Source organism: Heloderma suspectum, chromosome 2, assembly GCF_057233095.1.
Source record: "Heloderma suspectum isolate Gila_16-S chromosome 2, 16-S_ref, whole genome shotgun sequence".
Classification (NCBI taxonomy): Eukaryota; Metazoa; Chordata; class Lepidosauria; order Squamata; family Helodermatidae; genus Heloderma; species Heloderma suspectum.
The window spans coordinates 140,993,350-141,055,716 of NC_139459.1; the positions used below are offsets into that span (position 1 = coordinate 140,993,350).

The window sequence follows — 62,367 nt, forward strand, 5'->3', positions numbered from 1 at the left end:
GACTGCAAGAGGCAGCTAGGGCACTCCTGACACTGCCAAAGACAGGGAGGTAGAGCCGGATTGGTAATCCTCTATGTCTGACTGAAGCAAGGTGGGTACCTGAACTGTTTGCAGTAAAGGCAATGTCAAGGTCATCAGGGGATCACAACGAAGTGGAGACAGAGTCCTACACTCATGTTGGGATGCAGCTGAAAGCACCAGCATGCCCGGAATAGCAGTCTCTGCACTGGTGGGAGGCAGGAAGACTGTACCAGTGATCCGCTTATATGCAAGAGCAGATGGCACAGTCCAGTACTGAGGGGAGACAGCACCAAGGTATCTCATGCAGTCATAGTAGTCCCGGTCGTATCTACTATGCCAATCCTCCCAATAGGTATACGGCATGAGAGATGTGACTGGTGGTCAGTCGCTCCCGCTCTAACACAGGCAATTGTGATCATTTTCTGAATGGAGACAGTTTACAAACTGTCCTCGTATTCTGTCTGCTAGGTATCAGATGCGACAGAATCCGGCAAGCATTGTTGGTACCGACAGACCTCTTGACACAGAGGACTACAGTATGAAGAACATTCAGATGTATCCTGCCTCTCTCGATTTCAAGGTAGAGTGGGATCCTTAATCTCCTCTTCCAAAGTCGAAGCAATTTGACTCAGTTCTTGGATCAGTACTGATAGTGCCATCAGAATGGATGAGTCTAAGAGAGGCAGAGTAGCAGGGATCACCGGGGGTCTCTTTTTTGGCAAGTCCTGTAGTTTCTTGGATTCTTTTTCTTTTTCTTCTGGATTGGAAGAAGTTCTTGGTGCCCTTAACTTTTTTGAGATTTTCTTTGCTGTTGAAATTGCCAAGGATCAACCCGGTGTTGCCGGGGTCTGTACAGCCTACACTTTTAGCTGGAAGAGGACAAGAAGGAGACTCGACTACCCTCACCTCTGGCAGAGCAGGTATAGTTGTCTCAGGCTGCAGGCAAGGATGCAGCTGGACCATGGCTTTCCAGGCACTTCACCAGCCTCCAAGGCCTTTTCGTCCAAAGGACCACCTTAAGTCTGTCAGACCTGTTGCGACATGCGTTTGGTAAAGGCTAGGCAGTGTGAGTGCAAGCCTCGGCAATATGGCTCTCCCCACTGCAGAATAAGCACAGAGAGTGTCGATCCATCAGCGGGAGCTTGCTGCCACACCAGACACATTTGCAAAAGGGCACCTTCAGGGCCATATGCCCTGGGGCATCTGATGAGCATGAAGATAGTAACCAAAGGGAAAAAAATAAAATATGATGTAGATAAGTAGAAAAGCAACAGTAGAGAAGAAAATGGTAGAATAAAAATGAAACCTCAGCCCAAATCGCAGTCTAAAAGACCAGAGTGTTCTTCACGAGGCTGCCACAATGGTGGTCGAAGAACTGAGGGAATAAGTGGAATCCAGTAAGGAGATGCACACTGGGACAGTGACAGGGGGTTCCCACCAAGAACCTCAGCTTGAGGAAGTTTGCAGATCGAGGCTCCGCGCAGGTGCAGAGCCCGTGTGTGATGCACAGAGACCATGAAGAACATCAGCTTCGTGGCCTAATCTGCCACCAATCTGCACATAATGAGCTTTGGAAAACTGCTACATATCTTAAGAAAGTTTGCAGGAGAAGAGTTACATTAAGGTTACATGTTCTAGGAGAAAAGATGAATTAAATGGTAAAGTTATGGGAGTTCTTGATTGGCAAAAAAGAGACCCAGCCACTTCAGCAGGGCCGTCCAGGTAGTCTTCTTCAAAACCCCTGTCTTAAAATAATTTACATAAATGTTCTAGCACAACCTTGTTTGGGAGATTACCTCACAGTTCCACAGTAGAATCACAGAATCATAGAGTTGGAAAGTACCGTAGAGGTCATCTAGTCAAACCACCTACTCCATGCATGATCTGCAGTGCAAGATGCAACTGCAGCATCCCTACAGTTGGTCGTCCGGCTTCTGCTTAAATAACACTAATGAAAGAAAACCCACCATTTCACTGGGTGTGAGAGGGAGGGAGCAACCCCTCTGTTGGGAGAGAGGGTGTGGTTCAGAACACAGGCTTGAATTACAATCGTGCCAAATTACTATTGGCTGCCCAGGGATTATGGGACTCGGAGACCACAGACAGTTCTCCCATGTGTCACCACCAGCAAAAGTTCCCCTTTCGCTGGTGATGATGTTCCAGAGACATGTGAATTTACAGCAGCTATTTGATCCGACACTTCTGAATGTGTAATGCTGCCACCATCTTCTATACTCGTGGTAGATGACACTACTCGTGCTCCAGGAGCTCAGGCTAACCCTATCCAAGCCCCAAGCTCTTCAGCTGTGAACATTACTACATTTCAGACTGATACTGGCCATTTATACATGTCTTCAAATTCAGCACCTTATCAAGGAGCAGAATATGTTAGTTTGTTCCAAAAAGCGTAAGCTTGTAGCATGGGAAAGCACTGAAGAAGCCTTCCCCAACTTAGCATCCTCCATATGTATTGGACTGCAACTCCCATAATTCCCAGGCAGCGTGGCCAATGGGAGTTGCAGTCCAACACATCTGGAGCGCGCCAAGTTGGGGATGGCTACATTACAGAATATTTTGCTAAGGACTCTAGTTAATTTAGTTTAAATAAGGTTTTTACTCTGCATTTTCATTAATTATGTTGTAAAGGTATGTGTGCTGTTCTTAAGGCATTTGACTGATCATATCTTTATTGCTGTTTTATTTTTATTATTGCTCCATTTTTATTGGATTTATTCTTCAAATGGATTTTAATATTTTGTAGCAAAGTGTCTTGAAAACTATATAAGAAATGAATACTTGCATTGGAGGAAAAAAAGATGAATTCAGTCCTTAAAAGTGGCCTAAACATCATTTTACGTAAATAAAAACATTAATATAGTTTTTGAAATGGCAGGATTTTATCCATTTAACACAAAGAATAATTATGTGTTGAATGGCTGGTTTAACTCAATACTCAGCAGACTTTCAAATGTTTCTGAGCATTTGTGGAGGGTGAAGGATGGTGCGGAAAGAAGCAGAGGAGGCAACTACAGTCCTTTTCCTAATTTATTAAAAATTAGGTGCCAGGGGAGTTAGGCGCATCTAGTGATTTAGGTCAGTGCTTAATCGGCTGTGCAAGCTCCTTGATTCTTTCTGAACACAATGCCTTCTTAGCAGACTCCTTTACAGTAAAGGCTTCTGGGTTAAACTGGACAAAGTTGGTTGGGGCCCTGCAAGTACAATGGGAGGAAAGAACATCTGTCAGTTTAAACAATATTCCTTCTTACCAAGTGGATCTACAGGGTTAACAGAGCAATCCTACCCCAGACCGTAGTCCCACTGGGCAGGGATAGGATTGCTACTAAGTTCTGTTGTGCAAGTGGGAAGACAGCGCTGTGAACTTATCGTGGCGTTGCACTACTGCTGTGCCAGGAATATAGCGGAGCAGCGTAACCTTATGCCAGTGGAACCTCATCACCACAAGGAGAAAATCTGGGTAGAATCAGGGTTGGTGTCTGAGGGGGAGGAATGCGGCTTAGTTCAGGTCATATTCTCACAAAGAGTCAGTCCTATCCCTGACAGCAACAACATAACTATGCCTGCAAGAGAGAGTAAAAACAGTCCTACTGGAGTCCCCTGCTTGTGGAACTGACATGCACAGGATCACACTGCATGCCAGTTTCCACAAGGGGTGTTCAAAGCCATCACAGAAGCATTTTAAATGGCTTTTCTAGACTGGGGCTGGCTTCTTGAGATATAACACTGTAGTAATACTTGTTCCTGTTTATGGGCTGGGTCCAGTGCTGACCGTTTGCCAGAGGAACAGATACTGCTGGTGGCATAATTTCCCCTTCTCCTTTGTAGTTGGGGGACCCTCTGGAGCAGCTCCATAAGATGCCTGGCCAACTGCAGGGGAGAAAAGACATGGGGAAGTCCACTCATGCAGTGGCGGATTTAAGCCAATATCAGAATTAGCTGAACCCTACATTTCCTGGCTTTGTAGCAATATGAGGAGCACTTTTATCTTCGTTAATGAAACTTAATGTCATGGAATCTATCTATATATTGTTTATCTGCTGCAAACCTATCTTGTTGAATCACACATAGAATGTATCGTTCTATCACTCTCCGGGAATATCAACATTATTAAGGTATTTCCAGAATACATAGCTAGCTGAAATTTTCTGAACATGTGATCCAAAACATCCTGATTACTAGAAAAGTTTGAAACAGAGGTTTGAATCCAGACAGACACTGCAGTCCTATACATGTCTACTCAGAAGTAAGCCCCATTGTGTTAAATGGAATTTATCCCCAGGTAAGTGTGTATATTAGGATTGCTGCCTAAATTAGCTGGTGTAAACCCCACTGAATTTAAAGGGAGCTAAGTTCAACTAACTTAGCCTGGATCCATCCAAGAATGCTTTTACATCTAACAGTCAAAACTGGAGTTGCAAAAAAGAAGAAGCTTCCACCATTATAAGCCTCAAATTTCTACCGCTAATAAGAATGATACCTGTTGAGCTAATAACTTGAAACTTCGCGTCTATCCAATGAGATCTACAATTGTGCAAAATTTTAGACTGATCCAGTATGAATTGTCACAGGCACAGTACATTAAAAAGTGCAGAAAATCAATACATTTAGCTTTTACTCCAAGCTCAGCATATCATATATTTCTTTCAAATTTGGGTGAAAACTACTGATGTATGTTATTCAGGCCTATCGAGGTGTGCCTTGCATTGGTTTGGTGACATTCTGAGCGCAGTTTCTGCCCCATGAAAGCCCATGGCAGCACCTTCTGACAAAGTTCTGTCAGGCATTCTCAGGGCTCCTTCACACGGGGCTTTTATCTTGCTATGGAGATTGCTTACTCACAGAAGCTTGTGGTCCTGTACATGACGCAGCCCTCCTCCAGGGAAAATCCTTGTGAGCTCTACTGCATTGTTTTCCATGAGGATGAAAGTCCGGCATTTTCCCTCCTCCCAGCATGAAGTCGATATAACTGAGGGTATACTGTTTAAAGTCGCTTTTATTGCAAATAAAACAACTGCTCCACCTAGTGGCTTTGTATGAAGCACATACAAGTTTAGGTTTTTTTTAAAGCCACGTGGAAAGGACCCGATCTAATCCCACAAAGATTCTGGAAGCAGAAGCCCTGGTAAATTGCAGGATTTTTGGCCTTGTGTGATGAAGCCCTCAGTTTCACTCTGAAACTAGAATGCTGCCAATACTCCAAGTTTTTCAGAGGAATTATAGTGGGCTTCTAAGTGCAAGGCATATTTCTTTAGTTATGGAATGTGACTTCACAAGTGGAGAGAGTAGGTTTGCCAACACTGAAATGATACATTTCCTTTTCCAAAACCAGGGAAATTCAATTATCAAAAAACCTGCTGGTTTAAGACCAGATTTATGTCGATCTCATGCTAACTCAAGGAAAAGCCAGAAACCAGAAGCTAAGACAGTTGCCTTAATTGATATGCCCCGTGTGTGTCACAAATTGTACTTGTGACAAATTGAGTACCCTCCATGACCCACACCTTTCCTTGGTCAGCAAAGATGCCCCATGTTGTCCTGGTCCTGTGTTGCCTTATGAAGCAACTAGCCTTTCTGCTACAAGAGGGCTTCCTCTCACTGTGTAACCCATCCTGCAAGACACTGATGTAAGCAACAAACTGGCCTGGGTCAACTCTCAGTACTCAGAACTCTCTCTAGCTCAGATATTTCATAAGGCAATCCAGGACCAGGACAATGTGGGCATCTTTGCTGGTCCCAGGTAGGGATGTCATGAGCTTCGCTGGCTCGGCCTCCCAGATGCCAGTCTGTGGATCCCCACACTTGCCCAACACGGCACACACCAAGTTGGGCAAGCACAGGGATCCCTGATCACTTGCTGAGCTGAAAAATGGTGGCTCAGCCTTTTTTGTAAAGGCCGATTTTATGCAAATAGAGGCCATAAAGTGGCCATTTACACAAGACCACAGTAAGTTCACCCATCCTTAGTCCCGGCACTCTATCTTCCCCATGTGGATTTGGGCCTGAAAGATGAAGGGAAAGTGAGGGCATGCGGGGGGGGGGGAGCTTTAAGCAAGCACAATTTCTGACCTTGCACAACATCATCACTGATCACATCAGTTATCAGCCTCAGCTTCCAATTTCCTGGTTTTATGGATCTTGAGCCAACATGAGCTAGCCTCAGTTCTGGTCTTAAACCAGTAGGGGCTTCTTTATCATTGAATTTATTTTTTAAATGTCTATGCTGCCCAGCAATATAAATAGGGTGGCAAAACAAATATAACAAGATAGTAACAAAATTAAAGGCATAAAAGAGCAAATAAAACTAGCAGCAATAAAATAATAATTTGACAATTAAAAGCCTGAGAAAATAGAAAGGCACCAAAAAGATAATAGAGTAGGTACCAAGCAAGCCTGCCAGAAGAGGGAATTCCATAAAAGCGGCACTACCACTGAGAAGATCTCCTCCATAATCACCTACATTCTTCTGATGGTGGGGGAACCCAGAGGAGAAATGGAATGAAGAGCTGCAGGGTTCTGTTTTCACAGCTGGGGAGAGTGATGGTGGGATTGCAGTGGCAGCCAGGAACTCAAAACATATTTAGAACTAAACCTTCCCGCTTCTGCCCTCATCAGTATCATGGATACCAAGAGTGGAACTTTGGAATGCTGGGAGATAAACATTCCTAAGGGACACCCCCCCCCCCCGAGGTATGAATATATATTGTTGAGAAGACAGAATCATTGAGTTGAAAGGGTCTTCCTATGAAACATGCCTCAAGATTCACCATGTTTCTCGACATAACCTGAGAGAAGCTCATGGGGTGGCAGTTTGGGGATGGGCCTTTCTGTGATACCCCTGATATATGGAATGCTCTCCCCCAGGAAGCTCACCTGGCACCGACACCGTCATCTTTTCCTTGCCAGGCAAAGACATATTTATTTTCCCAGGCATTTGGACATTAGTTATGGCATGACCATTGCGGACTATTTTCATGGTGTTCATTCTAGGCTGTGGGTGGGGAGATTTTGTGTATTTTTAATTAATACTTTTTTGTATTGTATTGTTTTTAGATTATGTTTTTATGGGGTTGACTTTTATTTGTATTATTGTGCTGACTATGATTTATATTGAATGCGGGGTTTTCTGTTTTATTAATTATGGATTTCTGTATTGGTGTGTGTAAGTTGCTTTAAGACTGCTTTTTGTGGTGGGAAGTGACACATAAATGTAAATAAAAACCAGAGAACTGGGACACAGCAGGAAGGCACTTCCAGAGCAAACTTCTCCAGATGGCTTAAGCAAAAACCATGCACTTCAGAGGAAGACACCCACAGATGTCTTCCTTCCTGATCTCCAGTTTAAGGATCAGTCAGACCCTGACTGCACGAACATATCTATCGAGTCATCCCAGGGAACCCCACCTTTTGGGAGGCTGAGCAAGTTCCTCAAGTCTAGGGGTAGCCACTGCGTGCTTTGCTGCCACTGACACAGGCCACTCAGCAGAACGGTCAGGGGAACTATCACCAGGGAGCATTTTGGCTTTCGCAAGCTCTACTATCCTTGGACTTGCCGTTGCTTGCTGGGCAGCCCGGCTTACCTGCAGGACAAAGCAGGAGCATTTATTTTTGAACAGCAGACACTGGATTAAATCTAGTATATTTCCAACAAAGCTAGGAGAATATAAAGACTTAGGCTTAGTCCCCAAAGGCTTAGGGCATCTTTCCTCCTCCGCACCCGCCACAAATAAACAACCCTGAAAACAAGGCAGTGGCTAAAGTTCCCCCAGATATCTAAGCAGCTGGGTAATCATCCAAAGCTTCCATCAAGAGACTGGGCCTCTTTTTCTGTGGTGGCGGTACTGAAGTCTCTGGCAGTGATTGGCTGTGCTGCACTATAATTACAGGGGTGTAGGCCAGGTAAAGGAGTCTCTGCTTGGCCTTGGCTGAACTGCTGTGATGATCTCAGAGAGAGGTAAACAAGGAGAAGGGACTAGGAAGGGAAGGGCTGAAAAAGCATGGTAAGATTATCTTTGCCACATGGGTGAGGCAATTAACATCTCTATACACACCACAGCCAGTTATCACATAGTAAATGGTTGTCTGCATTCGCCCAGAGCTTCAGGTTTTCAGATAAGTGGTACAGTTTAAGCACAACCAAGTGTGCAATAAAGCCAGTGGGCTTTCTTTGAGGTGCATTTCAGGTGGCAGCATTAAGCAATACAACTGGGGAGTGTAGCTAATATCACAAGGAAAGTGTCCCAGGTTCCTTTTCCCCCAAGGATGCCAATGGGAGATTTTTCCCCTAAGCGTAACTGCAGCATGTACACATTCCGGGGGCGGAGGGGAGAGTTCGTTGTGATCATGGAGTGGCTAAATCTCCCCAACAACTATGGTCCTGACAGAATCGACCCTCCCCCCGCCCCCATGGCTGTAATTAAATAAAGGGGGAAAAAAAGACAACATGATTACAAGAAACACAATTAGCAGCATGTGTGGTTAGACCAGCCTTCCCCAGCCTGGTGTCCTCTGGATGTGTTGGACTGCAACTCTCATAATTCCCAGCCAGCATGCTGAGTTAGGACTTCACTTGAAGGAGGCCAAATATTTATACTACACAGCCTGTGCTGGCCCTGTGGTAGCCAAGCGGACTGGCAAAAGACCATCTCAGGATTATACACCCTGATAGTCTGGACTGTGGAGGATGGAAGCCCTGAAGAAGCATGCCTGAAATGGCTCATCCTCCTTAACAGCCCTGTCTCTGTTCCCTTCCCTCCCACATTCCCAGCCTAAGCATACAGCTTCCCCCATCCCTACATCCTATGTGAAGCTTGTCTCCCATTCAAATCAACTTTTTACTCCCCTAGTCCCCTTACAGAATTGCTGGCAGCTTCCCCCTCAGAAGAATGCCTGGCTTTCCATGACATCACAGCAGCTCGTCAATGCCTGAAACAGCCAATGCCTGGCCTGTTTTATATATAACTGGTAGAAACAAGAGTACTTATACTGATGAAAACCTGCCCCTGGATAATCGAGATATTAAAGAATCTCTCCAACACCAAAAGCACCAAAGTAATAGAATTACTTGTCGAATTGGGGACTCCTTGAATCTGTTGTCATAGCACAGGGTATGCTTCTTAAATATCGGCTGGGCAAGACGCTCTGTCCTTGGGGTTAATGCAGCCCTCAATGCAGCCCTCGAAACATGTGTTTCAAACTACACAGGGCAGATAAACCAATGGACAGACATTTTAGAACAGACTTTCACAAGGCAGATCGAAGACAGACCCCTCAAACACCTTATTACATACACTGTAATGAACAACCTCTGTAAATGCCTCATGTAGAAAAGCCAAAAGACTAGGTAGAGCATACAGTTTTTCTACACGAGGCTCATTTTCGCAGGGGTGCTTCATTAAATACTTCAGCAAGACTGGCCTCATTTTCTGCAAAAGTCACAAAAGTGATATAAAAGTGGACTTCTGCAGAAAATGAGGCCAGTCTTGCTGAAGACTCCTCTTTAACATCCCACCTCTTTGACAGGTTCATGTTCATGCAATACTGGCTATGCACAAGCAAGCAACTTGTGTCTATCCACACCACAAACCTCTGTTGTTGGTTTCATATCCATTTAATCACCCAGCCTCATCCACGGAATTTTAAAGGGGGCCAGACAATGACTTCGTCCATTTGAACCCCATTTGTGTTTTACCGTGGCTTCTTTCATCTTCTTTCTTTCCACAAAAATACCATTAAGGAGGAAAATATGCAACAGCTGCACAATTTAGCGCTAGGAGTCCTCCATCTGGAAGCACCCCTGCGAATTACAACTTGGTGATGGTGCCAAGACTCCTGTCCTAGAGATTTCCCCTTCCTGAGCTACAGTTCCCAAGGATCTCTGGGAAGAGGAAACAGCAAGTACATCAGCATCTGGACACATACTTTCTATGGGCTTTTCTACACTAGGCATTTATCATGCGCTCATCATCCCCTACTCACAGTCGTTTATGGGTTCTTTAGATGACATCATGACCCTCCAGTTTTGCTTCTGTTTGTAAACAGAACTTTTGGTGAGAGTTTTTAGAGCAGGAAAATGTGGTATTATTTGTGAAAGTGAAAGAAAACACTTCTTTTACTTGTGTATTTGCGCTACTCTGCTATACCACAGTGCCACCTAGAGGGCATACAGCATGAAAGCAGGAAAGGAAATACTCCTTGTGTAGTGCTTGGATCTCAGTTCTGAGACAAAATTGAAAGTAGATACAGCGGATTAACAGCCTCGTGTAGAAAATCTCTATGCTCTACCTAGTCTCAGCCCAAACTGATTGCCTATTAGTCTGCACTGCAGACAAGTTGAGAGTAAGGGGTTAGCACAGCAGGCCCTGTCCACATGGCGGCAGGAACAATGCCAGAGGTGGTACATGGGAACTTTTGCTTACCTATACGTTATTTTGGGAGGTACCAGGGGGCAGTGCTTACTTCTGGGATAGCATTTCCTCTTAAGTACAGGAAAAGATCAAGTTGCTAGGATACCAAGGGAAGGGGCTACTCAGCCTCCCACATTAAGTCCAGCAAGTTAAGGCTCATCAAACCTATTAAACACAAAACAATTCTAAAACAAAATACCTTGGAGAAAATATTAAGGAGTATGTGATAAAATACTTAGGAGTTGAGATTTTCTAACCTCCTGGATCTTAGAACTGCATGGTTCAGAAAGGCAGGGTAACTTCCTTCCCCTGCCACCTCTGAAAATAGAAATTTGCAGGTAATCAAAATTTCCATTTCTCCTCAACTGCCAGGGGAGTCAGCTGCCACATCTGGGAAGTACAAAAGCAGTGTCAGCACTAGTCTGGCTCCCATAATCTGCAGGTTGAAGGCAAATGTACCCACACAGCTGCCCTAAACATTTCCACCAAGGGAATAACAGCCCCCACCCCCATCCCAATTTCTGGCGATTTTGTGGCTGCTGAAGTGATGCATAAGCTGGTCCAACTAGTTGCCTTCTCCGCCTGCTCCTTCCCTGCTCAGGACAAGGGAGGGAAAGGAAGCTTGCCTACCACTTTGAACTAAGGCCTTGCTTATTCCAGATCATGGGGTGTGGAGTGGAGAGGGAGGAAAGAAGAAAGCCATTCTGACAATTGGCCTGTGCATCAGGAATATATTTTCTCAGCCATAGGGGTGGTGAGTGGAGGAATGTGAATGATGGCATCCTTGTTCCCTGTCACAGGGGAGAAAATAGCTGTCTTGGCAACTGGTTTGTGCCGCAGGAACTGTCTCCCTTCTGCCCCTAGAGATGGCGCAAGGCATTTTGCTGCCTGAGAAGGACAAACTGGTCCCTGCCCCCATTCAACATATAGAAGCCAACCAGAGGGGCAGCTGAATCTTACTTCAGCAGTGGCAATGGCACAGCATCCTCCACCACACTGGAGGATGGCAAAACTAGCTTAGGTAGCACAGAGCCAGCCACACAGCACACATACACCTGTCTTCTAACACTCACCACCGCCCCACGGCATCCACTGCCTGAGGAGGCTACCTCACTCTGCTGTTGGTACGGCTGGCACTACTTCCCCTCCCCCTCAGTACACACACCTTGGGAAAATGGCTCTTCTCTCCCTTCCTCTTCCATTACACACCCTTCTTGTCCTTTATGAGAGAAAGCTGTACTGTAGAGCTGCTTCTACCTATGTCTTCACAGAAAGGAAAGTGCTTTGGCAATCCATCCTGTAATATTTTCATAATATTCCACACACTGGTGTTGCTAAAAAACAACAACCCATGTCTGGCTGAGTAATTTCAGCCTAGCGTAACAAATTTTACATTACAGTCTAAGTAGCAGGGTATTAGCCACCCATTTTAGATGAACACAGTGGGAGTGCATTGGCGCAAGAAAGGATGATGTTTGCTCCCTGGATTGTCTCCTGCCTACCTTTATTCCCATTTTCTATCCCCACAGTCTCACTGCATTTTTTCAGCTCACAATTCCGCTGGACATTAACTCCTAGCTCAGGGGTCCCCAATCTTTTTGGGCTCATGGGCATGTTTGGAAATTTGACAAACTGTTATGGACACCTCTATAAAATGGCTGCCATGGAGGCATGCCTAGTCATAAGACAGCCGCCATGGAGATCTGGCTAGTCGGAAAAGACAAATAATCTGCTCATGAAACTGAGTACAACACAGAGGCTGGGTCTGAGCCCCTAATACCAAACCATGTATTTGACCCCACCAAACACAACAAAATACTAATTTCACAGAATGACTAAGAAGGTGAACCAATGACGCTCAGAGACAAATCACTTACTCAAGAAATAGAGTACAAAATACAGGGTAGGCCTATGTCTAAATGCCAAAACACATTTGCACAACAAAATATCCAATTCACAGAAGGCAAGCCAATTAATCTCCCCAATCACCTCTAAATAAATTCCTCTAAAATTTATCTATTCCTCAAATGTAATAGGGGGATCACCTATTACATCACTGAATCAACTTCCCCCCAAAACCATTATCCAAATCTATTTGCTTTCCTCTCTGCCAGCCAACTCATCCCCCCTGCCTTTTTTCTCCCCCCCGCCCCAGTCATCAGCCACCCACAGACATACCCTTTCTCCCTGCATGCCTGATCTGCCATCCTCTATGCATGCACATGCATACTCTCTTTCTTGTGCAGATGCAGCCCACACATACACCATCCATTGTGCAGCGCAGTGTCTAATTGTGTCCGTGTGGTGGATGAAAGGAACAAAGCAGAGACACCAACTTAAATGGGTTATTAAATTAGCCACAACTTTATTAATTTTTGAATAGGACTGGCGGAGGCACAGGGCACAGATCCCACCATTGGGCAGCCTGCCTGCTATCCAATTTTCCTTCCTGGCCCACCTGCTAGGAGTGTTGGTGGTGGGTGGAAGGGTCAGAGGCCCACCACGGCACAGATTGCTAATGTGAACCCTTTCCCTCCACCCTGGATGTGGCATGCTTGCAGCCACTGTGCTGGCCTGGTCTTGGTGCCACACCCACCCAGATCCCCTAAGGGGATCCCATTGCAGGCAAGTGGAGAGCCCAATTCCACTCTCCCTCCCAAACTGAACCAGCCCAATGCCTATCACACCCCACAAAGTTGTGACATAAATAATACAATTCCACCAAGACAGGACACAAATAAATAGTTCAACTTATTTAAACACAGACTAATCTTGCAGTGAGGAAGGCAAAGACCCTGCCCCCCTTTCTTGCCAATTAGAAGGCAGGTAAAATTCCTTCTCAGCCCCGTTAACTGGAGACTGACTTCTGTGCATTGCAAGATCTACTATTCCCAGGCTTGGGTGGGTGGGGAAGCCAGCAACAGCAATGGCGCCAACCGACACACGAGGCCCAGAGAGAGAACTGCCTGCCACTGCTCCCACTTAGCTTGTCTCCTCACAGACACACCCCAGCCGAGCCAATCAGCCTTTCCACTGGCTCCGCACTCTTGGGTTGCAGGGAGGCGCTGCTGCTGCTTCACAGGCTCCTGCCAGCTCCCTTCCTTTCCCACCACAGAACCTGCGCACACCCACAACGGCTGCTCCCTGGTAAGCGGGGAACTCCATTTCACAAAAATACGCGCATATGCATGTGCACACGTACACATGCATATACATACACTCAAAATAACTCTGTGTTAATTGTGTGCAACCCCCATTCTCATTGTACTTCCAGCTGATTGCCAAACAGCAGTTCTTCAGAAGCAATAAAGGGCCCTAGTATGTAAGCACCCACACAATCTGTTGCCCACACACAATCTTCACAAAAAATCCCAGTTTCGTTCTTTGTCTCATAATCCTTTATTGTTGCAATGCACTCCTCCTCCGTTCAGCTAAAATAGGTGGCTAACACCCTGCTACTATTATGGAAGAAATTACTCAGTCAGACATGGAATTCTTTTAAGCAACACCCCATGTGCAGAATATTATGAAAATATGTGTTTGTGTGCGTAAATGGAAAGTGAATGCTTGTGTGAATGGATAGTGTGTGCATGGGCTGCATGTGTATGAAAAAGAGTGTATGTGGATGTGTGTGCATAGATGGATGGCTTATGATTCAGAGGGAGAAAGGATGTGGAAAAGCACATATGAACATGATGGGTGATAATTTGAGGGTGGGGAAAAAGAGTGAAATTACTATTTTGTTGTAGTCTGTGGGGTCAAATATGTGTTTTGGAATCTGGGGTTCAAACCTAGCCTCAGCCTTGCACTCAGTTTCATAGGCAGGTTACTTGTCCTTTGTAACTAGCCAGGTACCCATGACAGCCATTTTGTGTGGTGCCCACAACAGTTCATCAGATTTCCAAATACAGTTCGGGGACCCCTGAGCGAGCACATAACTTCCAGGGGACTTGTGAACTGAGAATATGCAGTGAGATAGGGGAAACAGAAAATGGGAGCAAAGGTAGGTAGGAGACAATCCAAGCAGAAGACAAAGTTGAGTGACAGAAAAGTTTAGGGTGATTCCAGACAAAGGGCTCTTAGCACTACCAGTAAGAAGGCATTGTACAATTATCTATTTTTTCTTCCTTAATGGTTTTTCTGTGGTAAGAAAAATGATGGAAGAAATGATAGGAAACTACAGGGTATTATGAGCAGAAGTCATTTTCTGGACTGCTCTAAAATTCAGTGAACAAGGCAGGGTGATGGCATGAGAAGAGCCTCAACTGGAAGCAAGAGAGACCTGGGTGCATAAGCAGCTTTCCACACACACTGCGGATTTGCATTTGGATGCACATTCCCATCCATATCTCATGGTTCATCTTATCCCTATTGAACTGGCAGGGAGTACCTTTTGATGCAGATAGGCACCATCCATTGATTTGCATCATGAATACTAGTCCACTACCACAGATGGAAAAGGGCCATAGACAAAAGTTGCAAAAAGATGTGACAAAGTTATCTGCTATTCAGACAAGTTCTCAGCAGATTTATCTAAAACTCTTCATCTTGGGAACCAGTAACCAAGATGGAGTTAAGAGGCCACCAGCAAAATATGATTACAAGACAACTTATACTTAGGCAAATGCATTAAAGATACTGTCACTGCTTTTTCCACCTCTTCTTTTCTTCCTTCCCCTTGCATTTGTATGTCAGATACTGATTCAAACAAAAACAACCTCCTTATTTTCACATTATCTAAACAACAGAGGATGGAATGCTGATGAATCATCTCTTTCTGTTACTGGACCATTTTATCACATGGCGCGAAGCCAAAACCAACAGATTTATTATTTTTAGCTGGTTACTTTTAACTGTTTGAATTACGCAGCCAGACACGATAATACTACTTGTTGGACTCAGCTATTTTAAAACAGTTGAGCTGCTAGGGGAAGCTTCTCCCAAAGCAGTTACAGAAAGTGGTGCCTCTCTGGCAAAGCTGAGAGACAGATGCATGATGGAGCTGTAAACAGAAACACTAGTTCAAACGGTATCTGGTTAAGATTTTCATTACCTCTCTCGGAAGGGTGAAGCAGGGGTGCAGGCATCTTGGCTGGGCAAGGCTCAGAAGATGCTGGGAAGCTTTACAATGAAGTGCTGAGAAGGTGACGGGCCACTGTGGGGAGCTTCGCGGCCTGCCAATAAACACAAGCAGAGGAGCCTTAGCCACTGCCTGAGAATCCCGCCGCCCCACCCGCGCACACACACGTGTGGAATTATGTGATTCTAGCCAGGAATTCCATAGCGAACTATCAGAGCTGCAATTTACAGATATTAGTGGCCATTATGCTGATGCAGCACAGTGTTGCCTTATGGTCATTGTTATCATGTTCTGCCGTCCTCTCCTGGATGGGTTTCTGGTGTCCAATAGGTACTTCTGTATTAGATCATCAAGCAGCTCTGTAGGCCTAGTTTTCACAAACAGCATTGCATATGATGTTTTAAATCTGCTTCTGGCCTGTAGGAGCCTTTCTACACAAGGCCTTTATTGTGTACTTGTGATTCCTCATTTATGGTAGTTGTCAGGTCCTTTACACGACATCATCATCCTCCAGGGCCCCTCCTGTGCTTTGCAACTATTTTAGCCGGGGGGGGGGGGTTACGAGGAAAGTCTGGTATTATTTGTGAATGGCAGGATAAATCCTAGTGTAACTGCACAATTCTGCTATACTACAGTGCCACCTAGTGCTTATGTAATGGAACATAAGGAAAAGAAGGGAAAGAAAACCCCCAGAAAAAAACCTGGGTAAAGGAGCCAATCTTAATCCTGCAAAGAATCCAGAAATGGAAGCCTTGGTAAAGTGGTGGGTTAAAAACTTCATGTAGAAAAGCCCTTAGTTGGTGTTTACATAACTAAATGCTACTCCGTGCATATTTCCTTCCGCTTAAAAAACGATATGCTAGGGAGAAAGTTTCTAACATAATTTCTTTAACATGCTTGTTTTCTACATGCAGGGTTTTTTTTTTTATGGTTGTCACAATTAAGTCATGTGAGCCCCCTTCAAGTGGTTCAGTCCAGAAACAGGCTTCCTCCTCATCGGCTGTTTGTGAGAACTAGGCCTTAGCCTCTCTCCTTAAAAAAAGAACAAGAGACTGAGATTTCACTGTATAAAGAAAGCTTAGCAGCATATCTCTTATTATTTCTGGCTTTCTCCTATGATTTCTCTAATATTTCCACTGCTTATTTCTGCTAACCTGCTTTCTTTCTCATGCAGAGGAAGTTTTGCAGGTGGTGGAAAAGGGGGAGCAGACAACAGTCTGGTTCAACTGCCAACAGAACAGTGAAAAGCATGAGAGGAGGCCAAACAATTGTGTTTGATGAATGGTAAAGCATTTGACCAGTGAAATGAGGACCAAAAACGACAGCATCCTGCAGTTCTAGTAAAAAAGGAAGACAAAATGAAAAGGGCTGCTGTGGAAATGCTGCCGAGTTCAATGAAGTGAAGAGGTGACCATAACTAGGCTTTTGTATAGACTGGCAGTTAATGGACACTGATGATCAGTCACTCTTTCTACAGCTATCTAGGAGTGAAGATCACACCTAACAACAAGGTTGTGGACTGAGACTACTGTTCTGAATGAGTGCAGGTGTGACAGGAAAGGAAATAGTTTGTCCATTTGAATGTAGCCAGTGGGGTACTGCAAGCTGTAGCTTTTGGGAAACTGATGTTGCTTCACTGACTAGCCTGTCTTCCGGTGCTTATCTGCTCCACCCCACTCAACTTTCATGTTTGTGAATAAACAGATATTACAAAAAACACCGTAATTCTCCAAACATTCTCCTCCCAAAGGAACTGGCCCTGCAAAAGATTAATTCCTAGAATGTCCTGCTGCTCAGAGAAAGTGAGGAGCATGAAACAATGAGATATGCTGACAGTCAAGGGCCAAGAGAATTGGGGAATATCATAGAGCAATGGTTTTGCTCTTGTACTCATTCCTTATTTCTTATTACATTTTCCCTGGTTGGCCTAGTTTGCACATAACACACACAAAAACAGGATTCAACACAATGCTGACAAGCCTCTGTGAGCCCAAGTACAGCCTGGGCTTGTGCACACTCTCTCCTCCCCTCTCTCCCCTGTGGCCAGGGAGAGAACTGAAGCAAGATTCAGTTTCAGTTTCTACGATTCCTGGCTTGTTGTTACATATGAACCACAAATCATAGCTTAAAACAAACTCTAGGTTTTGTTTAACAAGCCAGCTAAAAAGTCATGGTTTAAAGGTGGCTTGTTTAGCAACTGACTAGAATTTATTTTAAACCATGATTCCTGGTCCATATGTAACAACAAGCCAGGAATCGTAGAAATTGAATCCTGATTCATTCGTCTTTTCAGCCAGATGGGAGACAGAGGGGGAGGAGGAACCATGTGAGCCCACGGCTTGCTTTGGGCTCACTGAGACTTGTCCATGTAGCGCTAAATCATGCAAATACAGACTATATATCAATACATATCAATACATTCAGGGTCTCAAACAACCTCCTGTAGCTGAGGGCTTCAAAATCCTGTCACAGACAAATAGCACTTCAGCCTAGACAAAGGGCCAAACTATACATGGGGCTGCCTTTGAAAACGGTCCGGAAACTTCAGCTGGTCCAAAATAGGGCAGCAAGATTGTTAACAGGGACTGGCCTGCGAGCTCATATTACGCCAGTACTCTTCCAGCTGCACTGGCTGCCAGTCCATTTCCAGGCCCGATTCAAAGTGCTGGTGTTAACATTCAAAGCCCTTAACGGCTTGGGGCCAGGTTACTTGAAGGATCGCCTCCTCCCATATGTGCCTGCCCGGACCTTAAGATCATCATCAGCGGCCCTTCTCCGTGAGCCCCTGCCAAAGGAAGTGAGGCGGGTGGCTACTAGGAGGAGGGCTTTTTCTGTTGTGGCACCCTGGCTCTGGAATGAGCTCCCTAGTGAGGTTCGCCTGGCGCCTACATTGTACTCCTTTCGGCGCCAGGTGAAGACCTTTTTATTTTCCCAGGCATTTTAGCTTTCTAAATTTTTATCTTTGCTGTTTTAAATCTGTATTTTAAACTCCTGTACTGCTGCTAGGTTTTATTGTGGTTGTATTGTTATATTGTGGTTTTAATGTTCTATATATTTTAAATTGTTTTATTGTGTGCTGTTTGGTTTTAGTGTTTGTGAACCGCCCAGAGAGCTTCGGCTATTGGGCGGTATAGAAATGAAATAAATAAATACATACATACATACATGCATACATACCATTAAATTCATCATCTGGAATTGTGAATTCTTTAAAAACTGTAAATAGCAGCAATTGGGAGGAGCGATTCAGGATCAGGGCCTTGGTGCATACGGAGTTAACCCCCCCCCCCGGCCCCGATCCTGATAAAAAAAATATATCCTCCAGGAAGCTGTCATTAGCCTTGGGAGGAAAGCTTCCATTGGTGCATGCGATCTTCCCTCCAGTGATAAATAGCAGCTTGGGGGGTGCTGGAGTGATTTTCATCAAGACCGTAGTGTCAGAGCAAAAGGGTTAACCCCCTCCTCCTCATGCACCTGATCCCGATCTGGGGAGTGGGGAGCAACTGTTATTTCAGGCTTTTCCACATATGGTTTTTAACCCACCACTTTACTGAGACTTCTGCTTCCAGATTCTTTGTGGGATAAAGACTGGCTTCTTTACACATGTTTTTTCTGGGGGTTTTATTTCTCTGCCTTTCTATATGTTCCATTATACAAACACTAGATGGCACTGTGGTATAGCAGAACTTTGCAAATACACCAGGGTTTTGTGTTGCCATTCACAAAAATATCAGACTAGAAAACTCCCTGCTGTAATGGTTGCAAAGAATGGGAGAGGACATGGAGGATGGCGACGTCGTGTAAAGGATCCGCAAACTACCATGAGTGAGGAATCACAAGTGCACAATAAATACCTTGTGTAGAAAGGCTCATAGTTTTTAAAAGACCCACACAAGTCCAAGTGAAATATTTAATGCCACATGTAGTTTCCACCCAAAGTTAAAGTGGAGGAAAGAGATGTCTACCTACTCACTTCCAACAATAGGTCCTCTGACCTCCACTGACAGGATTCCATGGAGGGGGTGATATGCGTCTGTGTCCTTTGTAATCCCTCCAAGGGTCTCTGGCTCTGCAGTGTGTGTGTGTGTGTGTGTGTGTGTGAAGGGAAGGGAAGGGAAGGGGGGAGAGAAAGTGTGTGTGATCGACTGTTGGTTTCTATTTATAGCTTTTCATATTTCTGTCTCCTTACAGCCTTGTCCCTTTTTCATTTTTTCCCATGACATCATCTCTTTTTACTCCTCCTGCTGCTTCTTTTTGCCTCCCTCCCCTCTGTTTTTATTTGTAGCTGTGGGAAAGTGCAGTTACAAATTAGAAGAGAGCAAATTCATGGCAGGATGATTGAGGGCAATAGTCTTCTACCTTCCCAGGCCCCATCTTTACTACAGCCCAGATGTCCATGTTCTTCCTTTCTCTGTGTGATCAGATGAAAGGAGTGGGGGAGAATCTCGGTTCTGCTCCTTTAATACTTGCATAAGAGCAAAGTATGTCTTTCCACAGCACATAGTTAAACTATGGAATTTCCTACCACAAGATGTAATGATGGCCACCAATTTGGTTGATGTTAAAATGATTTAACATCATTAGACAAATATTAGACAAATTCATGGAGCATAAGGCTATCAATAGCTACTAGTCCTGATGGCTATGCGTTACCTCTGTTATCACAGTCAGTATTCCTATGTACACCAGTTGCTGGGGAACATAGGTGGGAGGGTGCTCTCGCACTCATGTCTGCTTGTGGGTTTCCCACAGGCAGCTGGTTGGTCACTGTGTGAACAGAATGCTGGACTAAATGGACCTTTGGTGTGATCTAGCAGGGCAATTCTTATGTTCTTATAAGTTCTGGCAGATACAGCTTATCATGCAGAGGAAAGAAAAAGATGCACTTGCTGATTCTCACTTCTACACACCTATTAAGAAACCTGTATTCATTAGTTTCTATATAACATAGGCTTATACCTTCTTCTAGAACAAACTTGATATCTTTCACAATATCGTTAGTCAGGTTGTATGGCATATATCAGACCTATCTGTTGACAAAGGACCTCATTTTTATAATCTTGGCTATTCCAAATAACTGTGGCTTCCCCCTCCCCTTATTCAGTTGATAACAACTGAAGCATCCACAGATAATTCTCTAAGAATCTGTTGTTCTTTCCTATTCTTATTGTGCCAAGGTTGTGGAGCTGCTGTCTCTATATTTTCTTGGTTCTGTAACACCAACCTTTTAAAAGTTTATACAGCTGGATCGATAGGTCCAGGAGGCATAAAAGTAGGTGGAGTTCTGAACTTAACTTTAGGGTCTGTGTAGTTAGACGCAGTCCCTCTTAACAGTCTTCCTTTGCCACACATGTTCTTGTCCTAATACTTGGCTCAGTACTTAGCTTGGGCCTTTTTCCATCCTCCCCTACGGGATCTACCTTAAAGCCCTCTTGACCAACCTTGCAAGGCTCCTGCCAAACATGCTCTTGTCAGGTGCACCCCATCTCCTCATTCATTTCATTTATTACATTTCTCCTGCCAGCGGCCCTTCATTTTGGTAGCATACATGGTCTAAGAAACCAAATCTTTCTCAGTGACACCATCTGTGTAGCCAGCTGTTCACTTCCAGTATCCTGCTTGCACTACCAAGTGGGTTAGGGTATTTTAGACAATGTTTTTACTGTAGAATTTTGTTTTAAACTGTTTTATTGTATGCTATACATCGCCCAGAGTGGCTGGGTGACCAGCCAGATGGGCAATTAATAAATTTAATTAAATAATAAATAAATAAATAAATACCAGTAGCCTGACCGTTGATCTTTGATTTTGATAGGGAGACTAGTTCTTCAGACATGGATCAATGTCTTTCCATGGACCCATTCACGTACAGGCAGTGGCATGGGAACCATGTGGGAAGGGCCAGTTATGTAATTCCTTCCCATGCAAACATTGCCCCACTGAGGAGTCCACAATTTGTGTGTGAAGGAGCCACATTAGTGACATCTCCCACACGGCACCTCCACAAACACAGTATTGGTGTACCATAGAACCATGCCGGAGGCAGCTCCTATATTTGTGTAAGTAAACGTGAATTAAACCTATGTTAGAAAGTAAGGCCTCTCTAAAGGGCTTATCTCTTATGAATTCTGTGCTGAAAACCCAACTGGAATATAGTAACAACACAGCTTGCAGTGCGAAGGTCTCACCTTTGTTTCAGGTAAATTGCTGAGTATTGTCTAGGTTCTGCTAGCTGTAGTATTCGTTTGGATGGCATTACAGAATGCAGTCCTGGGGGGCGATGCCAGATCTCAGATTCCCGACCACAGCTGTACAAGAAGAGGGACCTTTGGAGAAATCACAAGGTATCAGTGCAGACAAAGCAGAGGTGTGCTACTCCAACAGCAAGTCCAAAGTGTGAATACCACTTTACTTAGTTCATCCTGGCTCTATTTATGGTTTCTTGATGATGAATATGAACAAATGCACCAACCAGGAGAAGGGTTCTAGCCAAACCTTTTCCATCCCATCAGGGTGGATAAAAAAATCTATGATTTTGTAAAAAAATAAAAAAAGTTTTCTAAGCTTAAATCATATTTTTAAAAATACAATGAGCCCTTATTTCAATAAAATCAACAGTGGTTTTAAATAAAATCTTAATTTGATACAAATGAAGTAATTCTGCCCCCAGTCATAAATAGAAGACCTGTGGGGAAAATCCAAGGCAGAGAATTCACACAATATAGAGCTGTGCTCAAATCATTCCAGAAATTGTTCCATTGTGCTTTATGAGCTGGCACTCAAAAGGGTCTAATGTCTGGAATTCAAACTAAAACATCCCACCACTCCAGCACAAACAGCTGCTCGATTCACAAGTCAGACCCTCTTGGCAATCAAGAGTACTGCTACGTCCTTTTCTTAACACTCCGTATTGCCTGCCGGTTGCTGATCTCAAAGCATGTTGACCATTACATTAATAATAAACACTGAACTTCCTCCACTTCACCTAGAGATACTTGTATAACATCTGAAGGCCAAAACCACTGCAGGAAGTAATGGGAAGCCAATATCTGGGGAAAGCAACGACCACCATCCTGTTTAGGACACATCTACATTACCAACTTATATTTGTGGACTTATGCCACTTTCAAGACTTTCCCCAAAGTATCCCAGGAATTCTAATTTGATGAGGGCACTGGGACTTTGGGGAAGAGGAAATTATCATTAAAGGAGTTTACATTTGTGGTGTGCATATGCCCTAAGAGAACTACACTAATCTGAGTGCAAAAGCAATGCACAAACCACTAGCTTCAGTTACTGCTTATGGCCAAATGTGATATTTATTGAACAGCAGCAGTAGAAACTATGTGGAAAACTACCAAGATGATTTACAACAGCATCTCCATTTTCCAGGACAAAAATTAATACACTAGCAAGATAAAAACAGTAGGCACCATCCAGCCAACTAAGCGTATTTAGGTCCCACTGATTTCAGTGGGAGAATGGATATGTTCATGCTTAACTTTCTCTTTCACTGAAATCGATGGGGCTTCAGCAGGATCATGCCCAATATTTTCCTTTTGTTGGTACTCAAACCAAACTTGGGACATGATGCAACCAAATGTAAGCACTTTTAAATGCAACCTATTTGAATGGGAGAACTGAGCAAGTGTCGAAATCGTTCCCAATAAAGTCAGTCAGGCTTAAAAGTGCTTTGGATGGTCTGGAATCTGGATGCTGCTTTGGTTACCCAGCTATGATTACCCTCTAGAGGAACTTGTGTCTGAGGAGGGGGCATTTCCCACGTCCCAATGGAAAGAAGCAGGGTGGCAGGCCAACTAAGAAGCAGATCACCTGAGCACCTGGAAGTAGGTTGGCTGATCCAGAAACAGAGAGCAAGCTGCTACTTTATACTTGGGCACTGAGCACATCTCCAATTGGGAAAAGGAGAATCATAAAGGAGGCCTCTACAATGGGACATGGGCCTCTGAGGTGATCACTGGCCAGGCCAAGAGCAGCATCCAAGGTGCTACTTCTCACTGGGGAGCTGGTCATCCTAGCAGGAAATAAGAGGCAAACTCTCATTTCCTGCTCAGAGGTGCACCTGTCAATTGAGAGGTGCCCCCTTTCACATCCAGCATGGCTAGCGGTTGTTCTTGGTGGGAAAAATGATGGCAGCTTCTAGGTGCAGCCTCTGGGCACCAGCTGATAATCCAGACTCTAGAGTTTCCCACGTTCGGAGCCAAAATGAATTGAGGGATGAGGCAAAGGGTAGAGCTATACCACATGCTTAAAACTGGCTTAATACCCATCCTTTGCTTTCCCGAGCAACTTCAGGAAATGTAGTTCAGGGGTGGGGGGAGTGGAGACCCGAGATCTCTAGCAGAGAACTCACAAAATTACAAATCCCAGCATTCTTTGTGAGAAGTTAAAACTGGTATATAACACTAAAACTGGTATAAAACTGATACGTACTTGTAGTATACAGATACTGTTACATGCTCCCTATTTCCCCAAGACGTGAGATGTTTCAGGAGTAACACTACTCTGGTTTGGTGACCTTTATTTATAAAATGTATTTATTTATTAAATTTATTAATCGCCCATCTGGCTGGTCACCCACCCTTTGGATGTGAGAGAGCGCTGGAGACTTACGGCACATTCGCACGACACGCTAGCCCATGGTGGGTGGCTAGGCGTGCACTGTGGGTAGTTTTGTGAACAACCCACAGTATGTGGCTTGTTTGCCCTGCGTCCCCCCTCCCTCCCCCTCAGTCCTCCACCCAACGTCCCAGGGGGCTTCGTAGCAGACCCACCTTGTCTTCCAATCATGATCTTGACTACGGTTGGAGACCTTAAAAAAAAAAATTCCCGGCCCCATTTGTGCACAAAAACAGGACTAGATTTTTTTTTCACTTCCCCATGCCCAGGAAATGTGCGCAAATCTTTTTTTTAAAACCCTTGCCCCAGGGGTCCACAGTGGGGGCTGGATCCCCCGCCCACAACCGACTGTCGGCAAGGGGTGCTTTTAAATTCCTATACAACCGTATGGAGTATCGGCTCCATAGGACTGTGTTGGAATTTAAAAGCACCCCTTGCCGAAGATCAGCTGGGCTGAAATACAGCCCCAGCCACGGACCCTTGGGGCAACAAGGCCCATGGCAGGGGATTGGATTTACCCCACCCCTAGCTGATTTTTGGCACAGGGCACTTTTAGCTTAAAAAAAAAATTGTGCATATTCCCCGGGCATGGGAAAGTGTGGAAAAATTGTCCCAGTCCTGTTTTTATGCACAAATGTGGATGGGAATTTCTTTTAAAAGGGTTCCAACCACAATCAAGATTGGGATTGGAGCCGGGAAAGGGGGACTGGCAGAGGTGAAAGGGGGGTGATAGCCCCTCCAAAGTGCCACTTGGGCACCATTGGAGGGGATGTCACTGGCAAGGGGAAAGGGGCAGGGGCAGCGGCCTGGCAGCGATCGCAAATGGCAATCATGGCCCTGCTCAGCAAGAGTGACAAAGGTTTCTGCTGGTCTTGCCAAGTGGCTCACTGACCAATGACCTTTACCTATGATGGGCTGGCATGTCCGGGTTCACACGACATGCTGACCCATCATGGGAAAAACAACCCCTACTGCAGATCCAGCCTAATAAGAATGGTCCGGGTTCACATGACACACTAACCCATCATGGGCAGTCACCTGTAACTGGTTAGCATGTCGTGTGAACCCAGTCTTAGTGTTTTTGTAATATTTGATATAATTACAAATATACGAGCAAAGCTTAAGTAAAGGCAGAGGAACTCCTACAAGGTAGCTGATAAGCAGGCTTGCAACAGCAGACCCTGCCCCCAATCTATTTTTTCCAGCTTCGTTTTCTTGCTCTGTATCCCTGCAAAATGCATAGGCTGTGGGCAGAGCCCACCGTAATTCCACTGTGGTGTGTTTACTGTACCCCCAGTTTTGAAAAGGTCTTCTGTCTCTATCTCTCCCCAAAACTGCACATAGACACAGATCACCTTCTCCATGCTCTCACTCAAAAGATTCCCAACTAATCAGGCAAACATCTCCTAACCATTCACTTCCATGGATGAAACATTAGTTGAACATTCTGAGCTATTAACCAGCATTCCACCTAACAAAAGAATGGTCAGCCAGTAGTCTCAACAATATTGTGAGCAGTGTTTAAGGTCTGATTGAAAGGCAGGGTTGAAAAACCCATTGGAATTCCTACCCAGGAAGAGTCACATACCAGCTTTTTTCTTAATTTCATTTAAATTATGGCTTTGGTCAGTCAAGATTTTGTTCCCAAGCTGCTGCTTCTCCAAGGAGTAAAACTCCCCCCTTTGCATGTGGGGTTTTATTGTTCTTTCTTTCTTTCTTTCTTTCTTTCATTCAGATCTACAACCTAAGATCTCTAGCTGGGATACAAAGAGCTATCTCAGGCAATCCCAACACTGTACACAAGCAAAATGAAAGTTTTGTAGGGCTGCCAAACACCCAATGCTATGGGAGACAAGGCTGCAGTGGCTCTCTTCTGCCTGTTCGCTCCCTGGTCTGGTTGTCTGGCTCCCTTCCCCATTTGCTTCATGGCACATCTAGAGCATCTCTACACCAGCCTAAAATCCTGCATTTAAAACAGGGCTTTCTGCTTCCATTTTAAATGCAGGATTACAACGACTCCCTTTACACGAGCTTCCTCCCTGCCTCTTTCCCCCCTTATCTGAGTCTGCCATATGCTTTGTTGGTCTAGCTCCTCTTATTGCAACTTTTCCTTTTTCACAGGAGGGAACACAGGTGGAACTCTAGCGTGGTAATTTGATAGCTCATTATCTCCGATCTTTTTAAAAAATTGAACAAAGGTCAATTAGTGCAAGAGATGCCCTGGAGGTTCACAACCTCATCTAAAGGGCCCGGAAACTTCCCTGAGTGAGCAATCTCAATAGCAGGATAAAAGCTCTGTGTGAAGAAGCCCCTAGAGCAGCGGTTCTCAACCTGTGGGTCGCGACCCCTTTGGGGGTCGAACGACCCTTTCACAGGGGTCACCTAAGACCATCGGAAAACACATATTTCCGATGGTCTTAGGAACCGAGACACCGCTCCTCTATCCGTCTCCAGGCAGATATGCCCACATATGAGTACCCGGCGTGATGACATCATCGCGCCAACCCCATCACATACACCCCGTACAAATACAGGTGTATGTGACAGGGTTGGTGCCATAATGTACTTATGCGGACCAGTCACACATGTGTAGAGAGCAGCTACTGTGTAGAGAGCAGCTACTGTGTAGAAAGCAGCTGCTGTGTTGAAAGCAGCTACTCTGTTAAAAGCAGCTACTGTGTTGAAAGCAGCAGTATTGGAGGTAAAATGACACTTCATGAATTATAATTACTGGGTAAATGTAAAATCATGTACTGTAAAATCATCAACTACTGCAAAAAAAAAAAAAATCTGTACCATGGGAACTTAATCTGGATGCTGATCGGTCTTTTTATATTCAGCTGTGGTTGATGTGAATACTGCCCCCTTGTGATAGTAACAGGTATGTAAAAACAACAACACAGAGAATGGTGAATCATAGGAAACTGTAATGAATGACTGAACTATGCCATGTATCATCTTTTGTATTATTAAAGCTATTGTTATATATTATTTTCATTAGCAAACCATCCCATGACAATGGATCAGATATTTACATTACGATTCGTAACAGTAGCAAAATTACAGTTATGAAGTAGCAACGAAAATAATTTTATGGTTGGGGGTCACCACAACATGAGGAACTGTATTAAAGGGTGGCGGCATTAGGAAGGTTGAGAACCACTGCCCTAGAGTCTTGCTTGCCACCATGGGAAGAGAAGGGGCACCCCGGGGAGGAACCAGTGTGAAAAATTGCAGCTCCCTTTTCTCCTGCCACATTTAAGGGAGGCAACCCTTAAATGTATGACCTTTCTTCTTTGCACAGACTCCCATGCCATATCACAAGTTGCATTTGGGAGACTCTCCTTGGTTTCAAAAGATGTTCGCCATACAGCATAGAGAGCTGCTGTTCAGGAAACACAAGTCCCAAGGTCCCTTGGCCATGTGGAACCAGCTGTATAGTCCTTTCAACCCAAGCTTCTGTCATTCAGTTCAAGTATGATTTTAAATGAGAGCGAGAAAGACAAACCTGTTCTGGAGATTTCCATCAGATTTTGTCTTGGGTTTTGCCAAAGCCAGGATTCTTGTGGATGGTTGACTCATCAGAACGCAGGACGGAAGGGGCCATATTGTCTCTTGGTTTCCCCAGACTAACTTACTGTTGTGAATAAAGGACACAAGTGCCAACCAAGACATGGTTAGATCCTCATGTATACAACCATATGTCATCACACTGAGAATTTAACATATTATATATACCACACACATATATGCTACTGTAGCTTATTTTCACTTTAAACCAGGCTTCCCCAACCTGGTACCCTCCAGATGTGTTGGATGACAACACTCATAATTCCCAGCCAGCATGGCCAATGGCCATATGAGGCTTGAAAGGTGATAGCCAGCACTTTGAATTGGGCTTGGGAACAGCTAAGAAGCCAGTAAAAGTTAGAGCAGCAACAGAGTCACATAATCTAAAACCAGTCAAGCACCAGTCAAGCCTCTTATTGTGGCATTTTGCACCAGCTGGAGTTTCTGAACACTTTACAAAGGTGGCCCACATAGGTCACATTGCAATAATTCAATCTGGATATGATTAGGGGTGACAGGGCCCAGTGGCATTGTATAATTAGTCCTCTAGTTCTCAGTAGGCTTGCCTTGAGGTAAGCGTTCCCTTATTTTCGCCGTAGTCTACGTAAATCTTTACGTAGACTAGACGTGCCAAAATAAGGAACGCAAATGGCGGCGCCCATGGGCCGCTGCCATTTGCGTACGCGCTTTTTTTTTCCCCCCAAAGTCACCCGTGATAGGCTACGTGACGATTAACGAAGCCTATCACAGCTGACTTTGGAAATCTAGCCGTGATAGGCTACGTTAATCGTTACGTAGCCTATCACGGGGTTTTTTGTTTTTTTACTTTTTCTTTCGCGGCTGGGGAGACGGGGCGCTTCTCCCCGGCCTGAATTTCGGCCGGGCGAGGCGGGGCGCCTCCCCCCCGGCCTAAATTTTGGCCAGGCGAGGCGGGACGCCTCCCCCCCTCACCTGAACTTCGGGGGGGGAAGCGAAGTGCCTCCCCCCCACCGCGAATCACACCTGCGAAAAGGTAAGTGACTTTCGTACATCCCTAGTTACTCCCTGCACCATGGTGATAGCTTGCTTGCCCTCTGCTGGTCTTCAATGCCACCACAGCAGGTAGCTATACGCAAGGAAGGCAGCTACTACCTCAGGGTCAAGTGCCGCAAAGGCCCCAAAGGGTCCCACCTCATCTTATAAACCTTCTGACACTGGCCTGGTTCTCCAGTCTGAGTGACACATCATTAAGGTACAGCTTGCACTACTCTCAGACTGCCCAGTCCTGCCCACCTGCTTCCCAGCTCGACTACCTGCCTGCTCAGAACCTAAAGGCAGCCCACTAGCCATGACAGCTTCCTTGCTCCATATAACACAGAACAGTGTCAGACGTTCTGTATTTTTTTATTAACTTTTTAACTTATTGAAAGGAGGCAATCATACACAATTGTCACACAGCACATACACACACATACATCACAAAGGGGTCTTCATACGTCTGTAAAAGACTTCCTAGTTTATCCATCTGTTACCGGAAACTGATATTTCACGATGTTCATTATTCAAAGAATCTCTCTTATTTCAGAACACTGAAACTGCAGGTTTCCAAGTATTACTTTTAAGAGGTTGATCTGGCTGTCACAGCAGAGACAATGGTTATAGACACAAGCAAACATAGCTACAGTATGTATTCATACATAAGCATAAACATATGCACATACAAACATTCTGAAAACCTGTGTGTATTTTAGCCAAAAACTCAGGAGGATGTCCGAAAAATGATGACAGGGATTCCGTGTTTCCCTTCCAATCCATTTTCCCAACAACATTCAAGGATCCAAGCACTTTACCAACTGACCTATATATTGTATTTCTGCTGTCACTATTATATGCCTCTTTATCTTTTAGTTTCTCCTTGTAAAACTAATTTCTTCCTTCCCCCTCATATTTCTAGAACACTGTTATGTGTTTGGGGTCAGTCTAAATTACCTCCGTGGATCCCTTAAAATTCAGTGCTGCCGAGTACAAAGAGACTGAGGACTTCCCCCCAGCAACTCTGACTCTTGAACTGATAACCTTTGTCCTACAAGGCCTGAGAGGAGGAAATGAATCTGGGGGAAGGCTGAATCTTAGACAAAGGGAGAGCAGGTTTTATCTTGCAGATGAAGATCCCTGGGCAGTTGAGAGGAAGCAAGGTTTGCTTGGAGTTCTGCTGTTGTAAACCTTCATCCTGAGCACAGTATAAACATTTTATAAAAGAAACCCTACAAGTCTCCAGTGCCCTCATCTAGGAAACTGAAGCCTGAGTAAGTGTTGAAGCCTCTGCAAGTTCACCCCCCTCAGGACTGGGATGCAGGAGCGTAAAAATATACTGATATAACATCCTCTACTCTCCACTTCATCCATGCAATCAAGCAGGCTCTTTCCTATGAAAGCTCATGCCATCAGACATTTATTAACGGTTCCACAGGCCTCTTTGCTGGTTTTGCCTACAGACTAACACAATTATTTGTCTGAAACATTCCATGATTTACTCTTTCCCCTCAGCAGTTAAGACAGTCATTATCATTCAGTGATGTCACATCAGCTCAGCCAATGGCTGAATGGGAAACTAGCAGATAGAAAACAGTCATTTTTTAGCATATTATACACTGTGATGATAAGTTATGATTAATTATTTGTCAGTGCCTCTTTTTTGCTGTTGGTGGCATTCAGTCACTTTTTCAGTTTACTTTCGGTACATATTTTCCTTAGTTTAACTGTCTAATAGAGTTTCTCAATTGATGAATCTATTCAGTAGCGAGAACTGTAACTCTGTCTTCTCAAATAATCTGTGATCCATCTTTTGATTTGTTTTTTGAAGCTAGGCACAATTCATCAGACTATAAATATTAAAACTACAGCCCAGGCCATGGTGGGCTGAAAGTACATGAGGTAGCATCCTTGCTAAAGCCCTTGTAAATGCCTGGATGGGAGACTGCCAGGGAACCATATGTGCACCAACTTGAGTTAAAAGAAGGAAGAAAGGTGGGATATAAATAAAATAAATACATAAAATTAATATGTTCTAATGCTATGCAAAATCACATAACAACTATAGCATCTAAAGAGGTATTGGTGTAGAGCAGCCTCCCCCAACCTGGTACCTTCCAGATGTGTTGGACAACAATTCCCAGCATCCCACGGCCAACTGGCAGTTGTAGAGTAACACACCTGGAAGGCACCAGGTTTGGGAAGGCTGGTGTAGAGAAATGGTTATGAGCTGAGCTGCAAAGCCCCAGTGCGAATCTTGCATCTGCAATGAACTTGCTAGTGGGCTTTAGACATGCCACCCCCTCTCTCAGCTTCTAATGGTGTGCAATATGGAGATGATAATATTGGCCTACTGTACTGGGCTGTTGTAAATGAGATAATGAGACAACTGAGATAAAGCATGTGATGTAATCTCTCTAAAGCACTGAATAATTGCTAAATATTCTTATTATAATTCACATATTTTGTTAAGATGCACAACCTTACCGAGTAAAGTTCCACACATCTTTTGCCTCCTTTGGTCTTGCTAGCTCTTGGAGCCTGGAAAGTTCAAAAGGTTTACATTGCAAGATAAATATAAACATACAGATGGATAAGACCAATATGGAAAGAGTGTAAGTTCCTGTCAGCTAGAAAATTTTAACAGAAAAACCCTTAGACTTGTTGCTCTCGAAAACATGTGTGTGGCATGCAGCCTATCAGGTAATATGTCAGCACACTGTCACAAACAATGACATGCCCCACCAACGTAGGGACGAATTTCAGCGACTGCAAACTGATATGCCAGTGCCAATGCTTGAGGTGAGAACACCAGATGGTCTAAGAGAAATGTTAGAGTCAAAACCTAAGGGCCCATTCAGTAGTTACATTTCAGGAAGGATGTTGAACTTCCTAGAAGTTTTGGGTTCATGCATGCAACTTCCCTCTCTGTGGGAAAAAAAATTATTATGTATGATTTATCTTATTTATACAGTGCCATCAGCGTGCATGGTGCTTTATAGTATAAGGAGAGATAATATAAATGAATGAGAGAGAGAGAGAGAGAGAGAGAGAGAGAGAGAGAGAGAGAGAAGGTCTCCAAAGAGCTTATATTCCCTAAGCTTGTCAATTATTTGTATAGATAAAAGTGCTTTATTGAGTGAGACAGACACTAGAAAGTTGATGGATTCCAGCAAAAATTTATGTACCACATAATCCCCCTCCTTTTTTTAAAAAAACTTTTGCTGCATCCAATTCCTGTATATGGATATGCATAAAAATGGTGTGGTTTGGCTAACTGTGAGTTCATATGATCAGGGAAATGTCACCACAAAGTGTCATTTCTTCTACGGTCACTTGTAAACACACTCTACACAAGGCATGGGGAAACCTCCGTCCGCCACCTTCCTCTCCAGGCCCTGCCCCCTCTCCCAGCAAGGAAAAGCACCTATTTCCCATCAATTGCTGATCAAAGATCTGCTTTGATCCCTGCTGGGGAGAGGGGGCAGGGCCTAGGGAGGAAGGTGCTGGGTGATTCCGTCCTGCTTACCTCTGAGGCCTGCCCTGCTTACTTGTGACATGCTGCTCATGCTGCTCATGCTTACTTCTGAGTAGACATGGAGAGGCTTGGTATTTGGGATGCTATTTGGAAATTCTGCTGTGTGATTCAGTCCTGCTTACTTTTGAGTAAGCTTAAAATAGGTAAAGATCCCATTTTGGCTCTGCCCACTGTGCCTGTGACCTCAATCACTTTGCCTTCGGCCGTGCCCACAAATGGAACTTGACCCTCAAGACCTTTGCCAGATTAGAATTCAGTCCTTGGACTGAAAAAAGTTCCCCTCCCCTGATCTACAGCAAGAGGGAAGCATCCCAAAGTTCGCAGTACACAAGCAAATTTGTATGAACGTCCAATGTAGTAATGCAAAATATAGCCAAAGGTTCCAAAGACATATCCTAAAAAATACACTTATATTCAAAATACATCAGGACAAAACACTGGATACCCATAGGAATTTGTTACAAATATATCTCATATACTGAAATCGGTATATAGCCATGTGCAGTTAAACCACTGAAAACAAACACTGAATATTCTGCTGTTGCAGTTCATGGATTCTCAATATGCTCTTTGTATTATCTAGCCAAATACAGCATTTGTAGGCATACTCAGGCAATGAAAATACCTGTGGTTTCAGTCCTCTGTCCAAATAAAATGTAAACCAGCCCTGAAAACCCTACAGCTCGAGGAACACCACTGATTTCATAGGGCCACTTCAAACATTACATTGTTAGGTGTATACCTAAGGCAGCCTTCCCCATTGGTCATGCTGGCTGGGAATGATGGGAGTTGTAATCCCACACCGTTGGAGGGCCCCAAGTTGGGGAAGGCTGACCTAAAGTGTTTTAAGTGCATATCTAAACATGCAAATGCATCGGAACATGTGTTTGTGCCCACGAGTATCATACAAACTGCACTTGCCAGGCAATTGGGATTGAATCTGACTCCTGACAAAACCCAGGCTTGCTGCTGCATAATGTATAAAGTCAAGTTTTCTTCAGAAAGGGCTAGAAGGCTTTTCTGCACATGTCTAACTGCTCTGTTCCTCCTGATCTGCCCTGGGAGCAGTAAGAGGGAACTGACAAGAAGATGACAGATTATATGTTCATTTGATGCAAAATCCCAGATAATGGACTTGGCTAATTACACTTAAGCTCCAAAGTCATTCCGTCATGTACAAAACTTGCTCCCAGGCAAAGGCTTCACTGAGAGGCACCGATGCACGCAGGGCCGTCAGCCTTTTCTTCAAGCCAGGACGTGTTCAGGTACAGAACACTGTTTACAAGCCAAGAGCCTCCCATTCAAGTTACATTTATAATGATGTTTTCTTGACAGACAGGAGCATGAGAGCAAACACCATGACAGGGGAAAGAATCTCCCTCCCAGACACCAAATGCAGAAGTGTTTGGGGTGGAGGAGCGAGAGAGACCTCTCTGCATCCCTTCTTCCAGTAGTTGGTTGAAGAAGCAGTCAGACAGGGGCAAGTGAAGCACTTCTAGGGCAAGTCCAGGTGCTGAGGGAGCCTCTCTGTCGACTCTGCAAGGGCAGCAAATCAGGCTACTATCAGGCCGGGCCAATCCAGAGGCTTCAGGCGGTCTCTCCCTCACAGGGGCCAATGTTCTACATCCCCATTATCTTCTGTGCATGGAGAGAGCTCTGAGGCCTAAGAACAGACAGCCCTAGGTAGTTCACTAGATATGGCCCATGAGGTACTTGGTTCCATCTTGGACAGGTTCAAGAAAAATGAGGGGTGCTTCTTGAAGTCAGCTTTCTGCAATGGATTTACAGTGACCAGTATGCTGATTCAGTTTCCTAGGCACCCTGAAGCCAGAATCAACTGTGTGTGTGGTGATCTCTGTACTGATTGCTGATAGACCAGATGTACTAGTTAACACCAACATGGGAGAATCCAGAACTATTTTACAAAACTGGCAAAAGTAGCTCCAAAACTCTGTATAATAACAGATACCTTTTCTATTACTTCCTGTTTTGCTTCTAGGTTTGGTTCTTCTGCTGGGGAAGCCAACATCTGGAAGCAGGGAGATATGAAAGCAGCAGGTACAGGAAGATAATGTGGAGCAGTGTAACTGGATAGAGGTCACCCCAAACACTACCAAGGAGTAGCCTGACTTAACAGTTAAGGGAAACTAAAATGACCGTGAGGGTCAGAGCATCTTCTCTATGAGGCATGGCTAAATAGTTGAAGCTTCTTAGGTTAGAAAAAAATGGGTGGGGAGACATGATAGAGGTGTACAGAGTTATGAGAGGTGTAGAGAGAGCAAGGATCCCCCCTCCCCCTGTTGCAATAATAGAACTGGGCAGGGCGAGGGGATGTCACCCAGTGAAGTCGACTTGCAAGAGGTTTGGGACAGACAATTGTATGTTTTGATACAACTTCTTTCACATAATTAATTTATTGTCACAAGGTGTGGTAATGACCACTAGCTTATTTTGCTTCTTAAAAGCATATTCATGGAGGGTAGATCTATCAAAAGCGATTAGTTATGACAGCTTGATGAAACTTTTGTGAACAGAAGTAGCATAAGCTATGAATACCAGTTGCTGGGGCAAATTCATGCCCTTGTTGTAATCTTCCTAGGCTGGGATATGGCACAGTTTATGGCACAGTGGCAGCTACTAAGCCAAACTGTACACACCCTGGTCTTGTGGCAATTGCAGTAGACATGTCTTTTGTCAGCAACTTGTTCCCAATAATTCAAAAATCTCAAGAAGAGGACAGCCTACAGACAGCTGTGAGTCTCCCACAGGCATCTCACTGGCTATTCTTGGAAACAGAACACTGGACTAGATGGGCCTTTGTCTGAACTAGCAAGGCAGTTCTTGCATGGAGCACTGTCCTTGAGTAGAGGTGGCCTTAGTGTGTTACCAAGGTATCATCTGAGTTAAATCCAAACTTACTGTCAAATAATTGCTCTGACAGGAAAATTCGGACACTCCCCTTTTGTGACTAATGCCGTAAAATTCTCCCTTATGCACATTCTTTGCTATTTGTATTATGCACTTTTCCACAGTGTCACACCCCAATTAAAAGATGATATCATAACGGACAAGATGCTCACATCCCTTTGTCCCTCCCCCTCAACCCCCCCCCCTGCTAAAGGTAAACATTAATAAGCATGGATAATTAATAGATGGAGAAAAGCAGCCAGCAGCTTTACAGCCCCCTCCAGCTTTTTCTACCTGTCTCCAGGGGAGCATGAGAAATCTCAGCTGTTAGATCCTAGCTTACACATCGCTACTTTTAATGTGTAAAGTGTAACACACAGCCAGGCTCTCAGATGGTTCCTTGGACAGCAAAAGTGGACCAATGTGCAACATCTGAACCAGCCCATTTATTGGTTCTTTAAATGCAATTGAGTCATTCTTTGTCAAGCACATTTATCAGTGAACTGTCACTGTATGCATCTCTCACATTACAGCTCCATCCCAAATTCCTCACAGTAATATGGACAACAGAGAGTCCTGTGGCACCTTAATAAACATCTTGTGGCATGAACTGTTGTAGGCGAGAGCAGACTACTGAAGTAGGGTCCTCTCCACAAAAGCTTTTGCCACAACTACATTTTTCATCCCACCTTTCCTCCAAGAAGCTCAGAGGGGTATACATGCTCTGACCACCCCCGCCCCCCATTTTACTGTTACAACAACCCTGTGAGGTAAGTTAGGCTGAGAGACAGTGATGGGCATACAGTCATTCAAGGAGCTTCATGGCAAAGCAGGGATTTGAACCCAGGACTTCCCAGTCCTAATCTGACACTTTCTTCATGATACCAGCACTAGCTCTGGATAAATCAAACAATAAATATGTTGTTCTGTTTGTGGTGCAGTGGTGAGAGTAGGCCAGGGGAGTTGCAGTGGTTGAAGAGACAAAGGAGACAAAGGAGACAGAGGCTAAGAGGTAAGTGGGTTGCAGGAAGCCCAGGGCGCTGCCCTTTATCCTTCTGACTGGCTGTGAGCTCACCAGGAGCTTCTGAGAGCTCCAACTGAATTGGAGGGGTGTGGCCTGAGTACTCCCAGCAGCTGACTGGGCGGGAAGCTTCAGTCTGTTTCCCGCCTCCCAGCTGAGCAGAGCAGAGCAGAGCAAGCTGCTCCAGCTGGTCCAGGGACTACAGAAGCAGGCAAGCTCCCAGAGAGCGAGCGAACAGAGCGAGCGAACAGGGGGAGCAAACAGGAGTTGGCCAGGGGAGTTGCAGTGGTTGAAGAGACAAAGGAGACAAAGGAGACAGAGGCTAAGAGGTAAGTGGGTTGCAGGAAGCCCAGGGCGCTGCCCTTTATCCTTCTGACTGGCTGTGAGCTCACCAGGAGCTTCTGAGAGCTCCAACTGAATTGGAGGGGTGTGGCCTGAGTACTCCCAGCAGCTGACTGGGCGGGAAGCTTCAGTCTGTTTCCCGCCTCCCAGCTGAGCAGAGCAGAGCAGAGCAAGCTGCTCCAGCTGGTCCAGGGACTACAGAAGCAGGCAAGCTCCCAGAGAGCGAGCGAACAGAGCGAGCGAACAGGGGGAGCAAACAGGAGTTGGCCAGGGGAGTTGCAGTGGTTGAAGAGACAAAGGAGACAAAGGAGACAGAGGCTAAGAGGTAAGTGGGTTGCAGGAAGCCCAGGGCGCTGCCCTTTATCCTTCTGACTGGCTGTGAGCTCACCAGGAGCTTCTGAGAGCTCCAACTGAATTGGAGGGGTGTGGCCTGAGTACTCCCAGCAGCTGACTGGGCGGGAAGCTTCAGTCTGTTTCCCGCCTCCCAGCTGAGCAGAGCAGAGCAGAGCAAGCTGCTCCAGCTGGTCCAGGGACTACAGAAGCAGGCAAGCTCCCAGAGAGCGAGCGAACAGAGCGAGCGAACAGGGGGAGCAAACAGGAGTTGGCCAGGGGAGTTGCAGTGGTTGAAGAGACAAAGGAGACAAAGGAGACAGAGGCTAAGAGGTAAGTGGGTTGCAGGAAGCCCAGGGCGCTGCCCTTTATCCTTCTGACTGGCTGTGAGCTCACCAGGAGCTTCTGAGAGCTCCAACTGAATTGGAGGGGTGTGGCCTGAGTACTCCCAGCAGCTGACTGGGCGGGAAGCTTCAGTCTGTTTCCCGCCTCCCAGCTGAGCAGAGCAGAGCAGAGCAAGCTGCTCCAGCTGGTCCAGGGACTACAGAAGCAGGCAAGCTCCCAGAGAGCGAGCGAACAGAGCGAGCGAACAGGGGGAGCAAACAGGAGTTGGCCAGGGGAGTTGCAGTGGTTGAAGAGACAAAGGAGACAAAGGAGACAGAGGCTAAGAGGTAAGTGGGTTGCAGGAAGCCCAGGGCGCTGCCCTTTATCCTTCTGACTGGCTGTGAGCTCACCAGGAGCTTCTGAGAGCTCCAACTGAATTGGAGGGGTGTGGCCTGAGTACTCCCAGCAGCTGACTGGGCGGGAAGCTTCAGTCTGTTTCCCGCCTCCCAGCTGAGCAGAGCAGAGCAGAGCAAGCTGCTCCAGCTGGTCCAGGGACTACAGAAGCAGGCAAGCTCCCAGAGAGCGAGCGAACAGAGCGAGCGAACAGGGGGAGCAAACAGGAGTTGGCCAGGGGAGTTGCAGTGGTTGAAGAGACAAAGGAGACAAAGGAGACAGAGGCTAAGAGGTAAGTGGGTTGCAGGAAGCCCAGGGCGCTGCCCTTTATCCTTCTGACTGGCTGTGAGCTCACCAGGAGCTTCTGAGAGCTCCAACTGAATTGGAGGGGTGTGGCCTGAGTACTCCCAGCAGCTGACTGGGCGGGAAGCTTCAGTCTGTTTCCCGCCTCCCAGCTGAGCAGAGCAGAGCAGAGCAAGCTGCTCCAGCTGGTCCAGGGACTACAGAAGCAGGCAAGCTCCCAGAGAGCGAGCGAACAGAGCGAGCGAACAGGGGGAGCAAACAGGAGTTGGCCAGGGGAGTTGCAGTGGTTGAAGAGACAAAGGAGACAAAGGAGACAGAGGCTAAGAGGTAAGTGGGTTGCAGGAAGCCCAGGGCGCTGCCCTTTATCCTTCTGACTGGCTGTGAGCTCACCAGGAGCTTCTGAGAGCTCCAACTGAATTGGAGGGGTGTGGCCTGAGTACTCCCAGCAGCTGACTGGGCGGGAAGCTTCAGTCTGTTTCCCGCCTCCCAGCTGAGCAGAGCAGAGCAGAGCAAGCTGCTCCAGCTGGTCCAGGGACTACAGAAGCAGGCAAGCTCCCAGAGAGCGAGCGAACAGAGCGAGCGAACAGGGGGAGCAAACAGGAGTTGGCCAGGGGAGTTGCAGTGGTTGAAGAGACAAAGGAGACAGAGGCTAAGAGGTAAGTGGGTTGCAGGAAGCCCAGGGCGCTGCCCTTTATCCTTCTGACTGGCTGTGAGCTCACCAGGAGCTTCTGAGAGCTCCAACTGAATTGGAGGGGTGTGGCCTGAGTACTCCCAGCAGCTGACTGGGCGGGAAGCTTCAGTCTGTTTCCCGCCTCCCAGCTGAGCAGAGCAGAGCAGAGCAAGCTGCTCCAGCTGGTCCAGGGACTACAGAAGCAGGCAAGCTCCCAGAGAGCGAGCGAACAGAGCGAGCGAACAGGGGGAGCAAACAGGAGTTGGCCAGGGGAGTTGCAGTGGTTGAAGAGACAAAGGAGACAAAGGAGACAGAGGCTAAGAGGTAAGTGGGTTGCAGGAAGCCCAGGGCGCTGCCCTTTATCCTTCTGACTGGCTGTGAGCTCACCAGGAGCTTCTGAGAGCTCCAACTGAATTGGAGGGGTGTGGCCTGAGTACTCCCAGCAGCTGACTGGGCGGGAAGCTTCAGTCTGTTTCCCGCCTCCCAGCTGAGCAGAGCAGAGCAGAGCAAGCTGCTCCAGCTGGTCCAGGGACTACAGAAGCAGGCAAGCTCCCAGAGAGCGAGCGAACAGAGCGAGCGAACAGGGGGAGCAAACAGGAGTTGGCCAGGGGAGTTGCAGTGGTTGAAGAGACAAAGGAGACAGAGGCTAAGAGGTAAGTGGGTTGCAGGAAGCCCAGGGCGCTGCCCTTTATCCTTCTGACTGGCTGTGAGCTCACCAGGAGCTTCTGAGAGCTCCAACTGAATTGGAGGGGTGTGGCCTGAGTACTCCCAGCAGCTGACTGGGCGGGAAGCTTCAGTCTGTTTCCCGCCTCCCAGCTGAGCAGAGCAGAGCAGAGCAAGCTGCTCCAGCTGGTCCAGGGACTACAGAAGCAGGCAAGCTCCCAGAGAGCGAGCGAACAGAGCGAGCGAACAGGGGGAGCAAACAGGAGTTGGCCAGGGGAGTTGCAGTGGTTGAAGAGACAAAGGAGACAAAGGAGACAGAGGCTAAGAGGTAAGTGGGTTGCAGGAAGCCCAGGGCGCTGCCCTTTATCCTTCTGACTGGCTGTGAGCTCACCAGGAGCTTCTGAGAGCTCCAACTGAATTGGAGGGGTGTGGCCTGAGTACTCCCAGCAGCTGACTGGGCGGGAAGCTTCAGTCTGTTTCCCGCCTCCCAGCTGAGCAGAGCAGAGCAGAGCAAGCTGCTCCAGCTGGTCCAGGGACTACAGAAGCAGGCAAGCTCCCAGAGAGCGAGCGAACAGAGCGAGCGAACAGGGGGAGCAAACAGGAGTTGGCCAGGGGAGTTGCAGTGGTTGAAGAGACAAAGGAGACAAAGGAGACAGAGGCTAAGAGGTAAGTGGGTTGCAGGAAGCCCAGGGCGCTGCCCTTTATCCTTCTGACTGGCTGTGAGCTCACCAGGAGCTTCTGAGAGCTCCAACTGAATTGGAGGGGTGTGGCCTGAGTACTCCCAGCAGCTGACTGGGCGGGAAGCTTCAGTCTGTTTCCCGCCTCCCAGCTGAGCAGAGCAGAGCAGAGCAAGCTGCTCCAGCTGGTCCAGGGACTACAGAAGCAGGCAAGCTCCCAGAGAGCGAGCGAACAGAGCGAGCGAACAGGGGGAGCAAACAGGAGTTGGCCAGGGGAGTTGCAGTGGTTGAAGAGACAAAGGAGACAAAGGAGACAGAGGCTAAGAGGTAAGTGGGTTGCAGGAAGCCCAGGGCGCTGCCCTTTATCCTTCTGACTGGCTGTGAGCTCACCAGGAGCTTCTGAGAGCTCCAACTGAATTGGAGGGGTGTGGCCTGAGTACTCCCAGCAGCTGACTGGGCGGGAAGCTTCAGTCTGTTTCCCGCCTCCCAGCTGAGCAGAGCAGAGCAGAGCAAGCTGCTCCAGCTGGTCCAGGGACTACAGAAGCAGGCAAGCTCCCAGAGAGCGAGCGAACAGAGCGAGCGAACAGGGGGAGCAAACAGGAGTTGGCCAGGGGAGTTGCAGTGGTTGAAGAGACAAAGGAGACAAAGGAGACAGAGGCTAAGAGGTAAGTGGGTTGCAGGAAGCCCAGGGCGCTGCCCTTTATCCTTCTGACTGGCTGTGAGCTCACCAGGAGCTTCTGAGAGCTCCAACTGAATTGGAGGGGTGTGGCCTGAGTACTCCCAGCAGCTGACTGGGCGGGAAGCTTCAGTCTGTTTCCCGCCTCCCAGCTGAGCAGAGCAGAGCAGAGCAAGCTGCTCCAGCTGGTCCAGGGACTACAGAAGCAGGCAAGCTCCCAGAGAGCGAGCGAACAGAGCGAGCGAACAGGGGGAGCAAACAGGAGTTGGCCAGGGGAGTTGCAGTGGTTGAAGAGACAAAGGAGACAAAGGAGACAGAGGCTAAGAGGTAAGTGGGTTGCAGGAAGCCCAGGGCGCTGCCCTTTATCCTTCTGACTGGCTGTGAGCTCACCAGGAGCTTCTGAGAGCTCCAACTGAATTGGAGGGGTGTGGCCTGAGTACTCCCAGCAGCTGACTGGGCGGGAAGCTTCAGTCTGTTTCCCGCCTCCCAGCTGAGCAGAGCAGAGCAGAGCAAGCTGCTCCAGCTGGTCCAGGGACTACAGAAGCAGGCAAGCTCCCAGAGAGCGAGCGAACAGAGCGAGCGAACAGGGGGAGCAAACAGGAGTTGGCCAGGGGAGTTGCAGTGGTTGAAGAGACAAAGGAGACAAAGGAGACAGAGGCTAAGAGGTAAGTGGGTTGCAGGAAGCCCAGGGCGCTGCCCTTTATCCTTCTGACTGGCTGTGAGCTCACCAGGAGCTTCTGAGAGCTCCAACTGAATTGGAGGGGTGTGGCCTGAGTACTCCCAGCAGCTGACTGGGCGGGAAGCTTCAGTCTGTTTCCCGCCTCCCAGCTGAGCAGAGCAGAGCAGAGCAAGCTGCTCCAGCTGGTCCAGGGACTACAGAAGCAGGCAAGCTCCCAGAGAGCGAGCGAACAGAGCGAGCGAACAGGGGGAGCAAACAGGAGTTGGCCAGGGGAGTTGCAGTGGTTGAAGAGACAAAGGAGACAAAGGAGACAGAGGCTAAGAGGTAAGTGGGTTGCAGGAAGCCCAGGGCGCTGCCCTTTATCCTTCTGACTGGCTGTGAGCTCACCAGGAGCTTCTGAGAGCTCCAACTGAATTGGAGGGGTGTGGCCTGAGTACTCCCAGCAGCTGACTGGGCGGGAAGCTTCAGTCTGTTTCCCGCCTCCCAGCTGAGCAGAGCAGAGCAGAGCAAGCTGCTCCAGCTGGTCCAGGGACTACAGAAGCAGGCAAGCTCCCAGAGAGCGAGCGAACAGAGCGAGCGAACAGGGGGAGCAAACAGGAGTTGGCCAGGGGAGTTGCAGTGGTTGAAGAGACAAAGGAGACAAAGGAGACAGAGGCTAAGAGGTAAGTGGGTTGCAGGAAGCCCAGGGCGCTGCCCTTTATCCTTCTGACTGGCTGTGAGCTCACCAGGAGCTTCTGAGAGCTCCAACTGAATTGGAGGGGTGTGGCCTGAGTACTCCCAGCAGCTGACTGGGCGGGAAGCTTCAGTCTGTTTCCCGCCTCCCAGCTGAGCAGAGCAGAGCAGAGCAAGCTGCTCCAGCTGGTCCAGGGACTACAGAAGCAGGCAAGCTCCCAGAGAGCGAGCGAACAGAGCGAGCGAACAGGGGGAGCAAACAGGAGTTGGCCAGGGGAGTTGCAGTGGTTGAAGAGACAAAGGAGACAAAGGAGACAGAGGCTAAGAGGTAAGTGGGTTGCAGGAAGCCCAGGGCGCTGCCCTTTATCCTTCTGACTGGCTGTGAGCTCACCAGGAGCTTCTGAGAGCTCCAACTGAATTGGAGGGGTGTGGCCTGAGTACTCCCAGCAGCTGACTGGGCGGGAAGCTTCAGTCTGTTTCCCGCCTCCCAGCTGAGCAGAGCAGAGCAGAGCAAGCTGCTCCAGCTGGTCCAGGGACTACAGAAGCAGGCAAGCTCCCAGAGAGCGAGCGAACAGAGCGAGCGAACAGGGGGAGCAAACAGGAGTTGGCCAGGGGAGTTGCAGTGGTTGAAGAGACAAAGGAGACAAAGGAGACAGAGGCTAAGAGGTAAGTGGGTTGCAGGAAGCCCAGGGCGCTGCCCTTTATCCTTCTGACTGGCTGTGAGCTCACCAGGAGCTTCTGAGAGCTCCAACTGAATTGGAGGGGTGTGGCCTGAGTACTCCCAGCAGCTGACTGGGCGGGAAGCTTCAGTCTGTTTCCCGCCTCCCAGCTGAGCAGAGCAGAGCAGAGCAAGCTGCTCCAGCTGGTCCAGGGACTACAGAAGCAGGCAAGCTCCCAGAGAGCGAGCGAACAGAGCGAGCGAACAGGGGGAGCAAACAGGAGTTGGCCAGGGGAGTTGCAGTGGTTGAAGAGACAAAGGAGACAAAGGAGACAGAGGCTAAGAGGTAAGTGGGTTGCAGGAAGCCCAGGGCGCTGCCCTTTATCCTTCTGACTGGCTGTGAGCTCACCAGGAGCTTCTGAGAGCTCCAACTGAATTGGAGGGGTGTGGCCTGAGTACTCCCAGCAGCTGACTGGGCGGGAAGCTTCAGTCTGTTTCCCGCCTCCCAGCTGAGCAGAGCAGAGCAGAGCAAGCTGCTCCAGCTGGTCCAGGGACTACAGAAGCAGGCAAGCTCCCAGAGAGCGAGCGAACAGAGCGAGCGAACAGGGGGAGCAAACAGGAGTTGGCCAGGGGAGTTGCAGTGGTTGAAGAGACAAAGGAGACAAAGGAGACAGAGGCTAAGAGGTAAGTGGGTTGCAGGAAGCCCAGGGCGCTGCCCTTTATCCTTCTGACTGGCTGTGAGCTCACCAGGAGCTTCTGAGAGCTCCAACTGAATTGGAGGGGTGTGGCCTGAGTACTCCCAGCAGCTGACTGGGCGGGAAGCTTCAGTCTGTTTCCCGCCTCCCAGCTGAGCAGAGCAGAGCAGAGCAAGCTGCTCCAGCTGGTCCAGGGACTACAGAAGCAGGCAAGCTCCCAGAGAGCGAGCGAACAGAGCGAGCGAACAGGGGGAGCAAACAGGAGTTGGCCAGGGGAGTTGCAGTGGTTGAAGAGACAAAGGAGACAAAGGAGACAGAGGCTAAGAGGTAAGTGGGTTGCAGGAAGCCCAGGGCGCTGCCCTTTATCCTTCTGACTGGCTGTGAGCTCACCAGGAGCTTCTGAGAGCTCCAACTGAATTGGAGGGGTGTGGCCTGAGTACTCCCAGCAGCTGACTGGGCGGGAAGCTTCAGTCTGTTTCCCGCCTCCCAGCTGAGCAGAGCAGAGCAGAGCAAGCTGCTCCAGCTGGTCCAGGGACTACAGAAGCAGGCAAGCTCCCAGAGAGCGAGCGAACAGAGCGAGCGAACAGGGGGAGCAAACAGGAGTTGGCCAGGGGAGTTGCAGTGGTTGAAGAGACAAAGGAGACAAAGGAGACAGAGGCTAAGAGGTAAGTGGGTTGCAGGAAGCCCAGGGCGCTGCCCTTTATCCTTCTGACTGGCTGTGAGCTCACCAGGAGCTTCTGAGAGCTCCAACTGAATTGGAGGGGTGTGGCCTGAGTACTCCCAGCAGCTGACTGGGCGGGAAGCTTCAGTCTGTTTCCCGCCTCCCAGCTGAGCAGAGCAGAGCAGAGCAAGCTGCTCCAGCTGGTCCAGGGACTACAGAAGCAGGCAAGCTCCCAGAGAGCGAGCGAACAGAGCGAGCGAACAGGGGGAGCAAACAGGAGTTGGCCAGGGGAGTTGCAGTGGTTGAAGAGACAAAGGAGACAAAGGAGACAGAGGCTAAGAGGTAAGTGGGTTGCAGGAAGCCCAGGGCGCTGCCCTTTATCCTTCTGACTGGCTGTGAGCTCACCAGGAGCTTCTGAGAGCTCCAACTGAATTGGAGGGGTGTGGCCTGAGTACTCCCAGCAGCTGACTGGGCGGGAAGCTTCAGTCTGTTTCCCGCCTCCCAGCTGAGCAGAGCAGAGCAGAGCAAGCTGCTCCAGCTGGTCCAGGGACTACAGAAGCAGGCAAGCTCCCAGAGAGCGAGCGAACAGAGCGAGCGAACAGGGGGAGCAAACAGGAGTTGGCCAGGGGAGTTGCAGTGGTTGAAGAGACAAAGGAGACAAAGGAGACAGAGGCTAAGAGGTAAGTGGGTTGCAGGAAGCCCAGGGCGCTGCCCTTTATCCTTCTGACTGGCTGTGAGCTCACCAGGAGCTTCTGAGAGCTCCAACTGAATTGGAGGGGTGTGGCCTGAGTACTCCCAGCAGCTGACTGGGCGGGAAGCTTCAGTCTGTTTCCCGCCTCCCAGCTGAGCAGAGCAGAGCAGAGCAAGCTGCTCCAGCTGGTCCAGGGACTACAGAAGCAGGCAAGCTCCCAGAGAGCGAGCGAACAGAGCGAGCGAACAGGGGGAGCAAACAGGAGTTGGCCAGGGGAGTTGCAGTGGTTGAAGAGACAAAGGAGACAAAGGAGACAGAGGCTAAGAGGTAAGTGGGTTGCAGGAAGCCCAGGGCGCTGCCCTTTATCCTTCTGACTGGCTGTGAGCTCACCAGGAGCTTCTGAGAGCTCCAACTGAATTGGAGGGGTGTGGCCTGAGTACTCCCAGCAGCTGACTGGGCGGGAAGCTTCAGTCTGTTTCCCGCCTCCCAGCTGAGCAGAGCAGAGCAGAGCAAGCTGCTCCAGCTGGTCCAGGGACTACAGAAGCAGGCAAGCTCCCAGAGAGCGAGCGAACAGAGCGAGCGAACAGGGGGAGCAAACAGGAGTTGGCCAGGGGAGTTGCAGTGGTTGAAGAGACAAAGGAGACAAAGGAGACAGAGGCTAAGAGGTAAGTGGGTTGCAGGAAGCCCAGGGCGCTGCCCTTTATCCTTCTGACTGGCTGTGAGCTCACCAGGAGCTTCTGAGAGCTCCAACTGAATTGGAGGGGTGTGGCCTGAGTACTCCCAGCAGCTGACTGGGCGGGAAGCTTCAGTCTGTTTCCCGCCTCCCAGCTGAGCAGAGCAGAGCAGAGCAAGCTGCTCCAGCTGGTCCAGGGACTACAGAAGCAGGCAAGCTCCCAGAGAGCGAGCGAACAGAGCGAGCGAACAGGGGGAGCAAACAGGAGTTGGCCAGGGGAGTTGCAGTGGTTGAAGAGACAAAGGAGACAAAGGAGACAGAGGCTAAGAGGTAAGTGGGTTGCAGGAAGCCCAGGGCGCTGCCCTTTATCCTTCTGACTGGCTGTGAGCTCACCAGGAGCTTCTGAGAGCTCCAACTGAATTGGAGGGGTGTGGCCTGAGTACTCCCAGCAGCTGACTGGGCGGGAAGCTTCAGTCTGTTTCCCGCCTCCCAGCTGAGCAGAGCAGAGCAGAGCAAGCTGCTCCAGCTGGTCCAGGGACTACAGAAGCAGGCAAGCTCCCAGAGAGCGAGCGAACAGAGCGAGCGAACAGGGGGAGCAAACAGGAGTTGGCCAGGGGAGTTGCAGTGGTTGAAGAGACAAAGGAGACAAAGGAGACAGAGGCTAAGAGGTAAGTGGGTTGCAGGAAGCCCAGGGCGCTGCCCTTTATCCTTCTGACTGGCTGTGAGCTCACCAGGAGCTTCTGAGAGCTCCAACTGAATTGGAGGGGTGTGGCCTGAGTACTCCCAGCAGCTGACTGGGCGGGAAGCTTCAGTCTGTTTCCCGCCTCCCAGCTGAGCAGAGCAGAGCAGAGCAAGCTGCTCCAGCTGGTCCAGGGACTACAGAAGCAGGCAAGCTCCCAGAGAGCGAGCGAACAGAGCGAGCGAACAGGGGGAGCAAACAGGAGTTGGCCAGGGGAGTTGCAGTGGTTGAAGAGACAAAGGAGACAAAGGAGACAGAGGCTAAGAGGTAAGTGGGTTGCAGGAAGCCCAGGGCGCTGCCCTTTATCCTTCTGACTGGCTGTGAGCTCACCAGGAGCTTCTGAGAGCTCCAACTGAATTGGAGGGGTGTGGCCTGAGTACTCCCAGCAGCTGACTGGGCGGGAAGCTTCAGTCTGTTTCCCGCCTCCCAGCTGAGCAGAGCAGAGCAGAGCAAGCTGCTCCAGCTGGTCCAGGGACTACAGAAGCAGGCAAGCTCCCAGAGAGCGAGCGAACAGAGCGAGCGAACAGGGGGAGCAAACAGGAGTTGGCCAGGGGAGTTGCAGTGGTTGAAGAGACAAAGGAGACAAAGGAGACAGAGGCTAAGAGGTAAGTGGGTTGCAGGAAGCCCAGGGCGCTGCCCTTTATCCTTCTGACTGGCTGTGAGCTCACCAGGAGCTTCTGAGAGCTCCAACTGAATTGGAGGGGTGTGGCCTGAGTACTCCCAGCAGCTGACTGGGCGGGAAGCTTCAGTCTGTTTCCCGCCTCCCAGCTGAGCAGAGCAGAGCAGAGCAAGCTGCTCCAGCTGGTCCAGGGACTACAGAAGCAGGCAAGCTCCCAGAGAGCGAGCGAACAGAGCGAGCGAACAGGGGGAGCAAACAGGAGTTGGCCAGGGGAGTTGCAGTGGTTGAAGAGACAAAGGAGACAAAGGAGACAGAGGCTAAGAGGTAAGTGGGTTGCAGGAAGCCCAGGGCGCTGCCCTTTATCCTTCTGACTGGCTGTGAGCTCACCAGGAGCTTCTGAGAGCTCCAACTGAATTGGAGGGGTGTGGCCTGAGTACTCCCAGCAGCTGACTGGGCGGGAAGCTTCAGTCTGTTTCCCGCCTCCCAGCTGAGCAGAGCAGAGCAGAGCAAGCTGCTCCAGCTGGTCCAGGGACTACAGAAGCAGGCAAGCTCCCAGAGAGCGAGCGAACAGAGCGAGCGAACAGGGGGAGCAAACAGGAGTTGGCCAGGGGAGTTGCAGTGGTTGAAGAGACAAAGGAGACAAAGGAGACAGAGGCTAAGAGGTAAGTGGGTTGCAGGAAGCCCAGGGCGCTGCCCTTTATCCTTCTGACTGGCTGTGAGCTCACCAGGAGCTTCTGAGAGCTCCAACTGAATTGGAGGGGTGTGGCCTGAGTACTCCCAGCAGCTGACTGGGCGGGAAGCTTCAGTCTGTTTCCCGCCTCCCAGCTGAGCAGAGCAGAGCAGAGCAAGCTGCTCCAGCTGGTCCAGGGACTACAGAAGCAGGCAAGCTCCCAGAGAGCGAGCGAACAGAGCGAGCGAACAGGGGGAGCAAACAGGAGTTGGCCAGGGGAGTTGCAGTGGTTGAAGAGACAAAGGAGACAAAGGAGACAGAGGCTAAGAGGTAAGTGGGTTGCAGGAAGCCCAGGGCGCTGCCCTTTATCCTTCTGACTGGCTGTGAGCTCACCAGGAGCTTCTGAGAGCTCCAACTGAATTGGAGGGGTGTGGCCTGAGTACTCCCAGCAGCTGACTGGGCGGGAAGCTTCAGTCTGTTTCCCGCCTCCCAGCTGAGCAGAGCAGAGCAGAGCAAGCTGCTCCAGCTGGTCCAGGGACTACAGAAGCAGGCAAGCTCCCAGAGAGCGAGCGAACAGAGCGAGCGAACAGGGGGAGCAAACAGGAGTTGGCCAGGGGAGTTGCAGTGGTTGAAGAGACAAAGGAGACAAAGGAGACAGAGGCTAAGAGGTAAGTGGGTTGCAGGAAGCCCAGGGCGCTGCCCTTTATCCTTCTGACTGGCTGTGAGCTCACCAGGAGCTTCTGAGAGCTCCAACTGAATTGGAGGGGTGTGGCCTGAGTACTCCCAGCAGCTGACTGGGCGGGAAGCTTCAGTCTGTTTCCCGCCTCCCAGCTGAGCAGAGCAGAGCAGAGCAAGCTGCTCCAGCTGGTCCAGGGACTACAGAAGCAGGCAAGCTCCCAGAGAGCGAGCGAACAGAGCGAGCGAACAGGGGGAGCAAACAGGAGTTGGCCAGGGGAGTTGCAGTGGTTGAAGAGACAAAGGAGACAAAGGAGACAGAGGCTAAGAGGTAAGTGGGTTGCAGGAAGCCCAGGGCGCTGCCCTTTATCCTTCTGACTGGCTGTGAGCTCACCAGGAGCTTCTGAGAGCTCCAACTGAATTGGAGGGGTGTGGCCTGAGTACTCCCAGCAGCTGACTGGGCGGGAAGCTTCAGTCTGTTTCCCGCCTCCCAGCTGAGCAGAGCAGAGCAGAGCAAGCTGCTCCAGCTGGTCCAGGGACTACAGAAGCAGGCAAGCTCCCAGAGAGCGAGCGAACAGAGCGAGCGAACAGGGGGAGCAAACAGGAGTTGGCCAGGGGAGTTGCAGTGGTTGAAGAGACAAAGGAGACAAAGGAGACAGAGGCTAAGAGGTAAGTGGGTTGCAGGAAGCCCAGGGCGCTGCCCTTTATCCTTCTGACTGGCTGTGAGCTCACCAGGAGCTTCTGAGAGCTCCAACTGAATTGGAGGGGTGTGGCCTGAGTACTCCCAGCAGCTGACTGGGCGGGAAGCTTCAGTCTGTTTCCCGCCTCCCAGCTGAGCAGAGCAGAGCAGAGCAAGCTGCTCCAGCTGGTCCAGGGACTACAGAAGCAGGCAAGCTCCCAGAGAGCGAGCGAACAGAGCGAGCGAACAGGGGGAGCAAACAGGAGTTGGCCAGGGGAGTTGCAGTGGTTGAAGAGACAAAGGAGACAAAGGAGACAGAGGCTAAGAGGTAAGTGGGTTGCAGGAAGCCCAGGGCGCTGCCCTTTATCCTTCTGACTGGCTGTGAGCTCACCAGGAGCTTCTGAGAGCTCCAACTGAATTGGAGGGGTGTGGCCTGAGTACTCCCAGCAGCTGACTGGGCGGGAAGCTTCAGTCTGTTTCCCGCCTCCCAGCTGAGCAGAGCAGAGCAGAGCAAGCTGCTCCAGCTGGTCCAGGGACTACAGAAGCAGGCAAGCTCCCAGAGAGCGAGCGAACAGAGCGAGCGAACAGGGGGAGCAAACAGGAGTTGGCCAGGGGAGTTGCAGTGGTTGAAGAGACAAAGGAGACAAAGGAGACAGAGGCTAAGAGGTAAGTGGGTTGCAGGAAGCCCAGGGCGCTGCCCTTTATCCTTCTGACTGGCTGTGAGCTCACCAGGAGCTTCTGAGAGCTCCAACTGAATTGGAGGGGTGTGGCCTGAGTACTCCCAGCAGCTGACTGGGCGGGAAGCTTCAGTCTGTTTCCCGCCTCCCAGCTGAGCAGAGCAGAGCAGAGCAAGCTGCTCCAGCTGGTCCAGGGACTACAGAAGCAGGCAAGCTCCCAGAGAGCGAGCGAACAGAGCGAGCGAACAGGGGGAGCAAACAGGAGTTGGCCAGGGGAGTTGCAGTGGTTGAAGAGACAAAGGAGACAAAGGAGACAGAGGCTAAGAGGTAAGTGGGTTGCAGGAAGCCCAGGGCGCTGCCCTTTATCCTTCTGACTGGCTGTGAGCTCACCAGGAGCTTCTGAGAGCTCCAACTGAATTGGAGGGGTGTGGCCTGAGTACTCCCAGCAGCTGACTGGGCGGGAAGCTTCAGTCTGTTTCCCGCCTCCCAGCTGAGCAGAGCAGAGCAGAGCAAGCTGCTCCAGCTGGTCCAGGGACTACAGAAGCAGGCAAGCTCCCAGAGAGCGAGCGAACAGAGCGAGCGAACAGGGGGAGCAAACAGGAGTTGGCCAGGGGAGTTGCAGTGGTTGAAGAGACAAAGGAGACAAAGGAGACAGAGGCTAAGAGGTAAGTGGGTTGCAGGAAGCCCAGGGCGCTGCCCTTTATCCTTCTGACTGGCTGTGAGCTCACCAGGAGCTTCTGAGAGCTCCAACTGAATTGGAGGGGTGTGGCCTGAGTACTCCCAGCAGCTGACTGGGCGGGAAGCTTCAGTCTGTTTCCCGCCTCCCAGCTGAGCAGAGCAGAGCAGAGCAAGCTGCTCCAGCTGGTCCAGGGACTACAGAAGCAGGCAAGCTCCCAGAGAGCGAGCGAACAGAGCGAGCGAACAGGGGGAGCAAACAGGAGTTGGCCAGGGGAGTTGCAGTGGTTGAAGAGACAAAGGAGACAAAGGAGACAGAGGCTAAGAGGTAAGTGGGTTGCAGGAAGCCCAGGGCGCTGCCCTTTATCCTTCTGACTGGCTGTGAGCTCACCAGGAGCTTCTGAGAGCTCCAACTGAATTGGAGGGGTGTGGCCTGAGTACTCCCAGCAGCTGACTGGGCGGGAAGCTTCAGTCTGTTTCCCGCCTCCCAGCTGAGCAGAGCAGAGCAGAGCAAGCTGCTCCAGCTGGTCCAGGGACTACAGAAGCAGGCAAGCTCCCAGAGAGCGAGCGAACAGAGCGAGCGAACAGGGGGAGCAAACAGGAGTTGGCCAGGGGAGTTGCAGTGGTTGAAGAGACAAAGGAGACAAAGGAGACAGAGGCTAAGAGGTAAGTGGGTTGCAGGAAGCCCAGGGCGCTGCCCTTTATCCTTCTGACTGGCTGTGAGCTCACCAGGAGCTTCTGAGAGCTCCAACTGAATTGGAGGGGTGTGGCCTGAGTACTCCCAGCAGCTGACTGGGCGGGAAGCTTCAGTCTGTTTCCCGCCTCCCAGCTGAGCAGAGCAGAGCAGAGCAAGCTGCTCCAGCTGGTCCAGGGACTACAGAAGCAGGCAAGCTCCCAGAGAGCGAGCGAACAGAGCGAGCGAACAGGGGGAGCAAACAGGAGTTGGCCAGGGGAGTTGCAGTGGTTGAAGAGACAAAGGAGACAAAGGAGACAGAGGCTAAGAGGTAAGTGGGTTGCAGGAAGCCCAGGGCGCTGCCCTTTATCCTTCTGACTGGCTGTGAGCTCACCAGGAGCTTCTGAGAGCTCCAACTGAATTGGAGGGGTGTGGCCTGAGTACTCCCAGCAGCTGACTGGGCGGGAAGCTTCAGTCTGTTTCCCGCCTCCCAGCTGAGCAGAGCAGAGCAGAGCAAGCTGCTCCAGCTGGTCCAGGGACTACAGAAGCAGGCAAGCTCCCAGAGAGCGAGCGAACAGAGCGAGCGAACAGGGGGAGCAAACAGGAGTTGGCCAGGGGAGTTGCAGTGGTTGAAGAGACAAAGGAGACAAAGGAGACAGAGGCTAAGAGGTAAGTGGGTTGCAGGAAGCCCAGGGCGCTGCCCTTTATCCTTCTGACTGGCTGTGAGCTCACCAGGAGCTTCTGAGAGCTCCAACTGAATTGGAGGGGTGTGGCCTGAGTACTCCCAGCAGCTGACTGGGCGGGAAGCTTCAGTCTGTTTCCCGCCTCCCAGCTGAGCAGAGCAGAGCAGAGCAAGCTGCTCCAGCTGGTCCAGGGACTACAGAAGCAGGCAAGCTCCCAGAGAGCGAGCGAACAGAGCGAGCGAACAGGGGGAGCAAACAGGAGTTGGCCAGGGGAGTTGCAGTGGTTGAAGAGACAAAGGAGACAAAGGAGACAGAGGCTAAGAGGTAAGTGGGTTGCAGGAAGCCCAGGGCGCTGCCCTTTATCCTTCTGACTGGCTGTGAGCTCACCAGGAGCTTCTGAGAGCTCCAACTGAATTGGAGGGGTGTGGCCTGAGTACTCCCAGCAGCTGACTGGGCGGGAAGCTTCAGTCTGTTTCCCGCCTCCCAGCTGAGCAGAGCAGAGCAGAGCAAGCTGCTCCAGCTGGTCCAGGGACTACAGAAGCAGGCAAGCTCCCAGAGAGCGAGCGAACAGAGCGAGCGAACAGGGGGAGCAAACAGGAGTTGGCCAGGGGAGTTGCAGTGGTTGAAGAGACAAAGGAGACAAAGGAGACAGAGGCTAAGAGGTAAGTGGGTTGCAGGAAGCCCAGGGCGCTGCCCTTTATCCTTCTGACTGGCTGTGAGCTCACCAGGAGCTTCTGAGAGCTCCAACTGAATTGGAGGGGTGTGGCCTGAGTACTCCCAGCAGCTGACTGGGCGGGAAGCTTCAGTCTGTTTCCCGCCTCCCAGCTGAGCAGAGCAGAGCAGAGCAAGCTGCTCCAGCTGGTCCAGGGACTACAGAAGCAGGCAAGCTCCCAGAGAGCGAGCGAACAGAGCGAGCGAACAGGGGGAGCAAACAGGAGTTGGCCAGGGGAGTTCGGCAGGGGAGGTCAAGGGGGAGGCCCCTAACATTTTTTTTTTTTAACTAACTTTTTCCCATTTATTTGTCTTGTAACACACACTTCCACACCAGTGGGACTCTGCTTTTAACCTCTACTGAGTAGAGGAGCAGGCACAGGCTAGTCTAGAACAATCACAAAGCTAGACACAAAAAGGGAAAAGGGGCTATGGAAGGACAAGACTCTCCAGTGGTGGTGACCTGCAAGGTGTGTGCAATGTTTGTTTTCTTGCCTGAGAACAACATGGCCTACACCTGCAACAAGTGCAAGTTGATCACGCTGCTGGAGGAAAAAGTAAGTGGACTGGAGTGGCGACTGTCAACCCTCCGGGGAATAAGAGAACACGAAGAGTTCTTGGACAGAATGGGGGAACTACAGCAGCAAAGGGCAGACCAGAAGCTTGAAGAGCAACAGCAAGATGAGGCAGAAGTGGGAAATGCTGAGGAGAAGAAAAATGGAGTAGAGGATACTCCTTGGAAAACGGTGACAGTTAGGAGAAGAAGAACTAGACGCCACTCTGCACCAGTGGAAGCGGTGGAGCTGTGGAACCGATTCCAGGTACTTGCAGATGAGACTGGAGGACAGCCTGCAGAGGAAGAATCACAGGGGAACCTGCATGAGAGTGAGCAAGAGGCTAAAGGTCAGTCAAACAGAGGCGATGAAACCCAGGCCTACAAGAAGAAGAAGAGAAGAGTGGTAGTAGTGGGAGACTCCTTGCTGCGTGGGATCGAGACCCAAGTATGTCGCGAAGACCCGTGGACTCGCCAGGTATGTTGTCTCCCGGGAGGACAGATTAGAGACGTGACTGAAAGGTTGCCTGCACTCATAAAGCCCACTGACAGGTATCCCTTTCTTCTCATCCATGTGGGAACAAATGATACCGCCAAGCGGAGCTACGAAGAGATCACGTCAGACTTTGAAGCTTTGGGAAGGAAACTCAAGAACTTTGGGGCCCAGATAGTTTTCTCATCCATCCTTCCAGTAGTTAGAAGAGGGATAGAAAGGGAACGAAAAATACTCCGGGTGAATGACTGGCTACGAAGGTGGTGCCGACGAGAGAGATTTGGATTCTGGGAGCACGGGCTATACTTCCTGGAAGATGGGCTGTTGGCTAGGGATGGGTTGCACCTCACAAAGGCTGGGAAGAATGTGTTTGGACACAGCATGAAGAACTTCATCAGGAGGGCTTTAAACTGAATCCTACGGGGAAGGGAGATGTAATGTTGGGGGTAACAATGGACGTAGGCGCATGCACTGCAATGGAGAGAACAGCGCTGATAGCGCCCAATAATAGTCTTCAGACACATGTAGGAAGAAAGCCAGACTATGAAGCACATGGTCTTCGATGTCTATATACTAATGCCCAGAGTATGGGAAACAAACAGAATGAACTTGAACTCTTAATACAGGAGGGAAATTATGACTTGATAGGTATAACTGAGACTTGGTGGGATGACTCTCATGACTGGAATACAGCAGTTGAAGGATATAACTTGTTCAAAAAGAACAGGAGGAACAGAAAGGGAGGCGGGGTTGCACTGTATGTGAAAAATACATATCTCTGCACAGAAATACAGGAGGAGGAGCTTGGTAGCCCCATCGAGAGCATCTGGGTTGAAATAAATGGAGCAAAGAATAAAAGGAACCTGGTGGTCGGAGTCTACTACCGGCCACCCAATCAAGGAGAAGCCAAGGATGAAACTTTTGAAAAGCAAATAGCCAATGTTTTAAGGAAGCATGATGTAGTAGTAATGGGGGACTTCAATTTCCCCGATATTTGTTGGGAGACAAATTCTGCAAAACATGGCCCCTCCAGGAAATTCCTGACTTGTGTGGCGGATAACTTCCTCCTACAGAAAGTAGAGGAAGGAACTAGAGGATCGGCTATCCTTGACTTGATCCTAACCAACAGAGATGACTTAGTGGATAAAGTAGCAGTTACAGGAACTCTGGGGGAAAGCGACCATGTTGTACTTGAGTTCTTGGTTCTAAGGGAAGCAAAAGCCGAGTGTACTCAAACGCGTACCCTGGATTTTAGGAAAGCTGATTTTAATAAACTCAGAACAATGATCAGTAAGGTCCCATGGCAAACAATGCTAGCGAGAAAAGGAGTCCAAGATGGGTGGGAACTTTTAAAAAAGGAAATTCTCAAGGCACAATCACAAACAATTCCAACAAGAAGAAAAGGTGGAAGACAACAGAAGAAGCCAATGTGGCTTCACAAAAAGCTTAGGGATGACCTGAAAACAAAAAAGGACACATATAAGAAGTGGAAAGAAGGCCAAGTAACAAAGGAAGAGTACAGGCAGGTAGCACAGAATTGCAGGGATGGCGTCAGGAAGGCTAAAGCGGAGAACGAGGTGAGGTTAGCGAGGGATGCTAAAAACAACAAAAAGGCTTTCTTCAGCTACGTGCATAGTAAAAGGCAGAGGAAAGAAATGGTTGTTCAGCTATTAAATAAGGATGGCAAAATGATAACAGATGACAAAGAAAAGGCAGAGGTGCTCAATTCCTACTTTGGCTCAGTCTTCTCCCAAAAGAGGGTCTATGACCCCCCTGGCAAAGGCGAAGTACAGGCTGAAGGGGCAGGATTGCAGCTTGAGATCGACAGGCATATGGTCAAGGAACACCTCATTACTTTGAATGAGTTCAAATCTCCAGGGCCAGATGAACTGCATCCTAGAGTAATAAAGGAACTGGCAGAAGAACTCTCAGAACCGCTGTCTATTCTCTTTGAGAAATCATGGAGGACCGGGGAAGTGCCAGATGACTGGAGGAGGGCTAACGTTGTCCCTATCTTCAAAAAGGGTAAAAAGGAGGAACCTGGGAACTACAGACCAGTCAGTCTGACATCAATCCCTGGGAAAATTCTGGAGCAGATCATAAAGCAATCCATCTGGAAGCACCTTGACAACAATGCCGTGATTACTCGAAGCCAACATGGATTTGTCAAAAACAAGTCCTGCCAGACAAATCTGATCTCATTTTTTGATCAAGTCACCTCCCTTGTAGACCGTGGGAATGCTGTAGACATCATATACCTCGACTTCAGCAAAGCTTTCGACAAAGTGCCCCATGATATCCTGATGAGCAAACTTGCTCGAAGTGGGCTAGATGAAACAACGATCATGTGGATCCACAGTTGGCTACAGAATCGGACTCAAAGAGTGCTTATCAATGGGACCTTCTCAAGCTGGGGAGAGGTAACGAGCGGGGTACCGCAGGGCTCAGTCCTGGGCCCAGTGCTCTTCAACATTTTTATTAATGACTTGGAGGAGGAGGTGCAGGGAATGCTGATCAAATTTGCAGATGACACAAAATTGGGAGGGATAGCTAATACTTTGGAAGACAGAAACAAAATTCAAAGTGATCTGGATAGACTGGAGTGCTGGGCAGAAAACAACAGAATGGCATTTAATAGGGACAAATGCCAAGTTCTGCACCTAGGAAAAAGAAACCAAATGCACAGTTACAAGATGGGGGATACGTGGCTCAACCACACTACGAGCGAGAAGGATCTTGGAATTGTCGTCGATCACAAGCTGAATATGAGCCAACAATGTGATGTGGCTGCAAAAAAGGCAAATGCTATTTTGGGCTGCATTAATAGAAGCATCGCTTCCAAATCCCGGGAAGTACTAGTTCCCCTCTACTCAGCACTGGTTAGGCCTCATCTGGAGTACTGTGTCCAGTTCTGGGCACCACACTTTAAGAAGGATGCAGACAAGCTGGAGAGGGTTCAAAGGAGGGCAACAAAGATGATCAGGGGACTGGAAACAAAGCCCTATGAAGAGAGACTGAAAGAACTGGGCATGTTTAGCCTTGAGAAGAGAAGACTGAGGGGAGATATGATAGCACTCTTCAAGTACTTGAAAGGTTGTCACAGAGAAGAAGGCCAGGATCTCTTCTTGATCATCCCAGAGTGCAGGACACGGAATAATGGGCTCAAGTTACAGGAAGCCAGATTCCGGCTGAACATCAGGAAAAACTTCCTGAGTGTCAGAGCAATACGGCAATGGAACCAATTACCTGGGGAGGTGGTGGGCTCTCCCACACTGGAGGCCTTTAAGACGAGGCTGGACAGCCATTTGTCAGGGATGCTCTGACTTGGATTCCTGCATTGAGCAGGGGGTTGGACTCGATGGCCTTGTAGGCCCCTTCCAACCCTACTATTCTATGATTCTATCTATGATCATCCCTGACCATTGGCCATGCTGCCTGAGGCTGAAGGGAGATAGGGCCACAGGTTCCCCACCTCTGATATACAACACCTTCAGCTCCTTGGAGATATAAATGTAAACAAACAAACAAATATTACTCTTTAAAGTGCCACAAGACTCTTTGTTGGTTTTGCTACAATGGATTAACATGGATGTTCTGTTAGAATATTAATATTGAAGACACCTAAGAGAGCTATCCTATGGTCCTTCGGCAAGCATCCCAGGGACCATAGGATGGCTCAGATTCCCACTTCCAAGGTCAGAGACAGTGCTCCAACCTCGAAAGGGAGAGTCGGAGATCTGCCTCCCAACCCTTTGCAGCCAGCATAGAAAGAATCCCGCCAGCTGCCCTCTGCGGTTGGAAAATCAACCACTCTGAGGCTGGAAAATCAAACTCGGAAAGGGGGGAAAGGGGGTGTTCTGGTGGGTGGGGAGGGGAGGAGGCTGGAGAGGGCAGGATCCAATTTATACTGAGCCTCCTCCAGCCTCCTTCCCTCCCCCTCTAAAGCACCCTCTAGACAGGCTGAAAAGCCCATCTAACTAAAATAAAGGAGATTGGGGGATGGGGAAGCAAAGATTGCCTCTGCCACTTCTCCAGCCTTGCTGGCTTCGGCCCAGTAGGGCACAGGACTCTCAGAAGCCTCTGAGCATCAAGGGCCCAGTCCATAGGATTGCACCCTAAGAGCATTTTGTTGAAGAAAAAATATTGTGAGATCATTAGTAATATAATTCACAATGTCATGTATATGTTGAATTTAAGGGTGGGGCTGCAATGTATGCCTCTTGCCCTTCTCACAGTTGTATCAGTTTCCTTGTGTTCTCTTGCTCACTTTAGAATTAAAGTCACTTGCACTCCAGATTGCAAGCAGATGCTTGTAAGCAAATTGTAAGCACTCAACAAATTACAAATGATAATGTAAATCACACTCGATGAAATGCCCATTGGCTGCCCTAGGAGCTGCAATCAAGGAAAAACAAGGTCCCAGAATTTGACCCATTAACCATGCAGCTACCTGGAATTGGGTAGGGGGGGACCTGGAAGTTTTCTCTTACCTTCCACTTGAGTGAAAACCATGGGAAGAAGCTGCAAAGGAAGCAAAAAGAGCAGGTAGGTTTTAACAGCCTGAAACCTGTGTATTTCATGCCAAACTACAAATTACCTGTAATTACACAAAAAGGTACTCTCAATGCACTGATTTGAACTAACAAAGAATTTCTCTGCTTAATTAAAGGTTGATTCATGCAGACATTACATGGCTGTTTGAGTGAAGTGATGACTTTGGTTTAACTTGCTTGTTTGGCATTCTCTTTGTGCTTGTTTGCTTATATCACAAAATATCTCCCCTGAACACTGAGATATCAGAATGAAAATTGGAATGCATGTTCAGGACCATAGTTCTACATTTCAAGTTTAAAAACCCCTTCAACCCCAAGATCTATTTCCGGACAGAGGAAAGTTGCTAAATGCACTGTAAAGCAACCATTTTCAAACTGTGTTCTAGAGAACTCAAGGGTTTTGTGGAAGCTTATTAAGGGTTCTTTGATGACAAGGTCAGTACTGGCAGTTAAGCTTGCCTATCACTACAAATTCATCCTGCAATGTGCAGTTGCAGGAGAGTGTTGGATGTTTTCTGGGGTGCACTTTCAGTTTCAACAACAAGACCAGTAGGCCAGACTAGCACTTTGTTGTGAAGTGATAGTGAGTTTTTCTACATGAGACTGTTAACTGCGGTACCTGCTTTCAGTTTTGTCACAGAATTGCGATCAGAACTCTACACAAAGAGCTTTTCCACTACATATCCTCTAGGTGGTGCTGTGCTATAGTGGAATATTGCCATTACACAAGTACAAAAATACCTTATCTTTCAGAAATAATACCCCATTTTCCCTGCTTTAAAAAACCTGGGAAAGTGTTCTCAAAAAACAAGCAAAATTGGAGGATCATGACCGTTGTCTAAAAAACCCATAAACAGGCATGAATAAGGAATCACGAGTGCACAATAAATATCTCATGTAGAAAAGCTCTCTACATGTCCTGGAACCAGCTCCAGAACAGGGGTGGGAAACAGGAAGATTGGCTTTTTTCTTTTCTATTTAAAAGAGAAGTATTCTGTGTTGAGAAAATTATTATAATTATTGTGTGGGGCATAAAATAAATACCCAGCAACCCCCAATGTGCTTAAAATACAGCTGTCACCAAGGTCCCATGCAGCATGGCAAACTGCTTTTGAAATTTAGTGGAGCTTCAGTCATGTGAAGTATGTTGTTGGGTCTGCAGTTCAGAAGACGAAGACAACAACAACAAAATATTTCTAAAAAATCACACTGGGTTGGCCCAAGCTGCTTGACCGCATCTAATGTAACTTTTTGGATCTTCTTAGCCCTTGTTTGCAATTTAATCCTTGAATCAGGGCTACAATGTTTAGTTGATTCATCAGATTAGTAAAACATGTCCTTGAAAGGGGAGCAGCACTTTTGTTTTTAAATTAGCAACTTTTCATAGAAGCACTTGCAAAAACATTCCCCTTTCTTTCACATACAGGAGGGAATGCCTCATTTACACAATGGAGTCTGCTGTGATATCTTCAAAAATCACAGAGGGTTTTTCTTCAGAATTATTGTTTTACTCATATGAAAATCAATACAGATCTGATAAATTAAAACTAATCAATCAATTACCTATGATTTCTTAAACTGGGTGATAGCTCAACATGAACAGTATCCAAGAGCAGGCTTTTGAGCTTGTTGGATCTCCTTGCCTTACTCCCCAAACATCTTGAAATAACACTCTGGACAGAGATGGAAAGGCAGATGACCACCTCTTCCACTCCACAAAGCTCATCCTGGTTGTCCAAGGGGCTGCCTCCCATTCATCTATAACTGCATTGTTATTTCTTTATGTTCTATATGTAGCATGGGGTTTTGTATGGTTTTTAAATAAGAAAGCAATGTATCGCTCCCTTCAGGGAAGAGCACTTCCTGCACAGGATCAGAGTGGCTTGTTTAGAAAGCTGCTTCCAGTCTGCGGCAAAGTGCACTCTGCCCATGTTCACAGTCAGTGGTTAAGAGTCCTGGATCAGGACTCGGGAGACCCAGGTTCTAGTCCCCACTTGGCCATGAAACTCACAGGGTGCCTTTAGGCCAGTCACTCTCTCTCAGCCGACCCTACCTCACATGGGTGTTGCGAGGATAAAATGGAGAGGAGGACCATGTGAGCTGCCTCGGGTTCCTTGCAAGAGAGCGTGGGGGGAGGTGTGATATAAATATGAATATATATATATATATATACACACACACACATAACTTTGCCTTCCTCTTTAGAGGAAGTGCATTCTGCGCATTCTCGGGCGCACCCTTCTCGAGGTGCCAGCATTTTTGAACACGGGGCGCGGCAGGCTGCGCGGAGAGACTGCCTTTGACGCACCTGTCCGCGACTCTCCCATCCTGCGCGCGCCAGGGGCCCAAGCAGCCCGCAAGGGGCGCCTCCTGCTCCCGCCTCAGCTCTCCCCGCTCTTTCCAGCTGGAGAAGGGCACGCGCTCAGCGGGCACCCCGCTGCGCGCTCCAGCTCTCCTCGCGCGTTTATTTCGGTCGCCAGGGCAACCAGCGGCTCGTGGCGTTCCTCCCCTCCCTGTTTTATTCTCTGCCGGGACGTCTGCACGAGCTGCCCTGCGCCCCACCAGCCACGCGAGGGCGCGCCGCAGCACGAGATTGGCTGCAGATTCAGGAGTTGCAAGACTCTCGGGGAGTTCGATGTAATTCCTCCCAGGCGTGCGACACGGGCTGCAGCCGTCAGAACAGCCTTTCCGAACTCCACGACCTCCAGGAGTGTCGGACTACAGCTCCCACCATCCCTAGCCATCGGCTGATGGGAGTTGTAGTCCAACACTTCTGGAGGGTTCAGAAAGGCTGCTTTAGAATGAGAATGGAAGATTTCGTGCTGCTGCCGCCACTGCAGCCCTCTTAAAGGATGCAATTATTATGCAAACTTGCTTGAAATTCACTTTCAAGTAGGCTGCAAAGCTGCCGTTCATGTGTAGGTTGCCTTGGCAGTAGGGCCCATTTTTGTATTTTGTATTATTTATTATTACATCTTGGTTTGGATTGGTATGGTTGGGAAAGCCTGGCAACCCGATGCTGAGGCTGCACAACACTAGGGCAGGGCACTTGGACTGCATATGTGGTGGCAGTGCAGGCTGCACCCTTGTACCACCCACGGGGGGGGGGGGAATTGTCAGGAGGCTGCTCGACAAAGGACAAGCGGGGCAGGCTCTCAAAAGAGTTGGCAACCAAAGAGAGTCGGTCACTTTAGAAGTCCTTGCTGAATTCAAGGCAGGAAAAGTGACAGCAAAATAGTCTTTCCTAACTGCTCTGCCAGCCACATATGCGAGATCAAATCTACTAATACCACTCTAATCAGAACTGCAAATATTCAGTACCCCTAAGATAACTGTCATACTCAACCTAATTATGTGTGCATGTACCAGCCTGATTTCCTGATGCTTAATATCCAGGTAAGGATGGAGAAGTTTTCAGTGTTGCAAAAGAACACACTACCAGGGGGGAGGTCATGCCATAAGGTGGGTGCAACCACAGAGAAGGCCCGCTTCCAGGTTGCTGCAAGATGGCAATCTGCGGGTTGAGGTACAACCAGCAAGTTTTCCTCTGATGATTTCAGCGATCTCACAGGTCTGTATTGGGGAAGGCGATCTGTCAGGTAACCTGGCCCCAAGCTGTCCAAGGCTTTACAGTATATGCCAACAACAAGACCTTGTACTTGGCTCAGTAGCTAATAGGCAGCCAGTGCAATTGGTTCAGCACTGGTGTAATATGTGCACAGACAAGTGCCCCACTCAGCATCCTGGCTGCCGCATTCTGCGCCAGCTGAGAGATGACACTGCTCTGCAGTATAAGCAGCAGAGCCTTCACCAGGGCTTGGTTCTCTTTGAGAAATGTAAAGCGTTGAGTTTTATTGACTCATGTGGGAGAGGAGGGGGCCTTCAAGGTAAAATACCTTGGTCCCACAGACTGTCAGGAGAACAGCTCCTTTCTGTCCAGGACCCTCTATCTTGTTTGCTTCAAGATAAAATGAAAGCCTCCCACAATACCAGGAGACTGACATCAAAGTCTTCAGTATGCTCCAGAGTAGCCATTTTAAGCACAGAGGCTGCTCAAGTTTCAAGTCGGGGGAGGCCTTCTTCAGGCTGCTTACCAGTCATATTTTAGAGAGCAGAGTCACCCTAGAGCTGGGCTGAATACCCCCCACCTCACACACATATGTTTGAAGGACCATTTGTAAAGTAAACCCCATCCCCTACCCACATGAAAGTGTGTGTCTGTGGCGGGGGGCGGGGGGAATCCAGCAGCTTTCAGGGGACAGGCAAATTTAAAATTTTTAAAAATCTTACCCTAGGCATAACCTGAGGTGGCTGAGGTTTTTGTTTTGTCATAATAACAAAAAGCCTAGCTGCTGCTTCAAGTGGGAACTCAATATGGGGAACTACACTACAGAATGACTATAGTGTTGGACACCTTTTTTACCTAGTGCACCATTTAAAATTAATCTCCAGCGCTGCTAGTATAAAAACTGTTATGTTTCTCTTTACTTCTGTTCTCTGCCTACCAAGGAACCTGCATGTTTCACCCAAGACAAGGGACAGATCTGAATTACAGCTGTCCCTTGTTTTCCGAAATGGGGGTCTGCCATTGCTTCTTTGTCCCAGAATGCTAGGTATAATCTGATACCTCCAGTGCCTAGCACTGACTAAG

The 62,367-nt window shown here is 48.4% G+C and overlaps 1 protein-coding gene across 1 annotated transcript; it reads right to left on the reverse strand.

The window, feature by feature from the left end:
- Positions 1-3,052: 3,052 nt before the first annotated feature.
- On the reverse strand, positions 3,053-60,290 carry SPMAP2L (sperm microtubule associated protein 2 like). Its single transcript, XM_084832182.1, has 9 exons — positions 60,025-60,290; positions 57,654-57,684; positions 31,231-31,284; positions 27,671-27,799; positions 21,711-21,848; positions 15,496-15,616; positions 9,101-9,232; positions 7,441-7,616; positions 3,053-3,230 (listed from the first exon to the last, which is right to left on the reverse strand). The coding sequence occupies exons 1-9, from the start codon at positions 60,041-60,043 to the stop codon at positions 3,116-3,118; spliced, it is 915 nt and encodes a 304-aa protein (XP_084688308.1). The 5' UTR covers positions 60,044-60,290; the 3' UTR covers positions 3,053-3,115.
- Between the last annotated feature and the right edge of the window lie 2,077 nt (positions 60,291-62,367).

Bases quoted from the DNA above. Each gene is read 5' to 3' on its own strand.
- SPMAP2L (XM_084832182.1), bottom strand. The intron at 31,285-57,653 runs GTAAGAGAAAAC...TGAACTTTCCAG, and splicing joins GGTTTTCACTCAAGTGGAAG to GCTCCAAGAGCTAGCAAGAC. The intron at 9,233-15,495 runs GTAATGAAAATC...TGCCCTGTGTAG, and splicing joins GCTTCACCCTTCCGAGAGAG to TTTGAAACACATGTTTCGAG.